This window comes from Macaca mulatta, chromosome 10 (genome assembly GCF_049350105.2).
Source record: "Macaca mulatta isolate MMU2019108-1 chromosome 10, T2T-MMU8v2.0, whole genome shotgun sequence".
NCBI lineage: Eukaryota > Metazoa > Chordata > Mammalia > Primates > Cercopithecidae > Macaca > Macaca mulatta.
In genome coordinates this window covers 83,862,989-83,934,080 of record NC_133415.1, presented here as the reverse complement: position 1 = coordinate 83,934,080, position 71,092 = coordinate 83,862,989, and the positions used below count along the sequence as shown (strand labels likewise).

The 71,092-nt window shown below is 45.0% G+C and overlaps 3 protein-coding genes and 1 pseudogene across 5 annotated transcripts; 3 read left to right on the top strand and 1 right to left on the bottom strand.

Moving 5' to 3' along the window:
* Window positions 1-13,252: 13,252 nt before the first annotated feature.
* On the top strand, window positions 13,253-16,617 carry DEFB132 (defensin beta 132). The gene is made up of 2 exons (XM_015149333.3): window positions 13,253-13,365; window positions 14,597-16,617. Exons 1-2 carry the CDS (start codon window positions 13,308-13,310, stop codon window positions 14,824-14,826), a joined length of 288 nt encoding a protein of 95 aa, XP_015004819.3. The 5' UTR covers window positions 13,253-13,307; the 3' UTR covers window positions 14,827-16,617.
* Window positions 16,618-29,174: 12,557 nt separating this feature from the next.
* Window positions 29,175-30,429, top strand: LOC716559 (nucleotide triphosphate diphosphatase NUDT15 pseudogene; annotated as a pseudogene). The gene has a single exon (XR_013398757.1). The product of XR_013398757.1 is annotated as a nucleotide triphosphate diphosphatase NUDT15 pseudogene (transcript).
* Window positions 30,430-34,695: 4,266 nt separating this feature from the next.
* Window positions 34,696-54,742, bottom strand: C10H20orf96 (chromosome 10 C20orf96 homolog). Of its 2 annotated transcripts, none has more exons than XM_001111583.5 (11): window positions 54,558-54,742; window positions 54,222-54,270; window positions 53,521-53,638; window positions 47,582-47,700; window positions 42,634-42,792; window positions 41,963-42,062; window positions 40,861-41,018; window positions 40,679-40,780; window positions 40,426-40,512; window positions 39,602-39,720; window positions 34,696-35,091 (listed from the first exon to the last, which is right to left on the bottom strand). In XM_001111583.5, the coding sequence occupies exons 1-11, from the start codon at window positions 54,575-54,577 to the stop codon at window positions 35,031-35,033; spliced, it is 1,092 nt and encodes a 363-aa protein (XP_001111583.3). In that variant the 5' UTR covers window positions 54,578-54,742; the 3' UTR covers window positions 34,696-35,030. The 2 variants fall into 2 exon arrangements, with proteins under 2 accessions (XP_001111583.3, XP_077807531.1); XM_077951405.1 differs by lacking the exon at window positions 34,696-35,091 and adding an exon at window positions 37,725-37,845.
* Window positions 54,743-66,917: 12,175 nt separating this feature from the next.
* Window positions 66,918-69,650, top strand: ZCCHC3 (zinc finger CCHC-type containing 3). Its single transcript, XM_001111701.5, has one exon. It carries the CDS (start codon window positions 66,935-66,937, stop codon window positions 68,141-68,143), a length of 1,209 nt encoding a protein of 402 aa, XP_001111701.2. The 5' UTR covers window positions 66,918-66,934; the 3' UTR covers window positions 68,144-69,650.
* Window positions 69,651-71,092: the final 1,442 nt, after the last annotated feature.

Here is a 71,092-nt window from a genome sequence, read left to right as displayed (position 1 = left end):
AAAAGTTCACACTTAGATTATTGCCTTTATTTTTGGCTCCCACACTGTAAAAGAAATTAGAATTAGAGCACAGATACAGAAGCTATGATAATGAAAGTCCTAAGAAAAATTCCATTAAGAAACACACACACGTAAGTCAGAAATTCAGTGGGAATACCTCTGGACCTTGCATTTTAAGAGATGGGAAGGAAAAAGTTAACTGTAGTCCTGAAATCAATTCTCTCCCTTTAACAGGGGATACTTCTGGAAGGAAAGAGAAAAAAAAAAAAAAAAACTTGACTCTGACTCTGTCAGATCTCCTTATAACATGCTAACAAGAGACCTCCTGGCAAACACACTAATGATATTCACTAGCAGAGGGGTCTTTATCTAGCAGAATGCATCTGCTCAGTCCTCAATTGCTTCTGATAGACAAACTTAGAGTCTATGAATTTACAGGACATGGCTCCTTGAAAAATGCCGTGGGTTTGTAATGCTAAGTAATTGCCAGAGAATAAAATGGAGATGTTTCTAACTAAAATAGCCCCTCTGGGTAGCTGATGGGCACCCATGCGTCACAGACATCACTGAGAGATCTTTCATGTTAAACCTATCCCGTGGCTTATTCTCATGAGGTAAGAAAGGACCTGGGACATCCCAGACTTTTGCATTTTTACCTGTGCTTCATAATTACCTGCATCCTTGAAATTATTACTAAAGCTTAATGCTGGGAAAGATCTCTGATTCCCCTGATTCTGATTTGGCAAGCCAATCAATCTTTTGTATTAATCAGGAAAGAAAGCAAATATTTCTATACAAATATACCCATCTGAAAACTTTTCAAAAAAGATGTTTTCCATACATGGAAATATCTTAACTTTTTCTGATTATGAGGTTACATATAGTCATTTTGTAACGCTCAGACAAAACAGAAAACTTCATGGAAGATAAAATAAGAATCACAAAATCTTTCCCAAAGAGAAAGACTGCTAAATTTTTGTATATATCCTTCCAGAGAATACACAACTTATATGTATATCTATTTTACAAGTATATGTATATAACAAAGACTAGCTTATACTACCCACACTTTCCTATCATTTTTCTTTTCTACCTAAGATATCACTGACCGTCTTTTATATAATAAGGATAGTTCTCAATTATCATCATTGTTTAAATGGAATTCTAATGTGTTAAGTGCCATAAATTAGCAGATTCTCTATTGATAGACATTTAGCTTTTCACATTCTCACTATGAATAATGCTAAGAAGGCAATATAGTTCTTGCACTTTCATGAACATATTCTTTTATGCTATGTACATTATTTCTGGGTCAAAGGGCAAGCAGAGTTTCATTTAATTTTGTTTTAGACATGGGCTATATATTGAGAAATTGCCCTCCCAGGAGCAGTACACAGTTGTTCTTATGCTGTGTCACCCATGCCAGTAGTAGCTAGAAAATGCATTTCCAAAGACTGGTGCTAGTTTTCTGTGCATTCTGTGAGTGCTCAATTTAAGCAATAGCCACTTAGTGTAACAAAATCTATTCACCTTAATAGCAGAGATTTCTACTTTATCCCTGGCTCACTGCCCGACTTTTGATCTCAGATATCTAAGTCCAATAAATGTTGTAGCTCCAGGCAAGTGACACAGGTAGCTTTATCCCCCTCCAATCTACCCAGTTACATTCTCTTAAGGCATGTTCTCATCCTTCAAGCATGAAGTTCTTGCCTCTGGCTTTTGTTTCTCTCTTGTTCCTGGCTTCAGTGACCTTGAGTACCCTGGAATCTTCCATATTGAGAAAGAAATGATAGAGGGGAGGGGAGATGGAAAAAAGAATTAAATATATCTATTTTTAAAAAGAAAGACAATTTTAGAATAGACATGTCTAGAAGGAGGAAGAAACAGAGGAGGGGGACAGGTATAAAAGCTGGACTTCTCTGAATATACTCTGCTTTGAAGGTCTGACTTTGGAACCATCTAAATATTTTATCCAACACAAAAATATCAAAACTTAAATGGCAATCCCAAAAATCTAAAAGGAATAGAAATCAAATTAGCCTGTTTAATAAATGGGTTGTATAACCACACAAAGGACTATTTGAAATGACTTTCAAAGAGTAATTTGAGAATACTTCCTTATTGGAATATAGCCTAAAAACAGAAGAATTGCAAAATGTTTTCAGTGTTTTCAGTAATTATATTGAGACTTTAATACATATATTGTGGGATAAAAGAAATGAATGTTGGTGTCACTGATAAGAGATAAGAAATAAAAGTTTAGGTAAAAATTCTGTAATCCTAAATTTGAATTGGAATCTTATATTTTATTTTCAAAATATCTTTTTCTACCCCTGTCCACTGAAAAGTCCTAGAAATATTGACCAACTTAGTAGAAATGATTCCCCTCTCACCCTGGATATTATCTATAAATATAATTTCCCAAAGTCTTATTGAAGAAATTGCTGTTTCTGAGCTTGAAGCAACTATACAAATGTACCTGGAAGATTTTACCATACTGGAAAAAAGCAACTTGCCAAAGACTGCTGAAGTCATATCAAAAAAACAAAGAAGTCAACTTGAAGAGGCTTTCTCTTGGCAAAGATGGGAAAATGTGAACCTTGATAAATAATTGCAAGCATTATTCATAGTAACCAAGACATGTAATCAACCTAGGTGTCTATGGATGGATAAATATATAAAGAAAATGTAATATACACAATGAAATATTATTCAGCCTTTAAAAAGAAGGAAATCCTGCCATTTGTGACAACACGGATGAACCTGGAGGACATTATGCTAAGTGAAATAAGCCAGACACAGGCAGGCAGATACTGCATGATCTCACCTATGTGTGGAATCTTAAAATGTCAAACTCATGGACACAGAGAGTAGGATGGTGGTTGCCAAGGGAGTTGAGGGAAATGAAGAAGTACTAGTCAAAGGGTACAAAGTTTCTGTTATGCAGGGTGAGTAAGTTCAGGAGTTTATTGCATAGCATGGGGACTACAGTTAATAATACTCTGTTGTATAGTTGAAATTTGCTAAGAGTAGATCTTAAATATTCCTACCATAAAAAAAAAAATGGTGACTACGAGAGGTGATGAATATGTTAATTAGCTTATAGTGGTAATCATGTCACAATGTATATGCCTATCAAAACATCACATTGTACATCTTAAATATGTACAATTATTATTTGTTAATTATACCTCAATAAAGCCAGAAACATAAAAATGAAATAACTACAATTAATTGAAAAATATCAAACATATCCAAAACTGATAAAGAAAGGTAAAGAATTTGGCCTGGCACAGTGGCTCACACCTGCAATCTCAGCACTTTGGGATGCCAAGGCGGGCACATCACCTGAGGTCAGGAGTTTGAGACCAGCCTGGTCAATATAGCAAAACCCCATCTCTACTAAAAATACAAAAATTAGCCAGGCATGGTAGCGAGCGTCTGTAGTCCCAGCTACTACTCAGGAGGCTGAGATAGAGAATCACTTGAACCCAGAGGTGGAGGTTGCAGTGAGCCGAGATCGTACCACTGTACTCCAGCCTGGGTGACAAAGTGAGACTCTGTCTCAAAAAAAAAAAAAAAAAAAAAAAAAACCGAGAGAAAGAAAAGTGAAGAATTTATCCTGGCTTTTCTGTAAAAACTGCACCTCAGAAGAACCAAATTATTGATAAGGAATTTTACTCTTTAGAAATATTTCCAGCTAATAAGTGAAGGAATAACAGCGTTGAAACAAATTGCCGTTTTGTAATCTCAGGTGAATTTATGGATCTAGGCAATGATCATTAATGGCTGAGAAAATCACAACAAAAGAACAATTAGACATTTGTGCCTCCTGATAGAAGTATACAATATCACCTTCAGAGCTGTTTTGCCAAAAAAGAAAAAAAAAAATCAAACCCAAATCTAATCAAGGCTCTCACTCTAACTCACATGCTCTAGGATATACCAAGGACAAAGGAAGATCATGAAATACCACCATGGGGATTCAATCAGCAAATTCTGAAATGCAACATTATCCTTCACCCTGCTTGGCCTAAAAGTACAAAATAACATGAGGAAAAATTAGTTTCCAGAGCCAGTTATATTTTGAAAAATCATCAGAAAAGTGAGAATCAAGGATAGAATTTCTAGAAAGTTCCTTCCCCTAAAGCCTTCACACTTGCCTCAGTGTATATATGTGGTTATACCTCTGCTTGTCCCACTGACGGGCTGCCAGTCATTAAATTCAAGCACCAAGAGACAAACTCTTGAAAAACAAGGCAGCCTAGGAGAAAGCAACATGATTTTTCATGTATTTTAACTTGGTTTTTCTCATAAAATGGTTTCTGAATGTTTCTTAGTTTTCAATGGGCAATAAATAACTTTTAGGGAAATAGATTTGAGCCAATCTGAAGAAGAGTTTGAGATGAAGAGAAAGTTTTGCTGTCTATAAGGAGTGCATTAGGATAGAATCTCTCCAGGAAAAGGTCACCTGTGTTGACTGCCTTTATGAGGTGACATTTAAATAAAAGTACTTGTTCAGTTTTCATTGAAAGACATTAAAAGACATCTTTAAAAAATTTTTTTGGGAATGTGAGAAACTTTACTGCACAAATGATCATGTTTTGTCAAATAAGATTTTAAAAAACTACACACACACACAAAAATGAAAAAACATGGCGAAACCCCATCTCTACTAAAAATGCAAAGCTTAGCTGGGCATGGTGGTGGACGCCTGTAATCCCAGCTACTTAGAAGGCTGAAGCAGGAGAATCGCTTGAACCTAGGAGGCAGAGGTTTCAGTGAGCCAAGATCGTGCCATTATACTCCAGCCTGGGTGACAGAGCAAGACGCTGTCTCAAAAAAAAAAAAAAGGAAAAATTGGAAAAATAAAGTACATGCAGTTTATTTGACAGAGGACTGTTTAACTGAACCATACTACATCCATATATGTGAAGTTATGCAGCAATAGAAAATAATAATGGACATTTATATTTTTAGATATAAAAAGAGCTGTTGAACCTATCACTGAAATTTTAAAAAGAAGCTGAAGAACAAGTACAGTGTAATAAATTATTTGTTTTTACAATTTAAGTATAGAGTAAATGTGATCTTTTTTTGGTAGAAGTTCTATAGATTTTAATAAATATTTAGATTCATGTAACCACCACCACAAATAGGACTCACAACAGTTTCATCACCCTAAGAAAAAGTTCCCTGATGCTAACTCCTCTGTAGTCAAACCTTCACCCCACCCATAATCCCTGGCAACCACTGATCTATTTTCCATCACTGTAATTTTTCCTTTTCCAAGAATGTGACATAAATGGAATCACCTAGTATTTAACGTTTTGAGACCAGCTTCTCTCAGCATGTGATATGGTATGTATCTGTGTCTCCACCTAAATCTCATGTTGAATTGTAATCCCCAGTGTTGGAGGTAGAGCCTAGTGAGAGGCCATTGGATCATGGGGACCGATTTCTCATGAATGGTTCAGTACCATCCCGTTGGTATTGTCCTAAGGATAGTGAGTGAGTTCTGCAGAGATCTGGTTTAAGCGTGGAGCACCTCCCCACTCTCTCTCTTGCTCCTGCTCTGGCTATGCCATGTGCCTGCTTAGCCTTCTGCCATGATTGTAAGTTTCCTGAAGCCTCCCCAGAAGCCGAGCAGATGCCAGCAGCATGCTTCCTACACAGCCTGCCAAACAGTGAGTCAATTAAACCTCTTTTTTTTTTTTTTTATAAATGACCCAGTCCCAGGTATATCTCTACAACAATGTGAGAACGACCTAGTAACAGCATGTCTTTGAGATTCATCCAAATTCCTACCAGTATCAGTAACTCATTCCTTTTTACTGCTGAGCATGATTGTATTCTATGGATGTGGTACCTTTGTTTACCCATTCACTCATTGAAGGGCATTTGGGTTGTTTCCAGCTTTTGGCTATCACAAATAAAGTTTCTTTGATGGCCAGGCATAGTGACTCACCCCTGTAATCCCAACACTTTGGGAGGCTGAGGTGGGAGTATTGCGCTTGAGGTCAAGAGTTCGGGACCAGCATGGCCAAAATAGTGAAACCCTATCTCTACTAAAAGCACAAAAATTAGCTGGGCGTGGTGGCACACACCTGTAGTTCCAGCTACTTGGGAGGCTGAGGCAGGAGAATCGCTTGAACCCGGGAGGTGGAGGTTACAGTGAGCCAAGATTGCACCACTGCACTCCAGCCTGGGCAATAGAAAGAGACTCTGTCTCAAAAACAAATAAATAAATAAAAATAAAGTTGATACGAGCAGTTTTTACAGATGTTTGTGTGACCATAAGTTTTTGTTTCACTAGGGTAAATACCAGGTTTAGGATTGCTAGGTCCTGAGGTACGTGTATGTTTACCTTTCAAATAAACTGACAAACCATTTTCTAGAGTGACTGCAATTTCCAGTTATCCTGCAGCCTCATCAGCAATTGGTGTTGTCAGAAACTTCTTATTTTCGTAATTTTTATCAATGTGCACAATTGTTTTTAAAATTCACAAAATTAAAAGAAAATATATTGTGCACTATTTGTGTAAATGAAGCAAAACACAAACACACAAAAGGAAGATAAAAATAAGAAACTAATTCAAGAAACTAAAGAAAGAAAAAATTAACTTTTTAAAATTATAATAAAGGCATATATATGTAATAGGGATAGTTTGAAACACTCCCAAACATCTGCTCTGAGCCAACAACAATCAGATAGTGTGAGGGCGATACAAATTAAATGTGAGACTTAACTCTCCCCGTTAAAAATAAGGAAACAGACTTACCCAACTGCCCCCCCCGCCACCCTTCTCTTTCTCTGTCTCTTTGAAAATGTATGTAAATCTTTTTAAAATGTAAATAGCCCTCTAGCCAGTTTTACAACCCAGGAATATCTTTCTCAAATGCCTAGGAGCCATCCCTTTGAAATGTAAGCATCCAGAAAGATAGTGCTCCTATCTCTGAATTTATATGAGTGGGTAGGACTCTAACTTTGGCAAGTTCCTTGCTCCAAGTTACAAAACCACCTCCTGTCACAAGGATATGAGAATTTTATTTTTCCTTTGGTTAAAGCCAACTAGCGAACACAGATGGCCACTCCAACTACCAGGTGAACCTAAACTATGTGTATGTCAAATGGTACTTCTAAGTTCTCCTATTTGAGAACCAGTTATTGTTTGTCTTGAGAGCATATCTGTAATGGGTTTTTATCTTCTTCGGGATATAAACAAGTAGGATTTCTTTCTGTCTTTGCAAACTCTTAGTGAATTGCCTGTGATGTGCATCACATTCTGGTTCAATGCTTATTCAATGGCAATTGTTTTCTTTCTCTTCTACCTTTGTGGAGAGGTTTTCTAGGTTAAGAGAAGATTTTGTTTTTAATTATATTTCCCCCACAATAGCAAACACATCCCCAACCACACACACACGCGTGCGCGCACACACACACACACACACACACACACTACAGGTAATTAGACAGGCCTGAGCAGGGCAGGAAAGGGCTCTTCCCCCACCCACTACGAATGTCAGTGATGTTTCTGAAATTATCACATTGACTCTCTAAAAGTGATAAATTGGGCAGCACAGTGGCTCATGTCTGTAATCCCAGCACTTTGGGAGGCCAAGGTGGACAGATCCCTTGAGGTCTGGAGTTCAAAACTAGCCTGGCCAACATGGTAAAAACCCCATCTCTACTAAAATACAAAAAGTAGCTGAGCACGGTAGTGGATACCTGTAATCCCAGCTACTCAGGAGGCTGAGGCAGGAGAATCGCTTGAACCCAGGAGGTGGAGGTTTCAGCGAGCCAAGATTGCCCCACTGCAGTCCAACCTGGGCAACAGAATAAGGCTCTGTCTCAAAATAAATACATAAGTAAAATAAGTGAGAACACATGATACTTATCTTTCTGTGTCTGACTTGCTTCACTTAAGATAATGGCCTCCAGTTCCTTCCATGTTGCTGCAAAAGACATGATTTCATTCTTTTTGTGGAGGACTCGTATTCCATTGTGTATATAGACCATAATTTCTTTATCCAATCGTCTGTTGATGGACACTCAGTTGATTCCATATCTTTGCCATCATGAATAATGCTGAAATAAACATACAAGTGCAGATATATTTTGATGTGATTATTTCTTTTCCATTGGGTAGATACCTAGTAGTAGGATTGCTGGATCAAAATGGCAGGTGCCTGTAATCCCAGCTACTCGAGAGGTTGAGGCAGGGGAATCACTTGAAACTGGGAGGTGGAGGTTTCAGTGAACGAATATCGTGCCACTGCACTCCAGCCTGGATGACAGAGCAAGACTCTGTCTCAAGAAAAAAAAAAAAAAGCAATGCTGGGTGATTACCCTTATATGCATTTCCTGGATGAGCCATTTTAAAAATTATTTTTTGTTGGAAATTTCCCTGCAGAGCTGTTGCACATTGTGGGGTGTTAACCCCCAGACACTCCCACGAGGCCCCAGTCACCCAGGGGTGCCTTTGGCTGGGAGGAGCTGAAAAACTCAGACTCTTATTTATCTATGAAAACAACAGTTCAGTTCCTCACACAAATGCACACAGATAAACCAAATTTAGACAGATTTTAGGAGAAAAAGCAATCGAGAATTCCTTGTAGAATGCATCTACCAACTAGAATTAGGATCCTTAAACAACAACTTCTTAGGAGAAAACCAGCTCAGAACAAATCAAGGACCGTTAACCAAAGGGAGGTCTGGGGCTCAGGAGGACTTACCAGTTCCACCAGAGGAGGAGCTCGAAGCTTCAATGCGCCCCCTGCTGGTGGTACCTTAGCTCTGGTTTTGGGCAACTCCTTTAGGATCCTGAGTCTTCTCTGAGGCCTCAGGTGTTTGGGCACCAAATTATTGTTGACGAAAAGAGCCGAACTCCGTAAAATATTTTAAGAGATTTATTCTGAGCCAAAGATGAGTGACCAGGGCCCGTGACACAGCACTCAGGAGGTCCTGAGAACATGTGCCCAAGGTGGTCAGGGTACAGCTTGGTTTTGTATATTTTAGGAAGGCGTGAGACATCAATCAAATACATTTAAGAAACACATTGGTTATTTGGAAGTCCCCACGGGGCAGGGGACGGGACTTAAAAGCTACAGGTAAATTTAAATATTTTCTGGTTGACAATTGGTTGAGTTTATCTGAAGACCTGGGATCAATGGAAAGGAATGTTCAGGTTAACATAAAGGATCGTGGAGTCCAAGTTTTATTGTGCAGAGAAATCTCTCAGATAGCAGACTTCAGAGAGATAGCAGATTGTAAAATGTTTCTTATCAGACCTAAAAGGGTGCCTGGCTCTTAGTTGATTATCTCCTGGATCTGGAAAGGAAGGGGGAAAAAAAGGGCGGGGGAGGGGCGAGGGATTCTCTATAGAATGTGGATTTTTTCCACAAAAGATTTTGTAGGGCAATTTCAAAGTATGGCAAGGCAACATATTTTGTGATAAAACATTGTAATTTTTATTTTTATTTTTAGTTTTAGTTTTATTTATTTTTTATTTTTATTTTTATTTTTTTGAGACAGAGTCTCGGTCTGTCGCCCAAGCTGGAGTGCAGTGGTGCTATCTCCACTCACTGCGAGCGCCGCCTCCCTGGTTCACGCCATTCTCCTGCCTCAGCCTCCCGAGTAGCTGGGACTACAGGTGCCCGCCACCACGTCCGGCTAATTTTTTATATTTTTGCTAGAGACAGGGTTTCACCGTGTTAGCCAGGATGGTCTCGGTCGCCTGACCTCGTGATCCGCCCACCTCGGCCTCCCAAAGTGTTGGGATTACAAGTGTGAGCCACTGCACCCGGCCAAGACATTGTGATTTTCTTCCTTGTTATGCCAGAGTCAGATTGAAAACTAAATCACAATATACAGGGTCAAATAAAACCCATCTGATAAGAATTTATGGTTTGTAGGGCATAACTCCCTAGATCCCTTAGGTAGGAATTTGGGCAAAATAAAAAATCAGAGTTTAGTCCTCAATTCCTTAAGATAAATCTCTTTCTATCTCTCTCTCTATCTCCTATCTCCATCCTATTTTCTGGAAAACTCTGACTAATGCAAGAAATTAAAGAGACAAAACACAGGATACAATATCTTAAACAACAAAATACTATTCAGCCATAAAAAAGAATGAAATCCTGTCATTCACGGCAACATGGATGAGCTAAAGCAGTCGTCCCCAGCCTTTTAGGCACCAGGCACTGGTATAGTGGAAGACAATTTTTCCATGGTTGGAAGGGGGTGGGAGGATGGTTTTGGGATGAAACTGTTCCATCTCAGACCATCAGGCAGTAGTTAGATTCTCATAAGGAGTGTGCAACCTAGATCCCTCGCATGTGCAGTTCACAATAGGGTTTGTGCTCCTGTGAGAATCTAATGCTTCTGCGCATCTGACAGGAGACAAAGCTCCAAGGTAATGCTCACCTGCCACTCACCTCCGGCTGTGCTCCCAGTTCCTAACAGGCCATGACCCCCTACCAATCCACGGCCCAGGGGTGGGGACCCCTGGCCTAGAGGACATTATGTTAAGTGAGATAAGTCAGGCACAGTAATATAAATGCTGCACATTCTTACTTATCTGTGGTAACTAAAAAAGTTGAGCTTACAGGCCGGGTGCTGTGGCTCACACCTGTAATCCCAGCACTTTGGGAGGCCAAGGCGGGCAGATCACCTGAGGCCAGGAGTTTGAGACAAGTGCCCTTTCTCCTAGGAACTGAAAAAAGACCTATCGCTACTAAAAATCTAAAAATTAGCCGGGTATGGTGGCAGGTGCCTATAATCCCAGCTGCTCAGAAGGCTGAGGCAGGAGAATCGCTTGAACCTGGGAGACAGAGATTGCAGTGAACCAAGATTGCACCACTGCACTCCAGCCTGGGAGACAGAGCGAGACTCCATCTCAAAAAAAAAAAAAAAAAAAAAAAGTCGAGCTTACAGAAGTAGAGAGTAAAATAATGTAGCGGGTAGAAGGGGATACAGAGAGGTTGGTTAACAAATACAAAATACAGCTAGATAGGAGGAATAAGTTCTAGGGTTCCGTAGCTCTGTAGGGTGACTGTAGCCAACAATCGTTTATTGCATATTTTCAAACAGCTAGAAGAGAGGATTTTGAATGTTCTCACACAAAGAAATGAGAAATGTTTGAGGTACCCTGATTTGATCATTACACATTGTGTACATGTATTGAAATATCACTCTGTATCCCATAAATATGTATAATTATTATGTCAATCAAAAATAAAAGTTTTAATTAAAAAATACATTTTAAAAATCAACACAATATCTGACCTGACACTGCAATCTCAACTGAAGGAGGAAACCAGTGCTATAAAAGGCATTATGAGGTCAACTGACAAATTGGAATACAGATAGCTAGCTAGCTAGATAGATAGATAGATGATAGACTAGATAAAAGTGGTGTCCATTTAAATTTATGGAGCTAATAACTGTACTGTCATATAGAAGAATATCCCTATTCTTAGGAATTACACACTGAACTATTTGGGAGTAAAAGGCCATGATAATATAAGGCAATGAACATATAAACTTATGCTTAATAGATTCAAAAAAGAAAATATACAAAGATATATAGAGAGACTAATATAGATATGTATATATCTATAGATACGGGGGGGGCAAATGCTAAAGCAAGAAAGACAAAATGTCAACAATAGACAAATCTCAGGGGAGCTGGGGAAAGGGTGTTGTACAGTTTGCAATTTGCAGCTGGTATGTTTTAAATTATTTTTAAATGAAAAGATTTTTTAATAGGTTGAGGACTTATATTTATGACATCCAATGGACTGTGCATGCTGTATGGAAACAAGGAGAAAATAAATGTCATCATTGCTTAACACGTGAAGGGTAAAAAGACAATTAACTCATTGAAGACTATGCGCAGAAACACAAAAGCCTTTGCTTGTGTGATTATAGGTTTACCAAAGGCACAAAGGGGGTTGTATATATTTTAGGATTATAATTTACATAACTTAATTGGAAAAATTACAGATTTTAAGATATTTTTACAAATCTGAGCGACTGTAAAGACTGCTAAAGTCTTGGGACATATTCTTACCAAGTCCCGGATATTTTGTTTTGTTTTGTTTTATTTTGTTTTGTGCCTGCAATCAAACCAGGTTTTTTAGACCAGGAAAACGTGAGAAGCTAGAGTTGCTCTACTCAGTTAACCCAAACCAGGACTCCTGAGATTATTCCCTTATACGACAGGCACCACATCCGAGAAAGGATTCTGGAAACGTGAGCTGGAACACAAAAGAACTGTCTTGATGGGAAACACACTCCAAAGGACGCCATTGTGGGGAGGAAAACACAAAATATTTCTTGAGAAGAATATGGAGATGGCAAAATCTCTAACCTCCAGAAACCTTAAACTCTAGGGGAAGAAAGCAAAAATTTAGGGGCAAGAGTATTCATATTAAAACTCAAACAATAAGTAGTTTTTCTATAAACTATCTTTTTTTTCTATTGGTGAAAGTACACACAATCATTCTCTCCAAACTCAGACATTTTAGACAAATAGATAATAGAGACACAGAGGGAGAGAGAGAGATGATAGATAGATATACATACATACATACTATGTACATATATACTTACATACATTGGTACATAGATGTTTCTTTATCAAAGATTAAGTTATTCTAGATGCATATCCTGTAGCCTACATTTTTATACTTTTTCATCATTTTTAATAACTGCATACTGCTCTATTATATGCTATATTTTCTGTATTAGATTAGATCCATGTTTTATCACCATTTAGGTGGCTTTTGGTTTTCTGTTACTGTAATGTTGAGATAAACCTCTTTATGTACTTGTTCAATTATTCCCATTAAACAAAAGCCCAAGGTGCAAAGTTTCTGAGTAAAAAAATAGGCACATTTTAAGGCTTCTGATGTATATTGCCAAATTGTGCTAAAAAGAAAAACTCTACCAATTAACACTCCCAGCAACAATGCCAAGAGAATGCTAGTTTCCCTACATCTCACCAACACTGGCTGGAATGCATCGTTTTAGAGATGAATGCTGGGAACCGATGCACTCTTTGCTCTACCTCTCCCCCTCTTAACAGCCTAGAACACAGGTGCTCAATAAATCAATCCAGGCTCCAGTCCAGTAGACATTCTGATCTAATCTGACTGCTCTGGGTAACAGAAAAGTCTCCCTTGGTTCACTGCCCAGTATCCTGGCGTCATGAGAATCCTATAAAGGCAGTAGCTCCAGGCACATTACAGAGGGACCCAACTCCACTAAACCACCACCAGCTCCCCAAGTCACCCCTTCAGCCATGAAGTTCCTGCTCCTGGTCTTGGCAGCCCTTGGATTCCTGACCCAAGTGATCCCAGGTAAACTGGATAAACAGGAGGAAGGGAGAACTGGGAACAAGGAACACTAGCAGATCTGGTTGCTCTGGTGCTAGATGAGCCAGGTTGGGTGGAGGCAGGGCTCACCCCACTAGTTCCAGTCTAAGATAGAGATCTCCTAACAACCACCACTAGCCTTGATATCCCACACCCAAACACCACCCTATATAACCTTTATAAAAATTTGTTTTCTATTCTAAAATGATAGTCACCCTCAACCTGAACCAAAATATCTTCTTTCAATTTATGTGAGCTCCTTTTATCTAACCTCCCAAGACACACTGAAGGCTTCTGTCATCACCATGTGCATCCACTGAAATCAGCCCTGGGTTGGAGCTCAAAGGAGGTATTGAGCCTAGAAGGAAAAGATTGAGGTTCCCAGCCCTATGCTCAACAGAAAGCTGGCAGGTGGGGGATGGAAGTAGACCTCTTACAGGGCTAGTTCCCACAGGATGGTAAGCAATGGGTTCAGCTCAAACCCTGGGGCTAGGAGATAATGCAGAGTCAGAAAGAGACAGAGAGACACACAGAGAGCAGGAAGAGAGAGAGATCAGAGGAGGGCCAGGCAATGGATGTGAAGAAAGCCAGAGAGGCCTGAGGGTGCTCGAAGAGGCCCCTGCTGTGAGCCAATGGCAGACACAGAGCACTGAGGTAAACAGATTTTACCAGAGGGTGAAATGGTGCCCAGCACTGTGTGAATGCAAAAATGCCCTGTCACTAGCAACCATTATTTTCTTTTTAATGGTTTTGGAGAATGATTTGACTCCTCCCACTTTGCCCCAGGTTGACTGATATTGACAGTTTTAGAGTCTATGAAAACAAGTATGGCAGAAACACCTTAAAAGGGAGCCTGTGGGGTGAGTGAGAATAGCCCCATTTCTCCCTTTTGAGTATCCAAATGAAGACCATGAAGACCTGGCTCCCCATCCCTGTTTTCACCCCTACATCCTATTCTGCAGTATCAAATTTAGCAAAAAGCTTCAAAGATGCAGATACTGGTAAAGAAGAAGAGCTCCTCAGACAGAGTTCCCCAAGGCCATCAATCCAGGAAAATTCTGTCTCCTCCTCACTGGGTTTCCCGAGTCTCATTTGCACAACATCCTAAGGATATATCTCAGAACAGAAAGCCAAACACTCCCATCTGGCGCTGACAGGTGAGCAGTCCTGTGCTGCTTCTAACCACAACCTCTCTGTCTTGTCCTCTCCCATACAGCCAGTGGGGGTGGGTCAAAATGTGTGAGTGACACCCCGGGATACTGCAGGACACATTGCCACCGGGGGGAGACAGCATTGTTCATGTGCAGCCCTTTCAGAAAATGCTGCATCAGCTACTCCTTCCTGCCTCAGCCTGACCTACCGCAGCTCATCGGGAACCACTGGCCATCAAGGAGCAGAAACACACAAAGGAAAAACAAGAAGCAACAAACGACCGTAACGCCATAATAACCCCTCCTATCACCCCCACCAACTCAAAGAAATATCATTTCCACAGTTCCGGTTCCTCTTACATTGTTGAGAACTAGCCAGGTCTCCTCCTTATGGGGCAGATATCTATAGCCAACCCCAGAACTTCTGTCTTCTACCATTCTGTCATTCATCTAATAACTAATTTGGAGTTTGTATCTATCTTATGAGAACAATCATCATGCAGACTCGTCCACAGGGGATCTGTCAGTTCGGGTCCTCCAAATGAAAAATGCCAAGACAGAATTGGACATGCAAAAGATTGACTGGGAGAACACACCTCTGACGGACAAAGGTGAGAGAGAACAACCACAGGCAGGGAGAACCTTCAGACTGCAGTGCTGACCTAATACGTATCAAAGGAGAGAGGGATAGAGGAGGACTGAATAGAAGGAGACTGAGACTGCAGCTCTAAGAAAGTCTCAGCCAAACAGATGGGGAGGCCCAAAGCAAGGCTTGCCCCTCAGAGGAGCTCACACAGGGCAGGAATAGCCAGGTTCTCATATCCCAGGGGTTCAGTCTTTGGCTAAGAGCAGCCCCTGGAGAACATGGGGTAACTGCTACCATTGGTCTGGAAGTATGACAGCTTGAGGCTGTCCACCAACTATCCCCCTGAAGCAAGTTCTCTTGAAAGGAAATCTGAACAGTGCTGCCATGGAGTATAAGGAGGAAGAGAAAGGAGCTAAAAGTCTAGGTTTGCCCAGCTAGGTAGACTGACTTGTGAAGTATTTATTTTTTCATTTGAGTAACAAAGCAGACAGAATACATAGCTGCCATTGGTAGTACGCCCCGAAAGCAAGGAAGGCATGATGCTGGTGACTCAAACGTACCTACCCATGGTGTAAAATTGGCATAATCCTCCTGGGAAGCTGTGCAGAAATAAGCACAGAGAAGCAGAACTCTACTTGTTTAATCCACTAAACATTACTTCTGGAAATTGGTTCATCATAAATTATCCAAGAGAAGTAAAAAGTTATGGGCACAAAGGTTTTTCCATATAATATTATTTAAAATGCTAAGAAAATGAAAAAATCTAAATGGTGAAATATTATATACTAATGCCATCTATAAATACAAACAAATAGAATGCTTATAGAATAATGGAACATAATAACATTATTCAAAATTGCATTTATGCTGTAGTTGTCAAAATTGTCTCCTTATATGACACAAAAATCATTAAAATTATGACTTTTTTGTTTGGTTGGAAAGCAGAATTATGCATAAATTTCCTCTTACAGTTTGATGCCCATTTGTTTTATATAATATTTATTTGACAGGTACTAACTTCTATTTGAGAAGAACAAACCAAAACACTCAGGCCTAAATAATTAAAAGCAGTCCTAAAAACTAGCAAACCAGGTAAGAAAAGATGTTAATGCCTATTCCCTAACTTATATCTTAGACCAAAATTAATTCTAGATAGTTTTAAAATGACAGTGTAAAAGCAAAGTATTAAAAGATTGTGTGGTCAAATATTCAATTTAAGAGCAAGGAAATTCTTATAAATATAACAATAGAGGCAAAACTCGTGTAAGATTAAATTGATTAGGTGGCATTAAATATTAAGTTCTTGTGTATGTCAAAAGGTATCATTTTGAAATTCATCCATCTTACTGGGTATTGCAGGAGTTCATTCCTTTTTGTTTATAAATACTCTTCTGTCATATGAATAGTATTTATTTATACACTGATTTGTTGATGGACATTTGGGTTGTTCCCAGTTTATGGCTATTACAAATAAAGCTTCTATGAACATTCATGTACAAATCTTTGTATGGATGTATGCTTTCATTTCCCTAAGGTACATATCTAGGATTGGAATGTCTGAATCATATGGTAGGAGAATGTTTAGCTTTTTTTTTTTTTTTTTTTTTTTTGAAATGGAGTTTCACTCTTGAGGCCCGGGCTGGAGTGCAATGGCACAATCTCAGCTCACTGCAACCCTCGCCTCCCGGGTTCAAGTGATTCTCCTGCCTCAGCCTCCGGAGTAGCTGGGATTACAGGCATGCACCACCACGCCTGGCTACTTTTTGTATTTTGGGTAGAGACAGGGTTTCTCCATGTTGGTCAGGCTGGTCTGGAACTCCCGACCTCAGATGATCCGCCCACCTTGGCCTCCCAAAGTGCTGAGATTACAGGCTTGAGAATGTTTAGCTTTTTAAGGAAATACAAAATTGTTTTCCAAAATGGTTGTGCCAGTGGATGTGCCCATCAGCAGTATGTGAAAGTTCCCGCTGTTCCTCATCCTCACCAGCATGTGATAGAGTCAGTCTTTTGCATTTTCATCATTCTAATAGATGTGTAGTGGTATTTTATTATGCTTTCAATTTGCATTTTTAATAACTAGTTACCAAAAAAGTATATTCTGTATGATTCTATTTACATAGTTCTTTAAATTCTTTTAAAATTACATAAAATGATTTAAAATAGAAAGTAAGAATCTAACGACAGAAAGCAAATCACTGATTGTCCGGGGATGTGAAAGGTGCATGGACAGGGCTGAAAGAATGTAAAGGGACCTGAGGACACTTTGAGGGGTGATCAGTCAGGATACATTCATAATCTTGATTGTGGTAATGGCTTAACGGGGATGTACGGAAGTCAAAAAATTACCAAATGGTAAACTTTAAATGTGTTCAGTTTATTGTATATCAATTTAAACTTCAAAAAAGCTATTATTTTAATAAAATAAATAAATCTCACAGTGAAACAGAAAAATTAAAGTATCATAAATAGTTTAAAGACATATGACAAACTGAGACGTGTGATGAAGTATTGATACCGATAAAATATAACAAGTTAGTATGAAGCAACAGGGAAAACATGAAACCCCTACTCAAAAATGAAAGTGACATGAACTAGCTTTTTAACTCCAAAAACGGCCCAAAAATGGGAAAAAATCTGTCTGACTTGTGATCAAATAAATGCAGATTAAAACTACAATGAGATCTTGTTTTTTACCTATCAGATTGTCAGAGAATTAACAAACCCAAGTTTGACAAGGCATAAATAGAAATAAGTCTTATCATCAGATGCTCCTGTTTGTAACAAAATATGTCAATTCTGGAAGACATTGATCTATACACCTTTCAAAACCCTTAAAAATGTTCATGTTCTCTGGCTCAGAGACTCTACTTTTACAGATATATTCTGGGGAAATAATTAGAGTTCATATCAAAAAGATAAATGTATACACAGCACACTCATAGCAGCATAGTTTAAAGTAGTGAAGAGGCGGTAGTGTAAGATGGCTGAATAGAAGCCTCCACTGGTCATGCTCTCATGCTCCCCATTAGAACACCAAGTTTGACAACTATCTACACAAAAAAGCGCCTTCATAAGAATAAAAACATGAGGTGAATGATTATAGTACCTAGTTTTAACTTCATATCACTAAAAGAGGCACTGAGAAGGTAGGAAAGACAGTCCTGAATTGCTGACACCACCTCTCCCCAATCCTCAGGCAACAGTTGTGTGGTGTGGAGGGAGAATATGTGTACTTGCAGGAGGAAGAGCACAGTGATTGTGGGATTTGACATTGGAACTCAGTGCTACTAACACCAGGCAGAACTCAGCAGGTGCCTAGAAAGGGATCATTTAGATCATCCCTAGCCAGACAGAAATCACCCATCCCAGAGGTTGGAACTTCAGTTTCAGCAAGCCTCACCACCATGAGCTAAAGAGCCCTGGGGTCCTAAATAAACTTGAAAGGCTGTATGGGCCACAAGAACCGCAATTCCTAGGCAACTCCTAGTGCTGTGCTGGGCTCAGAGGCAGTAGACTTAGGGAGCACTCAAACTAGTGAGACACCAGTTGGGGAGCTGGGGTGTGTGTGTGTGCGCGTGTGTGTGTGTGTGTGTGTGTGTGAGATTCTCATGCCTCAGCCTCCCAAGTAGCCAGTGATGGCAGTGGCGGCCCATCTGGAGTGGACACTGCCATCACGCCAGCTGTAGCAGGGAGGTGCAGCTGGGTCTGTACATTTCACAGAGGTACGGAGCTGGGGACAATGACAGCCCCACACCTTCCAAGTTGGTGGGGCAGGAGCTCGCCAGGTTCAAATGCAGACACCCAGGTCGCAGTTGTGAAGCCGAGCCTCCCTGTGCTCTTGAGGGTGCTGGGAGCAGGCAGGAGCCCCGCCCTTTTTGGTGTAGCTGCAGGTGCCCAAACCACTGATGCGGAACCAGGCATCTCTACACTCTTGAGGGTCAGGGAAGTCCCCATTGCCCTCACAGGCTTAGAAGTGCCTGCTCCCATAGCCTGGCATCTCCTTGCTGTCGGTGCCGGCTCTAATCTTGGAGCAAAGTCGAGGCCAAGCCCAGGTGCTGTCATAGCCTGCTGGGTGTGCACACACTTGGGGCAGTGCTGACATATCAGCCCCCTGCCACCTCGGACCCCTACAGACTTTGGGTGCTGATAAGCATAGAAGGGAAGCCGAAGTGGGGCTGAGGGCAACTTGGCATGGCCTGTAGGTGCCCCTTGGCACCTACAGCCTGGGTGCCATGAATGGCAGTAGGAGTCTTCTCAGTTCTGTCTCCCTCCCTTCAGTGTGGATGAAGGGGTAGAAACGACGTATAGCATCTCTCTTTCCCAGGGGTCGTGTTGCATCTTTTAATGGTTTACCACTGACAGTGCCACCAACGATTTGGGGATTGTGTCTCTAGGAAGCAATTTACCTAAATTTCATGTATCAATGAAACTGTTTCTCCTTATCGTTTTATTTATTTATTTATTGTGTAAAATAAATATGCTTTTAATATATAATGAAAGCCTGTTGATGTTAACATGCAAGGATTGAAAGAACACCCTGTTGGACTGCAAGATGGCTGCTCCCTCTACCCTCAGCTGCAGCTGCCTGTCAGCCAAGCTTTGATTTCCTAGGCAGAATATAAAAGAATTCCTCTCTGTGGTGGTCCAGGAGACCAAGGGAATTTGGGGAGGCGATAGAATTGCACTCTGATCATGCTGGTGATGAAAACTCGTGCAACCGTACACCCAAATGTTGTCGTTTTTACTGTATGTTAATTTTAGAAATCAAAGAGTAAAAGATACAATCACAAAAATATCATTTGGGGGGGCAAACTTATTCAGTATATGAAGATAATAGAGAACTTTTAATTTATACAAACATGGCTCTCATAAAATAAAATATTAATATAAAATATTAAAATATAAATTCTCAAGAGCTATAACTTAAACTTCTATGTTAATTTAGGTAAGCAATTCTCCTATGAAAAGACTTAAGGATTCTTTCCTTCTCTTTTCCTGTCTTTTCATTTTTCTACAAGGAACAGCATTAAAGCCGACTGAAACAGTTACTGTGACCAGCATGTAATGCTTGAAAAGATGAAAATCGAGCTTTAAGTATGCTCAATCTCAATAACTTTTTTTTTTTTTTTTGAGATGGAGTCTTGCCCTGTCGCCCAGGCTGGAGTGCAATGGCACAATCTCAGCTCACTGCAACTTCCAACTCCCAGATTCAGACGATTCTCCTGCCTCTCGAGTAGCTGGGATTACAGGCACTGGCCATCATGCCCAGCTATTTTTTGTATTTTTAGTAGAGATGGGGTTTCACCATGTTGGCCAGGCTGGTCTCGAACTCCTGGCCTCATTATCTGCCCGCCTCAGCCTCCCAAAGTGCTAGGATTACAGGCGTGAGCCACCACGCCCAGCCTCAATAACTTTTTAATATTTGTGTGCTTAGTTTATTCTTGTTTCTTTGCTAGTTTTTTTCCCTGCAAAAAAAAGAAGAAAAATAATTTTAAATCTTATTTGAAGGATGACTGTACACTGATTGTGTTCTTGGCCTTTGAAAGGAGAGAAGGAGGAAAAGGAGGAGGAAAAGGGAAAATATCTTAAGAGGTTGTACTGTTAATCTACTTCAAGGCAGATTTTAACCACTAATGCTAAAATGCTATTATGAAATTGAATATTTCAACTGAATATTGAAAATGGTCTACTGGTGCTGGGCGCAGTGGCTCACGCCTGTAATTCTAGCACTTTGAGAGGCCAAGGTGGTTGGATCACTTAAGGTCAGGACTTCGAGACTAGCTTGGCCAACATGGTGAAATTCCATCTCTACTAAAAATACCCAAAAATAGCCGGAAATTGCTTGAACCTGAGAGGCAGAGGTTGCAATGAGCTGAGATCATGCCACTGCACTCCAGCCTGGGCAACAGAGCAAGACTCCATCTCAATCAATCAATCAATCAATCAATAAAAATGGTATAGTGGCTTGAAGATGCAGGGGCCTGTAATGAAGAACGTGGATGGCCCCTAGAAACTGAAAGCAGCCCCCAGGTGGCAGCCAGCAAGGAAGTGAGGTCTTCAATTCTACACCTACAAGGAACTGAATTCTGTCAACAACCTGAATGAGCTTGGAAGCTGATTCTTATCCAGAGGCCTCAGATAAGAACTCAGCCTGCCGACACCTTGTTTTCAAATTCATGATACCCTGAGTATAGAACTCACCTGAGCTTGCCCAGACTTCTGCGTTAACAAATAGGTAATGTTTTAAGTTGCTAAATTTGTGGTAATTTGTTATGCAGCAATGGCAAACTAATACAGATTTCCAGCTAAAATATGTTTTGATTTCATGAACTGGCACCTTACAAATTTTGCTTCAAACAACAGAAGGAATGGAAGATGACAAAGAGGTTCTCATCACACTCCTTTTAAGAGACCTCCCCTAGTCCAGGCACAGTGGCTCATGTCTGTAATCCCAGCAGTTTTGGAGGCCAAGGCAGGAGGATCACTTGAGCTCAGGAGTTCAAGACCAGCCTGGGCAACATAATGAGACTTTGTCTCTACAAAAAATACAAAACTTAGCTGGGCATGGTAGCGTGCACCTGTAGTTCCAGCTATTCGGGGGGCTGATGTGGATCCTTTGAGTCCAGGAGGTCAAAGCTGCAGTGAGCCATGATCCCACTGCTGCACACCAGCCTGGTCAACAGAGGGAGACTCCATCTCAAAAATAAGTTAATTTTAAAAAGGGAAACCTTCCTAAAAATCGCATATGGCATCTTTGTGCATACCACTGGCCAGAACTTAGTCACACGGCCACACTAGATTTAAGGGAAGCTAGAAAATGTCTTTATTCCTAGAGGCAGTGTCCGGATAAAATTTTGAGGTCTGCCCTTTTCTCTAAGATCTAGAAAAAAACAAGGATGCCCACTCTCACTGCTTCTATTCAACATAGTATTGGAAGTCCTTGCCAGAGCAATAAAACAAGAAAAAGAAAAGACATCCAAATAGAAAATAAAGAATTGAAAATATCACTGCTGATGACACAATCTTTTATGTAGAAAACCCTAAAGATTCCACCAAAAAACTGTTAGAACTGATAAATTCAATAAAGTTTCAGGATACAAAATCAATATATGAAAGTCAGTAATGCTTAGCTACACTAATAATGAGCTTTCCAAAAATGGAATCAATAGAATAATTCCATTTATAATAGCTACCAGAATAATAAAATCCTTAGGAATAAATTTAACCAAGGAGGTAAAAGACCTGCACACTGAAAACTATAAAACATTAATAAAAAAAATTGAAGAAGACACAAGCAAATGGAAAGATACCCTGTGTTCTTGAATTAGAAGGCTTAATATTGTTAAAATGTTCATATTACCCAAAACAATACACAGATTCAATGCAACACCTGTCAAAATTCCAATGTTATTTTTCATAGATATAAAAAAAATCCTAAAATTCATATGGAGCCTCCAAAAAACCCAAATAGCCAAGATAAACATAAGCAAAAAGAACAAAGCTGGAGGCATCACACTACCTGATTTCAAATTATACTACAAAGCAACAGTATTTAAAACAGCATAGTACTGGCATAAAAAGAGACACATCGAGCAATGGAACAGAATAGAAAGCCCGGAAATGAACCCACACATCTACAGCCAATTGGTTTTAAACAAAGGTGTCAAGTATATGCAAAGGAGAAAGGACAATCTCTTCAATAAATTGTGTTGGGAAAACTGTATATCCATATGGAAAAGAATGAAACAGATCAACGGTTGTCAGGGGCTTAAGAAAGGGGAAAGTGACTTTAAAAGTGTAACTCAAGGGAGTTCCAAAAGGCTAAGTGATTCCGTGAATCTAATAAACATGTTAAAATGCATAAAGTTCGGGTGTGGGGGCAAGGGGAGGGAGAGCATTAGGACAAATACGTTCTTTTCTCGCTTCTGGCCAGGAGGCTTCTTGATCAGTTCAAATTGTTACAAAGTTCAGCTGGAGGTTTCCTTCTCCCTGTGGCCTCTCTGGGCCTCTGGCAGCCCTCCTCAAGGAGCAATCCGTTTCCTTCAGAGGGCCTGTGGGTTCTCTTGGCTTTCCTAATGCGTTCCTGCAGTCCTTCCGAAGCAAAACTTCATGATGCGAGCCTCCACACGCTGCTCTGTCCATCTGAGTGGGAACTGCACTCTAGTACTGCCTCCCATCTGCCATGATCCCTGGTGGTTTCTGACCACAGTTCAATTATTTTAGATTCCATATATAAGTGAGAACATGAAGTATTTGTCTTTCTGTGTTTGACTTATTTCACCTAGCAGAATGTGTAATAAACATTAAAAAAATGAATGTGTAAAATCAGGTAGTGATCATAGCTACAAAGAAAATAAAACAGTGATAGATGGAAAGTGATAGGGAGGAAGAACCTTGTTAGAAATGGTGGTCAGGCAAGACCTCTTTAAGAAAGGAAAAGAGCTGATTGCATGATGAGCCAGCCACGTGAAGACCTTGAGGATAACATGCAAAGCCGGTGACCCACCGGCCCTGCAAAGGCTGAGCAGGAAATAAGCTTGGTTGGCGCGAAGAAGGAAGGCTGGAGGGAATAGAAATGGGGACAGAAGATGAACGCCGGGAGAGGGGGCTCAAAGCCAGCTCGTGTAGGCAGGGACCGGGCACCAGCAAGGCTCGCAGAACAAAGGCCTCTCTCTCTTTCGCCACACTAAGGGCCAAAATGGTCTTCTCCAATTGCAAATTCTGCAATAAAATGCGCCCTTGGCGACTTACAACCAGGATGCATTCCACACCGCTCCCCCACGCCCTACAGCCCGCCCTTGAAGCCGTTAGCTGATTGATTTGCGTCAGTCTTTACCGCCATCTGCCGGCAGTACTCGGTATACCCGCGCCTTGGCGGTCGCACACGTAGGCTAAACGCAGGTACCCCAGACTGGAGGGGTCGGACCCCACTGTTCAGGGCCTTGCCAAAGCCTTCCCAATGTCTACTGGTGTCCCAGACACAAGAGATCCAGGTCAAGACTCACACTTCACAAGACACACAGACGTGGGCCTTAGGGAACAGGAAATTCCATGGAACGTCCATTTACCCAATTAGTCAGACTCACTGAGCCCCAGAATAGGGTTTTGGGTTTTCAATCAACTCCTGCTAAAATTAAAAAATAATGTGTGGTGGCCGGGCGCGGTGGCTCATGCCTGTAATGCCAGCACTTTGGGAGGCCGAGGAGGGCCGATCACGAGGTCAGGAGATCGAGACCATCCTGGCTAACACGGTGAAACCCCGTCTGTACTAAAAATACAAAAACAAAAAATTAGCCGGGCGTGGTGGCGGGCGCCTATAGTCCCAGCTACTCGGGAGGCTAAGGCAGGAGAATGGCGTGAACCCGGGAGGCGCAGCTCGCAGTGAGCGGAGATCGCACCACTGCACTCCAGCCTGGGCAGCAGAGTGAGACTCCATCTCACCAAAAAATAATAGTAATAGTAATAACAATAATGTGTGGTATCGATTGGAATAATAGACATTGGAGGCCACAAACGATGGGAGGGTAAGGGGGGGCGGGGGTTCAAAAATTACCTATTGGATGCAACATTCACTATTCGGGTAATGGGGCACTAGAAGCCCGCTCCACCACTGTGCAATATATGCACTTGTACCCCGTAAATCTATAAAAATAAAAAATAGATTAAAAATAATAATAATGTCTGGTCATCTAAATAGTACCCCTACAGCTTATTAAGTCCTCTGCAGATGCCCCAGTTGCCTGTCCTTCCCATTAAAGGTGATACCCAGTGCTGATTTCTCCCTCAACCTCCGGGTTCCCATAAACCTCTTCTTTCTCACTCCTGCTGCCCTCGGTACTCCAATAAAGAATGATAGACCGGCGGCGCGGTGGCTCATGCCTGTAATCTCAGCACTTTGGGAGGCTGAGGGGGGTGGATCACCTGAGGTCAGGAGTTCAAGACCAGCCTGGCCAACATGGTGAAACCCCATCTCTACTAAAATGCAAAAATTAGCGGGACATTATGGCGGGCGCCTGTAATCCCAGCTACTCGGGAGACTGAGGCAGGAGAATTACTTGAACCCGGGAGGCGTAGGTTGCAGTAAACCGAGGTCGTGCCATTGCACTCCAGCTTGGGCAACAAGAGTGAAACTCCATCTCAAAAAAAAAAAAAAAATGGTAGATGAATTAAAGACAGACATTAGAGCACCCCTGACCCTGGCCCCTCAACACATACACACTCCTATGGCCCCAGGCATGCTGATTTAGAATCCCAGTGATCCTAATTTGCCTAGCCAGAATCTTTGCCTGAATTTCATTAGTACACGGGGCAACACAGAGCTGATAATAATGATGAGCTTTTGCTTGTTTGTTTGCTTTTTTGAGACAGAGTCTTGCTCTGTCACCCAGGCTGGAGTGCAGTGGCACGATCTGGGCTCACTGCAACCTCCACCTCCTGGGTTCAAGCAATTCTCCTGCTTCAGCCTCCCAAATAGCTGAGATTACAGGCGGATGCCACCATGCCCAGCTAATTTTTGTACTTTTAGTAGAGACGAGGTTTCACCATGTTGGCCAGGCTGGTCTTGATCTCCTGACCTTGTGATCCACCCGCCTCGGCCTCCCAAAGTGCTGGGATTACAGGCGTGAGCCACCGCGCCCGGTCCATGATGCGCTTTTACAAGAGATAGAGGTAATTGTACCCCTGCCTAACAAACAATAGGGTGTAGATAGTGACCGTGATTAAGGGGCAGAGTAACTTAAAACTGACACACATGAGAAACATCCTTAAATAATATGACGTTGGACCCTCTCCACAAAGTGGTGTCACCCTGGTCTACACTCCTGTTAACCCATGGGCAACTCCTTGTGCCCTTTGCCCCCTTCCTCTGAACCTGACAATGGTGGGGAAACGGGGGATTCTGCCATAATGGCCAAGATTGTGAAATGTCATTGCATGGCCTTTTCTTGTTGTCATTGTTGTTGAGACAGAGTTTCTCTCTTGTCTCCCAGGTTGGAGTGCAATGGTGCAATCTCAGCTCACTGCAACCTCTGCCTCCCAGGTTCAAGTGATTCTCCTGCCTCAGCCTCCTGAGTGTCTGGGATTACTGGCGCATGCCACCATGCCCAGCTAATTTTTGTATTTGTAGTAGAGACAGAGTTTCACCATGTTGGCGAGGCTGGTCTCAAACTCCTGACCTCAGGTGATCCACCCACCTTGGCCTCCCAAAGTGCTGGGATCACAGGCGTGAACCACTGCGCCCGGCCGCATGGCCTTTTCGCCATGCTTGCCTTTGTTGATGCTCATTTGGTTCCTGAACTGGGTACTCACAGAGAGCTCTTAGGGGGAAATTAAGACACTCCCATCCAAACCCCAAGTCCACTGGTTCATCTTTTGCCCTCACTGACATCAGGTCTTGGCCAGGCACAGTGGCTCCCACCTATAATCCCAGCACTTTGGGAGGCCGAGGCAGGAGGATCACTTGAACCCAGGAGTTTCAGACCAGCCTGGGTAACATAGTGGGAACCTGTCTCTACAAAAAAAAATTTTTAAATTTGTTTTAAAATTATTTTAAAAAGTTAGCTGGGTATGGTGGCACATGCCTGTAGTCCCAGCTACTTTGGATGCTGAGGTGGGAGGATCACTTGAGCCCAGGAAGTCAAGGCTGCAGTAAGCTATTATTGCACCACCACACTTCAGCCTGGGCAAAAGAGCAAGACTCTGTCACAAAGAAAAGACAGACAGAGACATCAGGACTGGCCCCTTCCAGAACCAATTCTACCAGATAGATGAGCTCCTCTCACACACACTAGATCACCTGACAAGCTTGAGTGCAATGCCTGAGATTCCCCATACAAGAGCTCCTTAGGGCGAGGCACAGTGGCTCATGCCTGTAATCCCAGTACTCTGGGAGGCCAAGGCAGGAGGATCACTTGAGCCCAGGAGTTCAAAACCAGCTTGGGCAACATGGTGAAACCCTGTCTCTACAAAAAATACAAAAATTAGGTAGGCGTGGTGGCATGTGCCTGTAGCTCCAGCTACTCCAGCTGAGGTGGGAGGATCACTTGAGCCTGGGAGTTCAATGCTACACTGAGCCGTGATCACACCACTGCATTCCAGCCTGGGTGACAGAGTGAGACCCTGTCTAAAAAATAGAGCTCCTTAAAACAGTAACCTCACGGACTAATGAGAAAGCCATTAATGCACTGCATTGTGCCCGGGTCTGTGACTCTCTATCTAACAAGGTTCTGTGCCTCAATGTCCTTAAAAAGACTGATTCCCGCCGGGCGCGGTGGCTCAAGCCTGTAATCCCAGCACTTTGGGAGGCCGAGACGGGCGGATCACGAGGTCAGGAGATCGAGACCATCCTGGCTAACATGGTGAAACCCCGTCTCTACTAAAAAATACAAAAAAACTAGCCGGGCGAGGTGGCGGGCGTCTATAGTCTCAGCTACTCGGGAGGCTGAGGCAGGAGAATGGCGTGAACCCGGGAGGCGGAGCTTGCAGTGAGCTGAGATCTGGCCACTGCACTCCAGCCTGGGTGACAGAGCGAGACTCCGTCTCCCAAAAAAAAAAAAAAAAAAAAAAGACTGATTCCCATTATTTTCTCTGCCCCTGGGTCCAATCAGATCCAAATAACTGGGATTTGGGATGTGTCCACCTTCACACCTAAGATGGTGTCGCCTCTGCATAGGATTTCACCTGAGATGACACAACCCCTCCAGAAGAGTCCACATGAGACGGCATTGCCTGGAACCCTCACCATTATCTGGAATCCTAACTTGGACTTTAGCTCAAAGAGACCCTGCCTCACAAGCTCCCTGTGCACGCCCCCTTCCCTCACAGGATCTTCTGCCTGTTGGACTTGCCCTCCCGATGACCCTCAGGGACAACTGCAGCCATTAGAGCATACAGGGGCTTTCCCCAACCAATCTAGGTTTGTCCGACATTGCTTGCAATGGAGAATGGCACTCACCACATGCCAGCACAAAGACATTCAATTAAAACAAGTAGTGTCCAGGCACAACTGTCTTACAACCCTGCTGCCTAATATAGTGACACAGGTGGGTTGGATCATTATAAATTTAAGCTTTAGTTTCTGCACTTAGCTTTTGACTGTCTGCTTGCCTGCCCACCCAAGGTGCCTCCTTTCTTTTTAGCACCTGTTCTGTGCAGCAGAAAAGCAGAATTCCAACAGGATGCAGCACCACCCAGGCAAAGACAGTAAGAGAAAACAAGCAGACCAATCTGGGATAATGACTCCCTGCTAAAGAGCTTTACACAAACCCACAAGACCAGAGGGCTTTTAAATGTTTGGGGGCAGGCTGGGCGCGGTGGCTCACGCCTGTAATCCCTGCACTTTGGGAGGCCAAGGTGGGCGGATTACTTGAGGTCAGGAGTTCAAGACCAGCCTGGCCAACATGGTGAAACCCTGTCTCTACCAAAAATACATTTAAAAAAACAAAAATTCAGCCAGGTGTAGTGGCGAGCACCTGTAGTCTCAGCTACTCGGGAGGCTGAGCCACGAGAATCGCTTGAACCCAAGAGGCGAAGGTTGAAGTCAGTCAAGATCGCGCCACTGCACTCCAGCCTGGGCAACAGAGCAAGACTCCACCAAAAAAAAAAAAAAAAAAAAACAGAAAAAAGAGAAAAGATGTGTTGATGAGGATATGGGGGAGGATATGGAGAAACTGGAACCCTCATGCATTGCTTGTGGGAATGTAAAACAGTGTAACCACTGTGGAAAACGGCTTGTTGGTTCCTCAAAGATTTAAACAGAATTATATGATCCAGCAGTTTTGCTCCTAGATATATGTCCAAAAGAATTGAAAGCAGGGACTCAAACAGATATTGTACACCAGTGTTCATAGCAGCATTATTCACAGTAGCCAAAAGGTGGAAATAACCCAAATGTACATCAACAGATAAATGGGTAAACAGAATGTGGTATATTTATGCAATGGAATATTATTCAGCCATAAAAAAGAATGAAATTCTGATAACATGCTACAACATAGATGAGCCTTTAAAACATCATTTCAAGTGAAATAAGCCACACACAAAAAGGGAAATTTGTATAATTTTACTTATATGAGGTACTTAGTATTGGCAAATTCACAGAGACAGAAAGCAGAATAGAAATTACTGGCCGGGCTTCCACGCACTATGACGGCCAGCACAGAGCTGCGGGAGCCGTGCCCGGAGTCAGAGTCATGGTGACCAGCTGCAAGCATCCGTGTTGCGTCCTCCTCGGGAAGAGGAAAGGCTCGGTTGGAGTCGGCAGTTTCCAACTCCCTGGAGGTCATCTGGAATTCTGTGAGACCTGAGAAGAATGTGCTCAAAGGGAAACCTGGGAAAAAGCAGCTCTTCACCTGAAAAATGTTCGCTTTGCCTCAGTTGTGAATTCTTTCATTGAGAAGGAGAATTACCATTCTGTTACTATATTAATGAAAGGAGAAGTGGATGTGACTCATGATTCAGAACGAAAGAATATAGACTCTGAAAAAAATGAAAGTTGGGAGTGGGTTCCTTGGGAAGAATTTCCTCCTCTGGACCAGTTTTTCTGGGGACTATGTTGTTTAAAAGAACAAGGCTTTGATCCATTTGTAGAAGAGTTGAACCATCTGGTGGGATACAAAGGAAATCATCTCTAGGTGGCTGAGAAGATTTCTCGATTTTCTTTAAAAAGACAAAAATAAGGTCTGGTTAAGGAATGAAAAATATCTACATTTCAGAACAACTCCATTTTATCTTAAAAAAGTTCCTGTGATTGCCAATTTATTTGCAGTCTCTTAATGTACCCACCACCCTTTCAGCTAGTACTTGAGAAAATTTTTCTGAAATATGTTATTGAATTGTATTCCAGACACAGAATATATGATAAATACTGATATTATGGGTAATTTGCTTTCCATATTTACCTATGATATGTACTGTACAGTTTGTCATTACTAGCTTGCATGGAGTAGGATGCAGTCGAATTTGCCTTAGTATTTCTGTTCAAATACAGACCCAAATTCAAATATTGTAGTTTAGATTCAAACACAGTATGCCTGTTGCAAAATTTACCAAGTTTGTTGATTACCTCTTTTATTAAACAAATGGTGGGGAGGGTAATATATTGTGACAATCTTTGCAACTTACAGGGAATAGGACAGGTCATTAGGGTATATTTCCCAGGTTTTCAATTGAGAACCTAAACCAAGAGAAGTGAGACAAACCATCTAATGTCTGTATCCTACTATTAACAGGCTGTGTGATGTTGAATTTCTCACTTACTCTCTCTGAGGTCCATAGTCCTTATATGTAAAATGAAGAGATTCGTCTAGAGCAGTTCTCAAAGTGTGGTCTGGGGCCCTCAAGAGCTTTTCAAGGGTATTCTAGGTCAAAGCTATTTTTATAACACTAAGACATCATTTCATCTTTTATTGTTTTTCTTTTTTTTTTATTTGAGAAGGAGTCTTGCTCTGTTGCCCAGACTAGAGTGCAGTGGCACGATCTCAGCTCACTGCAGCCTCCGCCTCACAGGTTCAAGCAATTCTCCTACCTCAGCTTCCTGAGTAGCTGGGATTACAGGCACCCGCCACCACACCTGGCTAATTTTTGTATTTTTAGTGGAGACGGGGTTTCACCATGTTGGCCAGGCTGGTCTGAAACTCCTGAGCTCAAGTGATCTGCCCACCTCAGCCTCAAAAAGTACTGGGATTACAGGTGTGAGCCACCATGCCCGACCATCGTTTATCTTTTTCACTCTCATTTTTTCATGAGTGTGCAGAGGAGTTTTCAAGAGGCTATCTGGTGTGATATTGTAATAGGCTGAATGCAAAAGCAGATGAGAATCCAGCTTTCGTCTGTTGTCTGACATTGAAGAGATTTGGAGAAATGTAAAGCAGCAGTACTCTTCTCACTGATGATTTTTGTTGTTGTTGGTTAGAAAAATGGTTATTTTTAGTGGGTTTTAATATGTGAAAAAAATTAAAATAGCTATTTGTCAAAAATGTTATTTATGTGTTAATACATATTGGGTTTTTATTACTTGTAAATGATTAATAAAAATTTTAAGAAATTTAAAAAAAGAAGAAGAAAGTACTGGCCAGGCATGATAGCTCACACCTGTATTCCCAGCATTTTGGGAGGCCAAGACAGGTGGGTCGCTTGAGTCCTGGAGTTCGAGACCAGCCTGGGGAACATGGCGAAATGCCATCTCTACTAAAACTACAAAAAAAATAGCAGGGCATGACGGCACCTGCCTGTAGTCCCAGCTACTCATGAGACTGAGGTGGGAGGATCACCTGAGCCTGGGAAGTTGAGGCTGCAGTGAGCTGTGATGATGACACCGCACTCTAGCCTGGATGACCGGAATGAGGCCCTGTCTCAAAATAAACGAAAAAATAAGTTACCAAGGGGCTGGGAGCAGGAGGAAATGGGAAGTTATTATTTAATGAGTGCAAAATCTCTGTTTAGGATGATGAAAACTTTCTGGAAATAGATAGTGGTAGTGGTTACGCTACACTGTGTATGTACTTAACGTGACTGAATTGTACACTTATCATGGTTAAAATGATAAATTTTGGGCCGGGCGCGGTGGCTAACACCTGTAATCCCAGCACTTTGGGAGGCCAAGACAGGTGGATCACCTGAGATCAGGAGTTGGAGACCAACCTAGCCAACATGGTGAAACCCCGTCTCTACTAAAATACAAAAATTAGCTGGGAGTGGTGATAGGCGCCTGTAATCCCAGCTAATAGGGGGGCTGAGGCAGGAGAATCACTTGAACCCAGGGAGTGGAAGTTGCAGTGAGCAGAGATTATGCCACTGCACTCCAACCTGGGCGACAGAGCAAGACTTCATCTCAAAAAAGAAAAAAAGAAACAGTCCCAGGATGCATCCATGTGCATGTGCATGCAGGTGTATCTGCTTGTGAGAGCTGCACACACGGCTCTGAGTACCTGGGAAGATACCCATGTGCAGTTGCTGTACATGTGTGGGGTCACTCTCTGGCGCATTTGGAGGCATGAGGGCTACATGCAATGTGAGGGAATCTATGTCCAGGCGTCCTTTCTTGTTTTTCCTCCTCTGAACTTATGCATCCCTCCACAAAAAGTCCAGCTCCTGGCTAAAAACCTATGTGTGATTTTTCAGCTCAACCACAGGCAATGACAGGTTTTACCTGGCAGGCCTCACAGCTGGGTTGTGCACAGCGGATGCATTGCAGTCTTTAAAGACAGTTGCAGGCACAGACTCAAGCCTCCTGGACAGTCGACCTCTCACACACATCTCCGCTCCTACCCCAGGTCTTCATTCAGACACGTCTTCATTGCAGTGGGGTAGGCCTTTGGCCACGACCTCCTTATCATGGGGAGTGGGGAATCCTTGAAGACACTTTCCTCCATGCTGACTCAGAACTTTTCCCACTCTCCCTTCCCCACCCCATCCCTGGCCCCCAGGTCTGTACAACTGCAGGAGCCTTTTGTTGGAAGCTCTTCTGCAGTGAGACCAACCCCACACCTGTGCTCATCCACCTGACCCCAGATGGCATCATTCTATGAGGAAATGAGAACAGGGTGGATCTGTGTTCTACAAAATAAAACCAACCAGGTTCTCTGGTTTAGCCTCTTCCTTGTAGTGTAATAATAAGAGATTTGGGGCTTGGCTATTGCTTTCATTTTGACTTTTTTTGTTGTGAGACAGGGTTTCACTCTGTCACCCAGGCTGGAGTGCAGTGGTGTGATCTCGGCTCACTGCAACCTCTGCCTCCTGGGCTCAAGCAATCCTCCTACCTCAGTCTCCCTAGCAGCTAGGACTACAGGCGCATGCCATCATACCCAGCGAATTTTTATATTTTTTATAGAGACAGTGTTTCACCATGTTGCCCAGGCTGGTCTCAAATTCCTGAGATCAAGCAATCCACTGGCCTCAGCCTCCCAAAGTGCAAGGATTACAGGCATGAGCCACCATGCCAGGCCATCATTAATCAGCTGCTCCAGCACTTGGCAGTTCAGCTCTCTCCTGCTCAGCTGAGCTCCTGATTATACAGAGGTTAAGAGCAAACTGCCTCTGCCACTTAGTAACCTGGTGACTTTGGAAAAATCACTTTGCCTTTTCATCCTTTGGTTTCTTCATCTGTAAAATGAAAATAACAATACCTATTTCATAGGGTTGTTGCTGTGAGGATGTAGTGAGTCGATACATGTAAAGCATAAAGTAGGTTCTATTGAAGTGTTTGCTATTGTATTCAACATGGTCCATTTCTGCTTGGAGATCCATATGACTCTGGGGAGTATCTGTTGGCTCAGCCTAGGTCATGTGTTCCACCTTAACCATCCCTTCCCTGCTCCAAGGTAGAGCCGGTGACCTGAACTAAACCAGCAGACATGCTCCACCTCCAAGACCGGCTCAAGATGGGCATGTAATATAAGCTGGTTCAATTAGAGTGAATCTTTTTTTCTTTTTTTTTTGAGATGGAGTCTCATCCCGTCACCCAGACTAGAGTGCAGTGGCACAATCTCAGCTCACTGCAACCTCTGCCTCCCAGGTACAAGCGCCTCCTGAGTAGCTGGGATTACAGGTGCCTGCTGCCATGCTCAGCTAATTTTTGTATTTTTAGTAGAGACAGGGTGTTGCCATGTTGGCCAGGATGGTCTCAAACTCCTGACCTCAAGTGATCCACCTGCCTTGGCCTCCCAAAGTGCTAGGATTACAGGCGTGAGCCACTGTGCCCAGCCCAATTATAGTGAATCTTAATACACTGGCTAAAAATTCTGGGACACATTCAGTCTCTCTCTTTCCAACAGGACATGTACAAGGACCTGCACAACCCTGGGAGATGCTGGCATATTGGGGCCACAAGCGGTGCTGACCTTAAGGAAAGGGCAACACCTCAGAAAACAAAGTAGATAAATAGAAACCAAGTCCTTAGTGCCATCACTTGATTTCTGGATAAAGCCTCATCTAAGCTATTTATTGATCTGAGCCCTTCATAGTTTAGGCCAATGTGATTTGGTTGTTTTGTTACCTGTAACCAAAAGTCTCTTAACACAAAGTGGATCTGTGAGTGACCAGAGTCTCTTGGGGGTTGTAGCAATCTAGATCCCCAGAGAGGCCAACTCTGAGATGGAGTGTAGGGTGTACAACGTTGATCAATGAGTGCTCTTGGAACCAACAACTGAGGAAGACAGAAGTATGCAGGATTGGGCACAGGGAGAAGTCCAGCTGCAATGCAGGCCCAAGGGTAATTGCAGCTGAGCCTTCAGGAAGTTCTGGAGCCAGAGTAGCCCTTCTGAGTTGTTCTAAGCACTGAAGGCCTAGCAAGTTCCCAGGGGTATTAAACTCAATAAGCCTGTCAGCCTCCACAATGCCCGCAACAGGTCTGGGCACAGATTGGAGAGAAGCTGGGCTCCCAACTGCACCAGGAGGGAGTGGCCCAGAGCCACAGAGCCACGGAGACTCAGGCAGGGGGTTGCTCCAGCACTTCTTCTTGAGAAGTTTTGAGCCCCAGATGCAGTTAGCACATCTGCCCGCCCCTTATCTTAAGACGAAGTTCGTTGCCACCATATCTTCTGCAAGGCCCAGCTGGGGACCCCAAGATACTGGCAAAAAAGCAAATGTAAATCCAGCTTTATCGGTAAAAAAGGAACAGCAGATTTAACTGGAAATTCCCACCTGGCCCAACAGCACCAACCAGAAAGAAGGGAAGAAGAGAGGAAAAAACTGCAGGAAGGAGAGAAAGGAGGGAGGGAGGGAGGGAGAGGAGGAAGGAAGGAGGGAGGGAGGGAGAAAGGGAGGGAGGGAGGGAAAGAAAGAGGGAGGAAGGGCACAGGGAGCAGGGAGACTGTAGATCAGGGTCTGAATGGAGACTCGGTCTTGGAAGTAAATGATCCAAGGCTCCAGGTGCTGGGGAGAGAGCAGGAGGGGAGGGCAGCCCATGGCACTGCCATCTAGAAGGGTAGCGGCTCTTCCACAGGAATGTTGAGGACGACATCCATGTCTGGGGTGCACCTGGTGGGAGGCAGCACAGAGGGCCATGAGAGACCAGAGGTGGGGGTATGGGAGTACCCGCTCAGGGGAGCCCTGCTCTTTAGAACTCTGGTACTTACTTGGGTTGGGGGGCAATCCCAAAATATAATCTGTGACCTATCTGTGACCTCAAAGCCCAAATGTGCATACACAAGCATGAACACACACACACATCAAAAATGGAAAATAAATGAGTTTGGCAGGACGAATGTTCCCCTGACAAGTCTGAGGTCAAGAGGCAGCAGGAACTCAGCTCTGAAATGCTGGGGGCCCTCAAGATAATCACTGGCTTTGGAGTGAGGATGACAGGTTTGATAATTTGACTCCGTGTCACCTTGAGCAAGCTATTTCTACTCTCCCAGCCTCACTCCTTCAGTTGGTACTTAAGTGAAAAGCACTCTTGAAGTGCCAGACCCCAGGTGAGCCTCAGTTTCGTCATCCGTCAAATGGGTTTAATATCCTAACCTCAGTTGGCCGAGCACAGTGGCTCACACCTGTAATCTCAGCACTTTGGGAGGCCGAGGTGGGCGGATCACAAGGTCAGGAGATCGAGACCATCCTGGCTAACACAGTGAAACTCCGTCTCTACTAAAAATACAAAAAAATTAGCTGGGCGTGGTAGCAGGCGCCTGTAGTCCCAGCTACTCGGGAGGCTGAGGTAGGAGAATGGCATGAACCCAGGAGGTGGATGGAGCTTGCAGTGAGCCGAGATCACGCCACTGCACTCCAGCCTGGGTGACAAAGCAAGACTCCATCTCAAAAAAAAAAAAAAAATCCTAACCTTCGTGGAAAGGTTATTCCACCTTCCACCAAGTTATTGGTGGAAAGATTAAATGAGACCATGCCAGCATATAATAAGTGTTCAGTGAATGACAGGCATTATTATTTCCATGAAAGTAGCAAGAGAGATGGATTCCCATCAGCAATATATTCCCCATCGCAGGGACCAGCACAAATATTTAAGAGGTTGAAGGATTACACTCTCTTTTATTCTTTCTCTCTTCCAAGGAGACCATCCTGTCTCATAGCTTCAATAATCTACTGGTACACATGAAGTATTTAGGCAGGAAATGTCAGGATACTTGCAATTTACAATACCATTCACCAAAAAAAAAAAAAAAAAAAAAAAAAAAAAAAAGAATGAACATGAAACCAATATGGGAAAAAAAAAACAATTTTTAAATCTAGATGGGCAAAACTGGCTATTCATTATATCATTCTCTCTACTTTTCTTTATATTTGAAATTTTTCATAATAATAGTTTTATAAAAAAGTGCATCTCTATGCTGGCAACACCTAAATTTCTACTTCCAGCCAATATCTGTCCTCTGAGGTCTACACTTACCTTGTCAATTGCCCACCCAAGGACTCCACCTTGATACCTCATGTAAACCAAACTTACTGTCCAAGTCAACTGTATGGTTTTTTGTTTTGTTTTGAGACATGGTCTCACTCAGTCACCGAAGCTGGAATGCAGTAGTGCGATCACAGCTCACTGTAGCCTGGAACTCCTCAATCAATCCTCCTGCCTCCCAAATAGCTGGGACCACAGGCATGTGCCACCACATCTGGCTAATTTATTTTTTGTAGAGGTAGAGGTCTCACTATGTTGTCCCCTGGTCTCGAACTCCCAGCCTCAAGCGATCCTTCTTCCTCAGCCTCCTAAAGCACTGGGACTACAGGTGTGAGCCACCATGCCTGCCTCCAAGTAAACTTTTGACTGTGCCTACATACACATCCCTCACCCCATCCCAGCCTTCCCAATCTCTGCATTTGACACCACTACCACTCCATTACAAAAGTCAGGAGCCCAGGGATTATTCTTGTTATCTCCCTTTCCTGTACGTCCCAAGTCATACAAGTCCTTCTTACCTTCCTAAATATTTCTCCAATCCATCTATTTCTCCCACCTCTTCTGCCACACACTTGGCCAGGCCACTCCCCATGTTCCCCTGGACAACTGCCCTCACACCCAGTAGAATTCCAGCTGCCACTCTGGCTCCTTGCCAATCTCATCCCCATGCTCTTTTATTTTCTTTTAAGAAAGAGTCTTGCTCTATTACGCAGGCCGGAGTGCAGTAGCACCATCTTGGCTCACTGCAACCTCTGCCTCTAGGACTCAAGCAATCCTCCTGCCTCAGCCTTCCGTGTAGCTGGGATTACAGGCACACACCACCATGCCTGGCTAATTTTTGTATTTTTTGTAGAGATGGGGTTTCACCATGTTGCCCAAGCTGGTCTCGAACTCCTGGACTTAAGCAATCCTCCCACCTTGGCCTCCCAAAATGCTGAGATTACAGGCATGAGCCACCACACCTAGCCCACCATGCTCTTTTCAAACTGACTTTTTCGGAATACAAATCTGATCATGTCACCACGTGGCTTAAGATCCTTTGCTTCTGGGATCAGGCAGAAAATCTGGCCCTACAGGGCACTGCACAGAGGTCCCTGGGGCTGAGTTGCCCTGCTCCCTTCCCGCCACTCTCCCTGTCACTCTTCGTTCCAACCACACTGGCCTCACCAGCTCCGTGTCAATGCCAAGTTCCTTCCAACCACAGCTCCTTCACAGCTCAAGGCTCAACATGTAGTTGGTTCATAGAGCAGTAGCATAAACATCACCCGGGAGCTTCTTAGAAATGCAGAATCAGGCTGGGCATGGTGGCTCACACCTGTAATCCCAGCACTTTGGGAGGCCAAGGCAGGTGGATCATTTGAGGTCAGGAGTTCGAGACCAGCCTGGCAAACATGGTAAAACCCCATCTCTACTAAAGATAAAAAAATTAACCAGGCATGGTGGTGCACACCTGTAATCCCAGCTACTCAGGAGGCTGAGACAAGAGAATCAGTTGAACCCAGGAGGTGGAGGTTGCAGTGAGCTGAGATGGCGCCACTGCACTTCAGCCTGGGAGACAGAGTGAGACTCTGTCTCAAAAAAAAAAAAAAAGAAAGAAAGAAAGAAAGAAATGCAGAATCGTGAGCCCAACTGAGACCTACTGACTTGGAATCTGCTTTTTAACATGATCTCCAGGTGTTTCCTGGGCATGTTCCAGTTAGAGACGCTCTGGTTAACAGCGTGCCATTTCCACTTTTTAGGAGTGAAAATCTGCTTCTTTACTCCTAGTGTTCCCTTCCGTGTGGAAGGGCATCCATGAGTGTATTGCTCCTGGCCTCTCTCTGCCCCTTCATATTCTGCTTTTGGAAAGGGGGTATGACCACCAGAATGGTGAGTGTGAGGAGAGGAAGGGGACACAGGGAGCCCAGTCCCTTCCTCTCTCAGCAGCGAGCAACCCAAAAGGACTCCACTCTTCTCTGCCCCAAGGCCTGGCTCCACGTGGGTCCGGCTCCACCACGACTGGGTGGTTCAATTTGCCTAATTCTGGGTTCACTATTCAGAGACCAACATGCCTAGAAATATAAGCCACAGTCTCTAAAATCAGCTTCACCCGAACAAAGGTGATAACCTGGCCTGCATGCACCTTACCTCTTTCAATCTCATTCACTGTGTTAATTTTTGTATTTTTAGTAGAGACGGTGTTTCACCAACTTGGCCAGGCTGGTCTTGAACTCCTGACCTCATGATCCACCCACCTCGGCCTCCCAAAGTGCTGAGATTACAGGCGTGAGCCACCGCACCCGGCCCCTAAGAGTCACTTTCACAGTGGCATGTACTCTACTCTGCAGCTCCAGGCTCTGCTGCAACTCCACAGTTACTTGTGGCTCATTATCGACTCACGTCCAGTTCCCTCTTTGGCTCCATGAGGGCAGGGCCGAGAACTGTTTTCATTCACACAGTGCCTGGCACTCAGAGGCACTTCATAAATCCAATAGCATTTTGTTTTGGGTTTTTTTTTTTTTTTTAGAAAAAGAAGAAAAGGAAGAGATGGCAATAGGAGAGTAGAAGGAAGGAAAAGGATAGGAGGGAGAGACAGATACAGATGAAGAAGAAAAATTAAAGAATTTGCAAACGCTAGGCTCTGCCATACATGGTCCTGTGGTGTCATCATGGAGAGGTAAGCCTGGGGGACTCCCAACCCAATCGCAGAGGGCTTGCCCCAAGGGAGGGTAGGCAAAGAATTGGTTTCTAGGGCCCAAAAACCTGCCAAGTGAAGAGGACATCCTTCTCTCCTTGTGGAGTGTCTTCCAGGCTATTCTTCCCTGAAGCCAACCACCCCACTCAACTCTGCCTTCCTCAAGAACCCAGAAGTGAAGGGCTGCACCCACTTGGTTGATACATGGAATCTGGGAACTAGAAGAGCCCTTAGAGATTACACAACCCAGCCTGCTGTGTACAGATGGGAATCGGAGGCCTCTGCAGAGATGGGAAAGGTCACATCTGCCCCGGTCAGTGGCAGGTCCAAGGCGGAAACCTAGGCCCCTCCCTCCCTGTACAGGGTTCTGCCATCCACACCAGACTGCCTTCCCCAAGAACAGAGAGCCTCTGTGAGCTCAGAGTGTGGCTGGTTTAAGAGGCAGCGGCAAAAACATCACATACTTGGGTTTCCGAAGCAGAACATCCTCAAACACGACCTCTCGGGGTTCCCGGGTCTGGGCTTGGAGCTCTTCCACCTCGGCCCTTAATACGGGCATGTTCTCCTCAAACTGGTCAATAAACTGAGAGGAAAGGCATAGCGGGGGAGAAGGGAGAAGCCAAACGCCCTCCAACCAAAGGGAGAAAGGTCAAAATGAACAAGGAGCAAAGCTATCTGGGGAAATGGTATGGGCTCTGTTACTGGGACTTGCTGAACTCCAGAGAGGGGACCTCCCCATGCAGGGTGGGGCTGGCTTCCAAGTGAGTGACAATATTCAGTGGTGCTGAAACAGGTGAGGGATCATGGAGAATGGAGACAGGTTACAAACTGGTGGAGAATGCTCAATCATGGGAATAAATGGAGGCTGGCAGAGATAGCGAAGGGCATGCACATTAAAAACCGATGAAGAGGCAAGATAATGAAAATTAATTCAAGAAGGCAGTGATGGTGAAGTTCATTAACACCGATAATGGGTGGTGGGCAGTGACAAGAAGCAAGGGGTAAAGATGCAAGGTGGCTAATGGCTGAATAGGTGATGCTTGATGATGTTGCAAATGGTTCATAGCCAGCGATGCAGGCTAACAAGGCAAGGCCTAGGTCGGTGCCAATCACCTTCCCAGATGAAAGACAAGTGACAGTAATGGCACCGGCAAGGAGGCAGGCCAACACCAAAGTTAGAGACCTCCTGAGTGCCAGATCAGGAGAAGCCTGACCCATTCCCACAGGCTGTGGGGACTGCCCACCCACTGCTCCCCTACAGGGACCACCACCTTCCTCGCCCACGCACTTCTCTGAACCTTTGCATGCATTTCAGGAAGTCTTGGCTTTCCCATATCTTCTGTAGGAGAGCCTTCTCATAGGGACGCTGGGTTTTCTGTGGAGGAAGAAGAGGTCTGGCCCCCAGGTGCCTCTTCCTGGGCAGCAAAACATGGTAGAGACCAATAAGGCTGCAGTGGGCCTGGAGGCAGAGGATGGGGAAGAAGGGGGGGTGGGAGTGGGACCTGGATTCCCCGCCTCCCACACAGCAACTGGCTACTCACTGCCACCACAGAACTCAGAATTTTTTTCTTCTTCTTCTGAATCTTGTCAGACAAGGATTCCAGGACCTTTCTGCGCATCTCACTGAGGTCATCCAGCTCATCCTGGGATCCAGCAGAAGGGTGTTGGCCACCAGCCCGGACTCCCACACAGTCTGGTGGGGGAGGGGCAGGGGGTCCCCTACCTGCTGACTGTCCTTATCCTGCTGCAGCTGGCGCACAAGGGTGGAGATCTGGACAGACTTGATGGAATACTCATGGTCCATGTAAGTGCTCAGGAAGTTCACTTCCTCCTGGGTCTTCTCAATCTTGGCATTCAGCTGCTCCGCCTGCTGCTCTAGAGCTGGGGAGGGGTTAGGGAGGTCGGCAGGGAGAGGAGGCAAGACCTTCCCTCAAGCACCTGGGCCCCAGGAGGCCCAGGTGGCAAGGTCTCCTTGGCCAATAACTGGGGTCTGGGCTGAGGCGAGCTCACACAGGGCAGGGAGGTGGTTAAAAGATAAGGCTCTAGAGGGTTTTCCACCCCTGCAGGAGAAGAGGCAATGCTGGGTAGGCAAAAGGAAGGGAATTGGTGCACGATCCCTAGACTAGTCCCCACTCTGCCACTGACTTGCAGTGTGGCCCTCGCCAAGACTGTCCCTCTCCAGACTTCAGTCTCCTCAGAGACACACTCAAGGAAGTGAGACCAGGCAGATGGGGTGACAGTGGCTCCCAAGACACAACCCATGGCAGGATTAAGACAAAGTCTATCCTGGCTTCCTCCAGAGAGAGATCCCCAATGTCTGGGGTTGCCTGATCCACTGCCCCTCTGCTCAGCAGCTGTGTAGTCTGCTCAGGAAAAAGGAACCACAGGCCAGGCAGGATGGAAGCCAGGAGACCTAGGTTCTAGCCCAGCCACTGACTCCCAGAAGGACCTTGGCAGGAAACGGAGCCAGGCTAGAGTTGGATTCTGGCTCCTAGCTATAAAACCTTCCACAAGCTACTTCACCTCTCTTAGTCTCAGTTTCCTCCCCTGTAAAAAGGACAGCTTCCCTGCCTCCAGGTAGTTGCAATGACTGGGTGTGTGCCTGTAACAATGCAGACATTGGTAGAGACCCAGACATGGGGCCTGGAAAGACCTAAGTGCTGGGTAAGTAGGCTATTCGCTCTGTATCTTAGCCTTCCCATCTGCCTAGAAGAGAGACGATGGGGCTGAGGGTTTCTGAATGGCAAGTACAAGATGAATGCTGTGCTGCTAACTTCCCCAAGGTGCCACGGGGAGGGTCACGGAATTCGCCCAGGGATTCTTACAGCTCATCTTGCATTTCTTCTTTTCTTCCCACTCCTGAAGCTCAGACTTCAATTGCTGCAGCCTCTTCTTGTTTGAATACTCCAAGATGTCGATGATGGTCTGTGGGAGGGGTGGGGTCAACTCACCCACAGGCTCTGCTGGCTCTCAGAAGCGGCCACCCAGCACTTCCTCAGAGGAGTCCCGAATCCCAACCTCACTCCCAGAAACCTGACCAGAGGCTAATCGGGACAGTAACAGAGTCCACCCTTAGGATTGTTGTAAGGACTATATAAATGCATACAGATCGCTTGCTATTACACGTAGAGGTGTTTGCAAATGCTGGTGGTGGTAGCAGCTACCTCTTGCACGGGTACAATATGCGCCAGGTAAACCCCCTCTGGGACGGGTGCTATTGTGCCGCATTTCACAGAGCTCAGGGAGGCAAAGTTAACTCAAAGTCTCCTGGCCAGTGAGTGCTGGCGCGTTGGGATGAAACTCCCATCTCGGTCCTCTTGCAAAGCCCAGGTGAGGGGAGTGAAGTTGAAGAAATGCGTCTTCCAGTTGGAGGAAGCAGCATGTGCAATGGGCAGGGAAGGGCAGGAGAGGGCGCACGAGCACGTGGAGGGAGGGAAGGAGGGCGGGCGGATGCCGAGGGCACTGCCGGCACCGAGGGCAGAGGCGCGGGTCTCACCGCTAGGATGTCCTGCTGCTGCAGCAGGGCCCGCACGTTCAGGGTCGTGCTGTTCTCCATGTCCTGGATGGTCTCGATCAGCTCCTCGTTGAGCTTGGTGAGGAAGTTCTCATGGCTTTGGAGCTCTCGCAGAGCGGTCCTCCCGTTCCTGAGCATCATCTGCGGGCGGAGGGAAGAGTAGAGAGGCGGCGCTGCGCCCTGCCCGGCCGGAGTCCCCAAAAGCCCGTGGACCGCCGCCCCAACCCCGCCAGACTCCCGCCCCCTTGCGGCCTTCTGCTGGTAAATGCGGCCCAAGCTGGGCGGCGGTTCCCCATTGTCTGCGCCGCCCGGGAGCTCCGGGACTCTCCTCCCTTCGGAAACGCACGTGTACCCATCATTTCACATCCCTGAGGTGCGGGTGCATCTTACAGTTGGTGGCGTGTCACCATATAATCAACAAATACATTATTAGTGGGTAAATAAAGATGTGCCTTAATATCAATGGCTTCTCAGAATCAATGAAATATATAAATAATAATAAGGGCCGGGCAGGGTGGCTCACATCTGTAATTCCAGCACTTTGGGAGGCCAAGGTGGGCCGATCACGAGGTCAGGAGTTCGAGACCAGCCTGACCAACATGGTGAAACTCCGTCTCTACTAACAATACAAAACTTAGCGGAGCGTGGAGGCGCATGCCTGTAATCCCAGCTACTGGGGGTGCTGAGGCAGGAGAATCGCTTGAACCTGGAAGGCGGGGGTTGCAGTGAGCCGAGATCGTGCCACTGCACTCCAGCCTGGGTGACAGAGGAAGATTCCATCCCAACAATAGTAACAAACGCCCCAGGTAGGTAAGAAGGTGGCAGAGGCCGGGCGCGGTGGCTCAAGCCTGTAATCCCAGCACTTTGGGAGGCCGAGGCGGGTGGATCACGAGGTCAGGAGATCGAGACCATCCTGGCTAACATGGTGAAACCCCGTCTCTACTAAAAATACAAAAAACTAGCCGGGCGTGGTGGCGGGCGCCTGTAGTCCCAGCTACTCGGAGGCTGAGGCAGGAGAATGGCGTGAACCTGGGAGGCGGAGCTTGCAGTGAGCCGAGATCGCGCCACTGCACTCCAGCCTGGGTGACACAGTGCGAGACTCCGTCTCAAAAAAAAAAAAAAAAAAAAAAGAAGGTGGCAGAGCGACCACCATGTCTGGAGGAGAAGCAGGGGAGGCAAAGTGGATGATAAACGTCAGCATTTCCTGGCAGGCCGTGGAGCTAATGAGTACTCTCATTTCACATAACAGCCCCCTATGGAACAAGGAGGGTCTGAGAGTTAAGTGACTCCCCTAAGATTACACCCAGCAGGTGCATAAAATCTACAGTAACAATAACAATTGTTGAGGGCCCTCTACATGCCAGGCCAGTTGCCATGCCTTGCTCCGCATGTGGCACATGGTATCGGTTCACCTGCCAACAGCTCTACGTTTACTAACTCTGTGTTGCTGATTAAGTGGAGGCTCAGAGAGTTTAATGACTTGCCCAGTGTCACACAGTCAAGAAGTGGCAGGGTTGGAACTGGAAAGCCAGACTTCTGAGTCCCAATGTCTGTCTTTCCACTATGCTAAAACAAGAATTGGGTAGCCTTAAAACTGCAAGGCATGGCTGAACCACGTAGTGACTAAGACTTGGATGTTGAACCTAGACACACCTTGGTTCACATCCCAGCTCAGCCACTTACCATCTAAAAGAATCTGGGCAAGTTAGTTAATGTTTCAGAGCCTCCTTATATTCATTCTAAAGGTAAGGAAACTAATACCTGTTTTAGAGAACTGCCATAAAATATAAATGAGATTGGACAGCTGTGGTGGCTCACGCCTGTAATCCCAACAATTTGGGAGGCCCAGGTGGGAGGATCACTCAAGGCCAGGAGTTCAAGACCAGCCTGGGCAACATAGTGAGACCTCATGTCTACAAAAAATAAACAAAATTAGCTGGGCGTGGTGGTGTACGCCCACAGTCCTAGCTACTCAGGAGGCTGAGGTGGGAGGAATGTTTGAGCCCAGAAGATCGAGGCTGCAGTGTTGGGATTGTGCCACCACACTCCAGCCCGGGTAACAGAGCAAGAACTTGTCTCAAAAAGTAAGTAAATAAATAAATAAAATTTTTTAAAAAATTAAAATGTTAGCTGGGCATGGTGGTGGGCACCTATAGTCCTAGCTACTTGGGAGGCTGAGGCAGGAGGATCTCTTGAGCCCAGGAGTTTACTGCTGCAGTGAGCTATGATTGTGCCATTGCACTTCAGCCTAGGTGACAGAGCAAGACCCTGTCTTTAAAAAAAACAAAGAATAAATAAATAAATGAGATGAAATTTACAATCAAGCCGCTTAGTGAGAGTGCACTTATATGCACTCAGTGAACAACAGGTGATACTTCTGGCTCTAACCCTCTACCCCTGCCATAAATATTTGCTCTTTTATTTTTTCCTGTTCTTCCTCATTTCTCTATCCTTTACTAAAAACTACCCCTTCCTACTCCTCAGCTCCTTTATTTCTCATATAACAGTAATCATGCCGATGTATTGAGTGCTTACTATGCGGCTGATACTGTGCTAAGCACTTCATATGCACTGCAGCACATCAGCACATCACCCTCACGGCAACCCTAAGAGATGGGCACTATTATTAGGCCAACTTTATAAAAGCGGACAGCACTCAGACACAGTGGTTCACACCTGTAATCCCAGCACTTTGGAAGAGGAAGGTGGAAGGACTACTTGAGCCCAGGAGTTAGAGCCTGGGCAACAAAGGGAGATCCCATCTCTACAAAAATTAGCTGGGCATGGTAGTGCATGCCTATAGTCCCAGCTACTCTGAGAGGCTGAGGTGGGAGGATCACTTGGGCTTGGAAAGTCCAGGCTGCAGGGAGCCATGATCATGCCACTGCACTCTAGCCTGGATGACACAGCGAGACCCTGTCTCAATCAATCAATGTGGATACTAAGGATTAAATTCAGTGACTTATCCAAGGTCACACATAGCAGAGCTGTCATCCTTGAAGTCCAGGCTCCTAGCCACTCCACTATCTTGTCTCCACATCACCAGACCAAAATACCCAGAAGTATCTTGTGAAAAACATTATTCTCCAAGTCCTGGGCCCACTGAAACAGCAGCACTAGGGTTTCAGTTCAAATGTCACCCACCTTAGCAGCCTCTCATTAGCACCCTACCTAAAACAATTACTGCCACACTCTCCTCCGTGCCTCTAGCCCCCAACCTTATTCTTAGGCTTCTCTTTGGCTCTTATCATCACTTCAAATATCTTTCTCTTGTTGATTGTCAGTCTGCCCCATCCAATACAATGTAAGTTCCCTAAGATCAGAGGCCACATCACTGGTGAATCCTCCCACTCAGAACAGAACCTGGCACATGGTAGGTGCTCAATCAATATTTGTTGATTCACTAAATGAATGAAAGATGGTAAGAGACAGTATTAAGAACTGGACTGGTTAGGAGCACAAGTTTTAGAGCCAAATTGTCCAGGTTCAGCTTTTATATCAATCAAAAACACATAAACCCCTCTAAAGTTAGGATAAAAATAACAGAAATGGCCGGGCACAGTGGCTCACACCTGTAATCCCAGCACTTTGGGAGGCCAAGGCGGGCAGATCACTTGAGGTCAGGAGTTGGAGACCAGCCTGGCCAACATGGTGAAACCCCGTCTCTACTAACAATACAAAAAAATAGCTGGGTGTGGTGGTGGGCACCTGTAATCCCAGCAACTCAGGCGGCTGAGGCAGGAGACTTGCTCAAACCTGGGAGGTGGAGGTTGCAGTGACCTGAGATCTTGCCACTGTACTCCAGCCTGGGCAACAGAGTGAAACTCTGTCTCAAAAAAAATAAAAATAACAGAAATATGAGTTCCTCCTTTAAGAATACTGGGCCACCTCTAAACCATTTTGCAAGATAAAAGGTTAAAGGGGAAAAAAAACATTTCAAAGCAAATTATATTTTCCCTTGTTCTTTATATAGTAGTCATTGTTCATTGAGCTATTAAAAACTTTCTTGAAGAATTATTCTATAGTATTTTGTAGTCTTTATAATACTTAGTATTTTACTTTCTGCTATGTATGCTAAGGACTTGTCTTCCTTTAGGCATTTCAAATACTTTGAAACATTGTTCAGATAATTCCAGAAGCCATAAAACAATGTATAGCAAGGAAATTAATTACCTACAATTGTATCGATTGATGTGAAAATTTTAATTGTCAGTTTCTAAGGCTTGCTTCAAAGTACACTGTATGAAAGTTTAATTTACTGGAATTTTTGTTTTATTTTGTTTTGTTTTTTTGAGATGGAGTCTCACTCTGTCCTCCAGGTTGGAGTGCAGTGGCACCATCTCAGCTCATTGCAACCTCTGCCTCCCAGGTTCAAGCGAGTCCTGCCTCAGCCTCCTGAGTAGCTGGAACTACAGGTGTGTGCCACCACACTCAGCTAATTTTTGTAGTTTGAGTAGAAATGGGCTTTCACCATGTTGGCCAGGCTGGTCTCGAACTCTGACCTCAAATGATCCACCCACCTAGACCTCCCAAAGTGCTGGGATTACAGGCATGAGCCACCACACCCAGCCAAGTTACTGGAAATTTTAAGATAAAGAAGCCACTAGATCCTGTTCCTAATGCAACAAAATAACAAGCAATTCTGATAATTTCTTGAGTCTTAAACAGAACAGCAAATGCTTTGTATAACTGGCTTTGACCCCTGATCCGGCCATTTCCTGACTGTGTGACCTGGTGCATGTCATTTATCTCCCTGCACCTCAGTTTCCCGGTTTGTAAAATGGGAACGAGGATAAGTGTGCTCGCATGGTTCCTGTGAGGAAGAAATGAGTCAAGTCTGGCACCCACAAAGTTCTCAGCACATGTTTGCTAGAGCCATCATCCCCATCCCCGCCCTGGGCCCAGTGTCCAGGGAAGATGTGCCTCATACCTTCATTAACCGGATTTTGGCCTGCATCTTCCCAGGGTCCAACTTCCGCCTTCTATGTAGTTCTCGTGGATTCTTCGGCTGGTGGCTTGTCACCACTCCAGTGGGCTTGGAGTGGAACACTAGGGGTAGACAGGAAAGGACAGGGAGAGAGTGAGGGTACAGGCAGGCCTGAGGCCAGGTTCCTGGGAGCACACCTTTAATGAGAGGCGGGCCAGGCCCCAGCTCCACCCTCTGGCTGCCTTATAGTGTGACACTAGACTAACAGTGAAATTCACACCCTTCATTAAGCTCCCAGGACCTAATCTGGGCCTCGATATAAGGGAGCGACAAGCCCATGTGAAAGAAGTAACTATGAGCATGGGCAGAGGGGAGGGCAGGGCAGCCAGGAACCCCGCTCCCAACTGTCCAGTCAGAGAGTCGGGAACTCCCACTCCTTGTGTCTTTCCAGTAGCTGCGGCAGCACAGGACAGCAGAAAGACCAGAGTCTAGCAGCCCTGAATCCAAATCTCTGCTGTCCCACCAACCTGGCTGACAGAAGGCCTGATGGGGTAGGGGTTAAGAACAAGAACTAATGAGCCAGACAGTCTAAGTTTAAATCCAGGCTCTTGGCCAGGCACGGTGGCTCATGCCTGTAATCTCAACACTTTGAGAGGCCAAGGCGGGAGGATCACCTGTGGTCAAGAGTTCAAGACGAGCCCCGCCAACATGGTGAAACCCTGTCTCTACTAAAAATACAACAAATTAGATGGACATAATGGTGGGCGCCTGTAATCGCAGCTACTCGGGAAGCTGAGGCAAGAGAATCGTTTGAACTCAGGAGGTGGAGGTTGCAGTGGTGCGAGATCGCACTCCAGCCTGGGCAACAGACAGAGACTCCATCTTAAAAATATATATACATATAATCATAAAAATAAAATTTTAAAAAATCCAGGCTCTGCCTTCTATTAGCTGTGTGACCTTGAGCAAGTCAAATGACCTCTGTGTCCCTCCATTCGTCCACCTATAAAATGGGAATAATCATCACGCCTACCTCGTAGGGTCTTCGTGAAGATGAAAGAAGAAGTTACTATACCTTAAAGGTATTTGGAATAGTGCCTGATGCATATTCAGTGCTGGATACACATTACCAGTTGTTACTCTTACTTCTGCTGACCTGAGAAGTGGGACCTCAACACCAGACAAAGGCACTGCGGCTATGCAAAACTCCAACTGGCTGTCTCTGAAACACTCTAAGAGCTGTGGTTCTGCCAGACAGGGAGTATAGGCATCTGGGGGGCATATTCAGAGGAATCCCTGTTTCCTCTCCGCCTGTCATGCAATGACATGAGACAAATCACCCAGGTGGATCCAGCTCTACTCTCAGTCGCCACCAAAATCCCTGCTTCAGGTACAACCCAGCTCATCTGGGAAAGATATTAATCTCTTTAATAGATCAATGTCCTTCATCTTGAGAAATGGTGGCATTAACTATGGAGACGATTAAGTAAATTAATTTTGTGTTTAATTTATAAATTACCTGTACATATCCAGTTTTTAGTTGTAAAGAGATAGAATGATTAATAGGTTAATCTTGTGATTCTAATTTTAAAAGTGTAAGTGGGATTTTGATTTAGATTCAAGTTGAAAGGTTTAAGACACTCTTATTAAATATGTATAAATTACTTTTATTATTTAAGAGAACATAAGATTACCTATATTAATTTTCTTTTTTTTTGAGAAGGAGTCTGGCTCTGTTGTCCAGGCTGGAGTTCAATGGCGAGATCTTAGCTCACTGCAACTTCTGCCTCCCAGGTTCAAGCAATTCTCCTGCTTCAGTCTCCCAAATAGCTGGGATAACAGGCGCCCACCACCACACCCGGCTAATTTTTTTATTTTCAGTAGAGACAGGGTTTCACCATGTTGGCCAGGCTGGTCTTGAACTCCTGACCTCAGGTGATTCAGCTGCCTCAGACTCCCAAAGTGCTGGGATTACAGGTGTGAGCCACCTCGACTGGTCAGATTACCCAAATTTAGAAGTTTAAGTATTAGATATACAAGAATTACGTAAATACCCAATGGGTTTTTGTTAATCAGACAAGTGAACTATTTGAAAATGAAAATGAATACGTTAAATTTTAAGATGTGGCTTAAAAGGTTTAGGAGAATTTAATTAACCAAGTTCCAAAATCCCCTTACAAGTATTTATAAAAATTGTAAGATTCTTAAGTGGAATTTAAACACTTAAGGAAGATTTGCAGTTTTAATAATATTTATTTTCATTATTGGTAGTAGCCCTGATTTATCTTTTTTTAAAATTCAACCTTTTATTTCAAGATAGCTCAGATTCACAAGCAGTTTTAAGAAATAATACAGAGGGGGCCGGGCGCAGTGGCTCACGCCTGTAATCCCAACACTTTGGGAGGCCGAGGCGGGCGGATCACAAGGTCAGGAGATCGAGACCAGCCTGGCAAATAAGGTGAAACCCTGTCTCTACTAAAAATACAAAACAATTAGCTGGGCATGGTGGGGGGGGTGCCTGTAGTCCCAACTACTCAGGAGGCTGAGGCAGGAGAATGGCGTGAACCCAGGAGGTGGAGCTTGCAGTGAGCCAAGATCATGCCACTGCACTCCAGCCTGGGGGACAGAGCGAGACTCCACCTCCAAAAAAAAAAAAAAGAAAGAAAGAAAGAATACAGAGGGGCTGGCTGTGTGGCTCACATCTGTAATCCCAGCACTTCGGGAGGCTGAGACAGGTGGATCACCTCAGGTTACGAGTTCAAGACCAGCCTGACCAACATGGGGAAACCCCATCTCTACTAAAAATACAAAAAATAGCCAGGTGTGGCTGTGCACGCCTGTAATCCCAGCTACTTGGGAGGCTGAGGCAGGGGAATCGCTTGAACCTGGGAGTTGGAGGTTGCAGTGAGCTGAGATCACACCACTGCACTCCAGGCTGGGTGTGAGAGAGAGAGAGACTCTGTCTGAAAAAAAGGAAAGGGGAGGGGAGGGGAGGGGAAGAAAAAGGAAAAGGAAAAGGAAAGGAAAAAGGAAAGGAAAGGAAACAGAGGGAGTCTATGTACCCTTTACCCAGTTTTTCCCAATGTCAACATCCTGCAAAAGTACAGTACAATATCACAACCAGGATATTGACATTAAGATGGGCAAGATATAGAACTTTTCCATAACCACAAGGATCCTGCCTGTTGCCTTTTACAACCACACCTACTTCCCTCCCCTTACCACCCTCCTCACAACTCTGCCCTAACCCCTGCAATCACTAATCTGTTCTCCATTTCTATAATTTTGTGATTCCCAGAAGGTTATATAAATGGAATCATCCAGTATGTAACTGTTGGGATTGACTTTTTTTTTTACTTGGCATAATTCTCTGGAGATTCATCCAAGTTGCTGAATATATCAGTAGTTCTTTCCTGTTTATTGCTATATAGTTTTCCATGGTATGGATGCACCATAGCTTGTTTAAACATTCACCCATTGAGGGACTTCAAGGTTGTTTCCAGTTTTGAGGTATTATGAACAGGGCTGCTATGAACATTCACATACTGGCTTTTGTGTGAATGTAAGTTTTCATTTCTCTGGAATAAATGCCCAAGAGTAAAACTGCTGGGTCGGATTACTAGGAAGTGCATGTTTAATGTTGTTAGAGACTGCCACACTCGTTTCCAGAGAGGCTGCATCATTTTACCTTCCCACCAGCAATTGCACACAATCTGATTTCTCCTCTTTGCGAGCATTTGGTGCTATCACTATTTTTTCATTTTAGCCATTTCGACAGGTATGCAGTGATATCTCACTGTGGCTTCATCTGCATTACCCCAATGGCTAACGACGTTGAACATCTTTTTAATGTGCTTATTTGACATCTGTGTATCTGCTTTGGTGAAATGTCTCTTCATGTCTTTTTCCCATTGCCTAACTGAATTGTCTGTTTCATTGTTGGGTTTTTAGTTACTGAGATATTCTACATAGTAGTCCTTTGTCAGATACATGGTTTGCAAATATTTTCTCCAAATCTACAGCTTGTCTTTTCATCCTCTTAAAAAGGTCTTTCATAAGCCAGGTGCGGTGGCTCTCGCCTATAATCTCAGCACTTTGGGAGGCTGAGGCAGGCAGATTACTTGAGGTCATGAGTTTGAGACCAGCCTGTCTCTACTAAAAATACAAAAATTAGCCGGGCATGGTGGAACACGCCTGCAGTCCAGCTACTCGGGAGGCTGAGGCAGAAGAATCACTTGAACCCGGGAGGCAGAGTTTGCAGTGAGCTGCACTCCAGCCTGGGCAACAAAGCGAGACTCTTTCTCAAAAAAAAAAAAAAAAAAAGTTCTTTCACAGAACGAAATTTTTAATTTTGATGCAGTCCAATTCATCTATTTTTCTTTTATGGGTCAAGCTTTTGGTGTGATATCTAAGAACTCCACTTGACCCTAGGCCCCAAAGATTTTTCTCTCCTGTTTTCTTCTAAAAGTTTTTCAGTTTCACATTTTACATTTAATTTCTATTTTATTTTATCTTTGAGCTAATTTTTATATTTGTTGTTAAACTTAAATTTTTTGTTTTTGTTTTTGTTTTTTTGCCTATGGATGTCCGATTGCTCCAGCGCCACCCGTAGAAAAGGCTTTCTTCCTCCACTGAATTGTTTTTCCACTTTCTGAAAAACCCATTGGGAATATTTGTACGGATTTATTCCCGTTTTCTCACTGGGAAGTGCTGGCAGTGTCCAGCAGGGAGCTGATCCTTCATTCCCTGCTTGGTGGTGCTGATTCCACAACTGGGATAGTGCCGGCAGGAATGAGTGGAGAGGTCATCTTCTAATCCCTACCTGGCAGAAGAAGGTAGTGCTCTGACTCTCTCTCTAGGGTAGTGTCAACAGAGTCCGACAGTGACAAGATTTCATGAAGTGTCATGAGGTGGGACTGGTCACCTCTGGACTTCACTCCACTCCCCCAGCCTACCTATGTCAGTAGAGCCTGGTGGGAGCCTGAGCCTATATCCCTATCCAGCATCAGTGAGGTAAAATAAGGTGGTGAGATGCAGGGCAACTTGGCATTCTACTGTCCCATCTCCTTTTTGTGTTTCAGTGTTGCCCACAGGGGAGCTGATCTAACATTACTTACTCGGAGGCAATGAGGTGGTATGAGTGATTTTATACATAGGTGTATACATAAGTATGCTATATTGTCTATGAAGTTCATTTCAGGATACCAAAGAAATATTACAAAATATTTGCTATTAATTCTTACAACAATCCTATGTGGTATTAGCGTCCCCATTTCACAAATGAGAAAACCAAGGCTCAGAGAGATGAATGATTTTTCCAAGTGAGTAAATGGCAGAGCCAAAATCTGACCCCATGTCTGCCTGAGCCTGACCCAAGGCCTCAGAATTCCCCTGTAAAGCATGATAATGATGTGGCAGAGATTATTCTATGAGTTCACCAAACCTTGTTTTCTTTTCTTCCTGGAAAAACAGAAGGACTACATTTCCCACCTTCCCTTGTGGTTAGCAGAGGTCATGTGGCTAAATTATGGCCCCTGAAACATGAGTAGGAGTAACATTTGTCACTTCAAATCCGGACCCCCCCGCCAAAAAAAAATGCCCACATAATTGTCCATGTTCTTGTTCTCTCTCTTCCCTCTATGCCAGCTGAATGCAAAAGTATCCAGCACAAGACTTCGAGACCTTACAAAATATCAGACCCACAAGGTCAAAGGAACCTGGATCCCTGAATGACCATGTGGAACAGAATCCCTCCTTCCTCAGATCCACAAATGTACTGTGACATAAATGAGACATAAACTTCTATATCAATACTTGCAATTTGGGCATTGTTTATTATATCAGTTAGCCTACCCTAATATAAGTGGTGTCACCAAGAGCCAAGAGCAGCCACTCTATCCTGTCTCCAACCTCCACACCAGCTCCCAGCTGCCTCCACCTACCTGGTTGGACCCTAGTCAAAGTCTTCATTTTGCTTATATGAAGGCTGTTGGCTTGTTGGACTGGAGGCAGAGTAGATGGCTTGGTTTCCTGCTTGGACTGCTGCCATGGAACATAATCCTACAAAATATACAATCAGTCACATAGCACCATGAGTTCATATCCCAGCTCCACTCTTTTCAGATATCTGTAACCTCAAGCAAGTGACTTGACCTCCCTGAGCCTCGATTTTCTCATCTGTAAAGTGGATCTAATAATAAAACCTACTTCTGCCTGTTGGCACAAGAATTCCGAGAGATATTTATGAAGCATGTGGTAAGTGCTCCATAAATGTTAGCTATCACTTTTTTTTTATCAGCCAGCCAGAATTTACTAAGCACATCCAGGCTGTGAGGTGCTAAGAACTGTGAGAAACAGAAGGCATGGAAAAGACGCAACATCCACCCTCAGGAAACCAGAGTAGCAATCAGATGAATAAGAGAGCAGCATAATACACCCTTACATTCTGATAAGACAGTGAGAGGAGAAAAATGAGGTTCTGAGGCTTGCTCTGGCTCCCACAGCAAAGTGTGTGACCCGGCTGGGACTGGAATTCGGGTCTCCAGTCTATATCCGTGGAGCAGTCACAACCGTGAGAGTGGAGGGCAGGTGGACTGCAGGGCCAGCGAGCCTCCCACCCCAGCCCTAGTCCCCCAAGACTCACCGAAACCTGGAACTCGTAGACTGTGGAGTGAGTCCCAGAGTGGTTGGGTCTGGAAAGAGTTGGGAAGGGAAAGAACTTCCATTATCCCCAGCCCAAGGGGGCAGCAAGCAGCAACTCAAAACAGGATTGGAGTCTTGAACCAGAAACTGCAGTTCACCGGGTACAATAGCGCCGCGGGAGTGGGGTGGGGCCAAGGAGATGTGGGCGGGGAGAGGGCGGGGTCAGAAGACTGAGGGCCGACCTCTAGGCGAGGGCGGCACAGCGGCGGGGTGTGAAGTACTCATGCGCATTCCGCCTTTCTTCCAATTTTTTTTTTTTTTTTTTTTTTTTACCTACTTTTGTAAGACATGCGCCATTGGGGAAAATGGAAGAGAAGCTGCGAGTCTGTGAGACACTGATCTTCTAGAATAACTACTCGGCTTTTCCAACTTCCTTGTCTCAGTGTAGATCGCGCAGTAACCCAGGCCACTCAAAGGTCCGGAGACCTGATGCTTTCGCCAGCGTCTCGGTCTCCAAGGAAACGCGACGCCGGCTACCGAGCGCCTAGAGGGACTAACCTCTCAAGGCAAAATCTAGTTCGGCCCTCTTTTCAATTTTCAAATTCCCTTCAGTTTGCTCTGCCCATAATCCTAAAATATTATATCATATTTCTCCACTCTCATCAAACTTCCACCACTTCCCTCGCTATCTTCACTTTTGACTAATGAGTTTGCTTCCAATTTTACTAAGGAAATTTTGGGAATCAGTAAACCCACTAGTTCACAGCACCATTTACTCGCCTACTTGCCTCCTTCCTGTAACTACGTATAAACTGCCTACTAAGACCAATTCCTACATTTGTGCACCGAATCCTATCCTCTCACATTTTCTCAAAGATATTGGCCGAGCAGTTCTCCTCGTTTTTTCCTCCTCTTTTCCCTCTCCTTTGTATCATCAGTATACCAACGTATTTTTAAATTTCTTCTATTTAAAAAGCTTCACCACAGCGGGACACGGTGGGTCACGCATATAAGCATGAGAGCACTTTGGGAGGCCAGAGGTGGGAAGATCGCTTGAGCCAGAAAGGTCCAGGCTGCCTTGCCGTGAGCCATGATCCAGCCACTGCATTCCAGCCTGGTTGACAGAGCAAGACCCTGTCTCTAAATAAACAAACAAACCACTTCCCCTCCAGCCAGCTCCCATGTCTGCTTCATTTTAAAGCAAAACTCCTAGGTTTGCCTATTCTGTTTCCCATTGTTTTCCCTCCACTCAATCAGGCTTTCACTCTCCACTGAAACTGCCCTCATCAACATCATTGGTGACCTCCACTTTGCTAAACCCTATGGTCACTTCTAGGTCCTCCCCTTATTTGGCCTGTCTGCAGCATTTGACACAACAGATCACTCCCTCCCCTGAAACACTTTCTTAGTATCCAGGAAACCACTCTTCAGTTGCTTCCTGCCTCCTTTTCAGTCTCCTTTGCTGATTCCTCCTCTTCTCCCTTTATTATTATAGTATCCCAGGACTCAGTCCCAGGCCTCTCTCTTCCAGTCTCATGGTTTTGAATAATATCTGTACCCAGATGCCTCTCAGACTCGTCTCCAGCCTCCCCCTGAATTCCAGTCATATAATAATGTGCAGTATTTTTCCAGAAACATTTTTCCCAAACTCAAAATAGGGCAACTCTCTTCTTGGAATCATCCTTAACTCATCTCTCATCCCACATCCATCAGCAGATCCTGTTGCAATAACTTCAACATATATCTGGAATAGGACCACACACACACATAACACACACACACACACACACACACACACACACACACTCCTCTTTCCTTTTGTACCCCAACTAAAGTACTAGCTGCCACCCTTGCCCTACACACCAGATTTGCTAGATAGAGCAGGGATTTAAAAGTGAATTCCAGTTTAAAAGATAATTGGGAGGGAGCAATAATTTTAAATCACTTAAACTTCAATAGGGGAACATTACTATAGAATACCATGTCAGAGCTCCCAACCTTTTCTGCCTCTTAAAAATCACAGGAGAATGTGTTTAAGTGCACTGTGGTAAATAGAAGCAGCTTCTAGGATAAAAAGCAATTAACCCGGGTACTCTGGCTATTCAGGCCCCTCCTGGCTGACCCTGGAGCTGAGGGAATCACTATATTGGGTACCCTCATTTGCAGAGCACACCATATGAGAGCATTCTTGCTGGGAAACTCTGTACCAGGAAACCATTAAAAAGTAAAAGATAAAGGCTGGGCGCGGTGGCTCACACCCGTAATCCCAGCACTTTGGGAGGCCGAGACGGATGGATCACCTGAGGTCAGAAGTTCGAGACCAGCCTGGCCAACATGATGAAACCCCATCTCTACTAAAAATACAAAATAGGATTAGCCAGGAGTGGTGGCGGGCGCCTATAATCCCAGCTACTTGGGAGGCCGAGGCAGGAGAATCACTTGAAGCAGGGAGGCTGATGTTGCAGTGAGCCAAGATCGTGCCACGGCACTCCAGCCTGGGCAACAATAACGAAACTCCATCTCAAAAAAAAAAAAAAAAAAAGTAAAAGATAGGAATACATGACAGATCCAGGTAGTGACTTACTCAACAGCCATTCCTCCCTGTCATCACAGCTATTGGATCCTGATCTTGTCCATGTATGCACTTGCCTTAAGGGAGGCAGGCACCAGGCCCAACCCTAGTCCTAGTCCCAGCTTCCATAGTCATGACTGTTGAGGCTGGGCTTGGTGGACCAATTTCCCTTTCCAGTTAGAGACCGAGTCATAGACACATGATGAAAGTCTGGCCAAGGAGACAGAATGAGAAATCTACTCAGAGGCTTTTGGGAAAGGTTTTCATCACACTTTTAAAAAAAGGCATTGCAGAAAAACATTCCTTCGTCTGCTGGTAGACATTGTCATATCTGTGTGGGATTCCTGGAATTGTGGAACTGTGAGGGGACTTGGCCAGAGAGGATACACTGTGAATGGTAGAGAGGAAAATGTAAAAACCTTCTGCCTTGATAGCACTGTCGAGCCATTAAATTAACCAACCCTAGCTTGGCACAATAGTATCTGCCTATAATCCCAGCTACTTGGGAAGCTGAAGCAGGAGGATCGCTTGAGGCCAGGCGTTTGAGATCAGTCTGGACAACATAATGAGACCACATCTCAGAAAAAAAAAAAAAAAAAAAAATTTTTTTTTGTTTTAATTAGCCAGATGTGATGATGTGCACCTGTAGTCTCAGCTACTTGGGAGGCTGTGGTGGGAGGATTGCTTGAGCCCATGAATTTGAGACTGCAGTGACCCATGATTGTGCCACTGCATGCCAGTCTGGGCAACAGAGTAAGATTCTGTCTCTATAAAAAATTAATTAATTAAATTAACCTGTCACCTATCTAGAAATTACTTGAGATTAAATAAGAAATCACATTACTGGGTGAGCAAATTTGAGTTGAGTTTTCTGGTACTTGCAGACCAAAAGCATTTTACTGAAATCTGCATCTAGAGGAACAACAAGATAGAAGGAACCTGGGTCCCTGACAACCTTGCAGGAGACAGTCACCTACCTGTCCTTACTGCCTGCCAAATTCCGAGCTGCTTCATCAAAGAGAAATAAACCTCCACCTTGTCTGAGACCCTGTATTTGAGAGTCCCTTTGTCACAGTATCTTAACCTGTACCTTGATTAATACAAATAAGAGCTTGTCCACTGTCACACAGCCTTCCTCATCAGACGTGCTGACCCCAGCATGGACACCCACTGAGAGCTGCCTTTGCCCCACATCTCAGGTGCTTAACCAGTAATATTACTGCCTCCCACTTCAATTTTTTTTTTTTTTTTCTTTTTTTGAGACAGAGTTTTGCTCTTGTTGCCCAGACTGGAGTGCAATGGCGTGATCTTGGCTCATCACAATCTCTGCCTCCCAGGCTCAAGCAATTCTCCTGTCTCAGCCTCCCGAGTAGCTGGGACTACAGGCATGCGCCACCACGCCTGGCTAATTTTGTATTTTTAGTTGAGACAGGGTTTCTCTATGTTGGTCAGGCTGGTCTCGAACTCCCGACTTCAGGTGACCCGCCTGCCTCGGCCTCCCAAAGTGCTAGGATTACAGGCGTGAGCCACCGCGCCTGGCCCCACTTCAAATTTTAAAATAAATACTCAAAGACATTTGCAAAAATGCTGCCACTTTAATCAAAGCCAAAACACACTTGAGGGGCCACCGACAATCACTTGTAACAAAACTGTTGGAACTGGGACTGAATAAGATGGGGTCCATTTGCACTTACACCTGTTCAGGTGGCATTTCTGTGTTCATGAACACCTGATGGAACTTCCTGCCCTCAGGATAGGTGGGCAAGACAAACCGGCCTTTCCTTCCTGCACGTGTGAGGTGATAAATGTGATAGAGGGCCTCTCAGGCCTGCTTGGCTCCAGGCTCAGCAACAGCAACCTGGGCTCTCATTCCATCAGCATCTTGCTGAGAGGTGGACTGGGCTGAGCAGGCAATCTCAGGTTTCCATCCATGTCATTCGATGTGCTGACTTTGTGGCAAATGTGCACACCATCCTAAACCCACAATCCCTACTGTCGTCACTGGGTAAGATGTCATGGTTCTTGTGGAGACACCTGCTACACTCGACATAACAAGATCCTAGACATTCCTTCTTACCATCTGCGCAGCACTCCAGAGCTACCTGCTCTTCCATCCTAAGACCCCCCCAACTGAATTCACTGCTAGGCCCCAGCACACTGTTGTCTTCCCGCTGTGCATGGATGCTGCTCTTCAGTTGTCCTTGTGCCCTCTTGCAATCCTATTCAGTCCTGATTGTGAGCACAATTTCATCCCGTAACTTGGAGGTGGCCAGGCCAACCTTGACTTTGCTGTTAAACATGGCTTCGTGGGGGCTGTGGCAGATAACCTTGTGGTAAGTCGAGTTTTTCATCATCTGAATGAACTACAGATCCTGAAGCCAATGATGTGTGTCATTGGTCTGTATCCAGGTAGTCAGCATGTAGTGTGTGTACTGGGTTGAATAGTATTTCCAAAAAATGCATGCCATTCCCAGAACCTTATTTGGAAATAGGTTGTTGTTGCAGATGTAATTAGTTAAAATGAGGTCGTACTGGAGTGGGCCCTTAAAAGACTGGTGCCATTATGAGAAGAAGAGAAGACACACAGAGGCAGACACAGTGAGAATGCCTTGTGACGACACGGGCAGAGATTAGAGTGATGCATCTATAAGTCAAAGAATGCTGGCAACACCAGAAGCTAAGGGAAAGGCATGGAACAGATTTTCCCCTAGGGCCTTCAGAGAGAACATGGCCCTGCTGACACCTAGATTTCAGACTTTCAGCCTCTAGAACTGTGAGATAATAAATTCCTGTTGCTTTAAACCACTCAGTTTATAGCAGGGGTCCCCAACCTTTTTGGCACCAGGGACTGGTTTCACAGAAGATGATTTTTCCACAGACGGGGCTCGGGGGTGGTTTCGGGATGAAACTGTTCCACCTCAGATCATCAAGTATTAAATTCTCATTAGGAGCATGCAACCTAGATCCCTCGCACGTGCAGTTCACAATGGGGCTTCCACTCCTATGAGAACCTAATGCCACTGCTGATCTGACAGGAGGAAGAGCTCAGGTGGTAATGCTCGCTTGCCTGCCACTCACCTCCTGCTGTGTGGCCTGGTTCCTAATGGGTAGACCCAGGGGTTGGGGACCCCTGGCTTATAGTTTGTTGTTATAGCAGCCCTAGGAAACTAACACAGTCTGCATGATTCCATTGACTCCCACCACAGAGCTCTGTCCGTGTTCATGAACCATCTTCAGCTGAGTTAGCTCCCCGACAATCTGGATGAAGAAATACCCTCAACGGTGTCTGCAAGACACTGGGGGCCCTGAACAGTGAAGATGTCCTACAGGATGTCCTCCTGGAGGCACCTAGAGGTCAGAGGATATAAGACAAACTTGGTCGGCCAGGCGTGGTGGTTCACGCCTGTAATCCCAGCACTTTGGGATGCCGAGGTGGGTGGATCACGAGGTCAGGAGATCGAGACCATCCTGGCTAACATGGTGAAAACCCGTCTCTACTAAAATTACAAAAAATTAGCCGGGCGTGGTGGTGGGCACCTATAGTCCCAGTGACTCAGGAGGCTGAGGCAGGAGAATGGCGTGAACCCAGAAGGTGGAGCTTGCAGTGAGCCGAGATCACGCCACTGCACTCCAGCCTGGGCGACAGAGCTAGACTCCGTCTCAAAAAAAAAAAAAAAAAAAAAACTTGGTCAAGTGGTCCTGAAGAGCCAGAATAAATGTGCACAGCCTGGCAGGATTTGCTTGCATGCTGATGAACTAGACTTGGTATCTGCTGCTGAGCACCTTGGAAACCAATCAGCTTGGACATCAAGCCACAGTTAACAAGGTGTTCCTTTGCTGGCAGAGTCTGCAGAGTCAGGTAGAAGCCGCTACTATCACAGGAGATGTCCTTGCAACTGTGCTCCAGCTCCTTCCCCATGCACATGCACCTGCCGTGTCCAGTGCAAAGAAGGGTCTCAGAAAAAATGTCAAGGAGTTTATCCACATGGATGTAATACTGGACTTATGATGATATCTCCTTCATGGACTCCACCAGCTTCTCATTCCCAGGGGTTTGGGATGATGTTGATCCAGGCCAGACACTGACAGTCAAGTGCCTCTTTCTTCCCTTGGCCTCAGCCTCCTTCTGTCTCCGGGGTCAGCTGGCTTTACTTCCCTTTGGTGAAGAGATTGCAGTTTGTGGACTTGCTTTCTAACAGCTACTGCAAGTAGCCAAGAAGCAACACACACATGTGGCCCCACTGCATCCTGGCCTTGGAAAGGCCAGTATCTCCTCCCTCTGACATGATCACAATGCCAGACAGTAGGCGTCCAGAGGCAGATTCCAGTCCAGGGAGTGGAGACACTTGCTAATGGCATACTACTGAGTGAGAAGGAAATCAATGAGAAGCAGCAACACTCACAAAAGACAATTCCAATGAAAAGGAATAGAATACTGTGGGTCAAACATGAGTCAAGATTCTAATCTTAGCTTACCCTTAAATTGCTCCACCTCTCCGAACCTCAATTTACTCATCAGTAAAATAGGAACAATAATGCTTACTTTACTGGTTTGTTTTAAAGATTAACTAGGCCGGTTATGGTGGCTCATACCTGTAATCTGAGAACTTTGGGAGGCCAAGGCAGGAGGATTTGCTTGAGGCCAGGAGTTTAAGACCAGCCTGGGCAACATAAAAAGACCCTTTCTCTATAAAAAATTTAAAAATGAGCTGGCCATTGTGGCACAAGCCTATAGTCCAAGCTACTCAGGAGACTGAGGCAGGAGGATCACTTGAGCCCAGGAGGTTGAGGCTTCAGTGAGCCATGATCACACCACTGCACTCCAGCCTGGGTGACAGAGTGAGACCCTGAAATAAATAAATAAATAAATAAATAAATAAATAAATAAATAAATAAATCTTAACTAACACTATCGTAGCAGAGATTGCTAATACCCTCCCACATCCACTCTGCACTTCTGTAGTATTAGAATTTTTATTGGGCACATGGGCTGCCCATCTAAAGACCTCATTTCTTGGTCAGGCACGGTGGTTCATGCCTGTAATCCCAGCACTTTGGGAGGTCGAGGCAGGCAGATCATCTGAGGTCAGGAGTTTGAGACCAGCCTGGCCAACATGACAAAAGCCCGTCTCTACTAAAAACACAAACATTAGCCGGGGGCAGTGGGCATCTGTAATCCCAGCTACTCGGGAGACTAAGGTAGGAGAATCACTTGAACTCGGGAGGTGGAGGTTGCAGTGAGCCGAGATCATGCCACTGCATTACAACCTGGGTGACAGAGAGAGACTCCTTCTCAAAAAATAAAATAAGATAAAATAAAATAAAATAAAAACCTAATTTTCCGGCCTCCCTTGCAACTAAGGTGGCTGCATGATTAGGTTTTAGCAAATGTGATGTGAGTAGAAGCGTGTGCAAGTTCTTGGTCATGCCCTTAAAAGCAAAGGAGCCTAGCTTCTGTGCTAATACAACTACAAATGCAAGTTATCAATAAATAGTAACCTTAATGTAGGCATTATCTCCATTTTATAGACACAAGGCAGAACTGTGTAAGTGGCTAAGCATATAAGCCTTGGAATCCTCTTGACGTGGCTCACTAAGCCACTACTAGCTTTGTGACATTGTGAAATTGGGCAACTCACTCTACCTCTCTCAGCATAGTTCCGTCATTTGTGAATAGAAGCAATAATTCTAACCTCATAGGTTTGTTTCTGTATTGCTTTCCAAAACCTACTTCTTCTTTCAAGGTCCATCTCAAACCATGCCTCCATCTCCTGACTCTCTAAAGGTCACTTCAAAAATAATGCAAATCCAAAAATTCATCATTAAGAACTTGGACTGAGATGCAGATAGGCTTGATCAAGTTCTAGTCAATGGAATATAGGCAGAAGTGCAACATCCGCAAATGGCCTTATACAGGAAGTGGAGGAGACATGCCATTCTCTTCCACTTGTTCCTTTCTGCTGCTGGAATGGAACCTCATAGTTGGAACTCAGCAGCCATTTGGGCCATTAAATATTGTCAGAAATGTAGGTCATATATGGCAGAACATAAAGACAGAAGGAGCCTGGATCCCTGACACTATGCAGCCACGATACCAGCTCTGAGCTGCCTACCTCCAGACTTATTCTATGAGAGAAAAAATAAACTTCATTTGCATATGTTACCATTATTCTAGAATTTTCTGTTATTTAGCTATTCCCAACTAGCATTAGCGAGTTTCTTTTCATTTTTAAGACAGAGTTTCTCTCAATCTGTTGCCCAGGGTAGCATGGAGTGATCACAGTTCACTGCACTCACTGCAGCCTCAACCTCCTGGGCTCAAGCAATCCTCCCACCTCAGCCTCCCTAGTAGTTGGGACTAGAGGTGGTGCCCCATCACAACTGGCTAATGTTTTTCATTATTTTTGGTACAGATGGGGTTTCGCCATGTTGCCCAGGCTGGTCTACAAACTCCTGGACTCAACTGATCTGCCCGCCTCAGCCTCCCAAAATGCTAAGATAATGGGTGTGAGCCACCATGCTGAGCCCAGTTGCTTAACAATTCAAAAATCAAAAATCAGCTGCCATTTACTAAGTGCTTACAGAGCACTGGGCAATTGTGTTGTCTTTTCTTTTTTCTTTTCTTTCTTTTTTTTTTTTTTTTTTACAGGGTCCACTTTGTTACCCACAGCTCACTGCAGCCTCAACCTCCTAGGCTTAAGTGATCCTCCCATCTCAGCCTCCAGAGTAGCAGGGACTATAGGTGCATGCCACCATACCTGGCTAATTTTAAAAATTTTTTGTAGAGATGAGGTCTATGTTGCCCAGGGTGGTCAAGAACTCCTGGGTTTAAGCAATCCTCCAGTCTTGGCATCCCAAAGTGCTGGGCTTACAGGCATGAGCCACCTCACCAGGTCAGTTGTGTTGTCTTCACAGCAATTGTCTGTGAAGACAGACAGCAAGACATGCCCCAGTTATCAAAGACCTCACAGATGCTCCTAAGACAAATCCCTTCACCTCTCTGAGCCTCAGTTACCTCCTTTGTAAAGTGAGGATAATTGTGCTTAAGCCAAAGATGGCAAACTAGTTGGTCAGGTCTATTCTGAACACATTTGTCTGTCATGTTTTTTTTTTTTTTTTGAGACGGAGTCTCGCTCTGTCGCCCAGGCTGGAGTGCAGTGGCGCGATCTCGGCTCACTGCAAGCTCCGCCTCCCGGGTTCACGCCATTCTCCTGCCTCAGCCTCCCGAGTAGCTGGGACTACAGGCGCCCACAACCGCACCCGGCTAATTTTTTGTATTTTTAGTAGAGACGGGGTTTCACCGTGGTCTCGATCTCCTGACCTTGTGATCCGCCCGCCTCGGCCTCCCAAAGTGCTGGGATTACAGGCGTGAGCCACCGCGCCCTGCCTATTTTTTTAAGTAGAATGACTGAGTCAGGCATATTCTAAGCAGTTTACATGATAGTGACTTGGAGAACAGGTGAGAGTGGTCAGATTGGGGATATATTTTGGAAGAATTGCCATCAGGATTTGCCAAAAGAATGGATGTCAGGTTTGAGGGAAGAAAAGGAGATAGAAATACTAAAAAGGAACACAGGTGGAAGCCAGCGCACTAAAGACGTAAGAACATAAAGAGGCCTCACAAGACAGACTCTAGACCCTCACGTGTTCAAGCTGCTGAGCTCAGGCCTTGTTCCAGGCAGCCAAACACTGGATTTCCGATCTCTCTTAGAAAAGCAGACATCTGGCAACACTGGGCCTATGTCCCTCTGTGACAATAATCTGCCAGAAATGAATAAAGGCTGCTCTCTTCATATGGCCTCAGTGCCCATCTGGACTGCTTTCCTTGCAGGGTACCTGCCTGGCCCCTGTAGCTCCTGATTTAATAATCTCTGCAAAATTTGACCTGGAAAAAATGAAACTGACCAAAAGGATGGCCCTACACATACCAATGAAATCTTACAATAGAAGAAGATATGGTTAGTAAAATTGGACATGGAGCCAGAACATAATCCACAAGTCAAATATTTTCAAAATACAAACAGATGCCTTTAAAGTCTGATACAAAACAAAAATGCTCAAAATACATTGATTATATGAAAGTTCCTGACTAGCGCAGCAAGACAAGAAAAAGTGTAAGATCTGAAAACAGAGACAAAACCTTCATTATTCACAGACAATACGATTGGCAATACACAAAAGTAAAGAGATTCCAAAAACCACTGGAATGTTTTAAGGTTTCAACTTTGGTGCCAAATATGGGGTCAGTACACAAAATTCAATCGTGTTCCCTCTAAAGGACACCAAGAAACAATATATAACTTCTGATTTACAATAATCTCATTTACAATAGCAGTCAAACCATGTGGTACCTTGGAATAAATCCCCCAAAGTATGTAAGACCTTTATGAAGAAAACTATATTTTATTTAAATGCATAAAATAAGACGTAAATAAGTGAGAAATCAAGTGGGGTCATTCACGGAAAGATGCAGTGTTATGAAGTGACAATTCTGTACAAACGCAATGCAGCTCCAATTAAGATCTCATAGTTTTCTGGAACTTAGTAGGCAGGTTGTAAAATTTATATGGAGGTTCCAAATATAGCTGAGACCATCTTAAAGAAGACAAGATAGAAGAATGTTTCCCATAAAAGAACAAACTGGAGTTCAGATTTCTCTTTGGAAACTGAAAGATCTGCCCACAGTGGACCCTCACTTCTGGAGAGGAATAATCAGCTAGAGTTGACCAGCAGTTGCCCCTTCAGATAGAATCTTCGATCTCCAGTTCACCCAGTATATCTTCTACTTAAGATACCTGCCTGACCCTTGCAGATATTTGATTATGTGATGGTTACCTGGAATGAGGGCTTAAGGTAAGAGGAATGGAAGAGATTGTTTAAAATACATATATTGTTTGGTTGTGTAAGTATTCTCCTCATGGTGAAACTTGACCAGGCAAATTGAAAGAGTAACAGAGAAATATGTGAATCTCTAAGACTTGGATGTTTCTGGTAATAGTGAAGTTCCGAGTATGATCATGGGAATGCGTAGCTGAGAAGGGATGAAGGAAAGGGTGTCTGAGGATATAAAGTGAAAGGACTGGAAAGTGCAAACAGCACAAGAGTCAGGGATGGTGGCTCCCCTGAGACCAATACCAGGAGTTGGGGTGAAGGGAATCTGCCTGTTGACAAGGTTTCCTAGAGTCTGATGCACAGTCCTTGATCCACAGCGTCAGAAATAGTGGTTAAAGAAATATAAGCTACCTATACGTGGGGCTGCCTATTAACTCCGCCAAGTGACTTAATTCCTGCCTCCTTATCTGTAAAATGGGCATAATTACGGCATCGTTTTTGGAAGATTCCATGTAATAAAGTCTGAAGTGTGCTTAACACAGTACCGGGAACGTAAGAAGCACTCATACTTCATCCTAAGTACGACGGAGGTCTTTTCAAAAAAGTAAAAATAATGCATTATGACTTACTTGGAAATGTATCAAAAAATAAAGACCGATGAATGGATCGAGGTGTAGTGTGATAAAACAGAGTAAAATTTTAATCATAAAAAGTTAATGGTAAAATGTTCACTGTAAAACTTTCAACTTTTCTGCTTGAAAATGTGCATAATCCGACGTGGGAAAAAAATAATGCATTGCAGTTAGTTCTGGGGAAAAGGAAAGCTAAGTTTTAATTTTGCTATTGTTTTTGCTTTTTTAACAGAAAAAGTACAAAGAAAACAACAAAATGGGGGAGATGTTTCTGAATTCGTCCCGCCTGTGGGCTGTGGGCCGTTAGCAAAGCTGCTTGCATGAAATCATCGAGCACCGCTTGCGAAATGCCAAATCCTCGAGAGCGAGGCCGGAGGCTGCCAAACCCGCGCTGGGGAAAGGGACGCCTCCGGGCGCCCCATCCCTCTGCGGACGGAGGTGAGGTTGGAGCGAGCGCTGGCGGAAGAGAGGCTCAGCAGTTACCAGGGGGTGCAGAGCCGACGCTGGCCAATATGCGCCGCATGTGAATACCTTTGAGGGAGCGGCGGGGGAGGGTAGCGTCAAATTTCAAAAAAAAAAAAAAAAAAACCCAAACCCCCACAGCCCCGGCGGGCGGGCGCGCGCGATGGGCGCCCTTTGGCTGCGGGAGCGAGTGGAGGATGCTGGGAAGGAGGTAAAATGGCCACCGGCGGCGGCGCGGAGGAAGAGAGGAAACGGGGGCGGCCGCAGCTTCTGCCCCCCGCGCGGCCCGCGGCCCGGGGCGAGGAGGCCGACGGCGGCCGCGAGAAGATGGGCTGGGCCCAGGTGGTAAAGAATCTAGCCGAGAAGAAGGGCGAATTCCGCGAGCCGCGGCTACCGCGGCGGGAGGAGGAAAGCGGCGGCGGTGGCGGGAACGCCGGGGTCGGCGGCCCCGCGGGCCTAGCGGCGCCAGACCTCGGCGACTTCCCACCTGCTGGCCGCGGGGACCCGAAGGGCCGCCGGAGAGATCCTGCCGGCGAGGCGGCGGACCCCCGCAAGAAGAAGGGCGCTGCCGAGGCGGGCAGGAGAAAGAAGGCCGAGGTGGCAGCGGCAGCCATGGCGACCCCGGCCAGGCCCGGCGAGGCCGAGGACGCGGCCGAAAGGCCCCTCCAGGACGAGCCGGCGGGGGCGGGCCCGGGCAAGGGTCGCTTCCTTGTCCGCATCTGTTTCCAGGGAGACGAGGGCTCCTGCCCCACCCGGGACTTCGTGGTAGGAGCGCTTATCCTGCGCTCCATCGGCATGGACCCGAGCGACATCTACGCGGTCATCCAGATCCCCGGCAGCCGCGAATTCGACGTGAGCTTCCGCTCGGCGGAGAAGCTGGCCCTGTTCCTGCGCGTCTACGAGGAGAAGCGGGAGCAGGAGGACTGCTGGGAGAACTTTGTGGTGCTGGGGCGGAGCAAGTCCAGCTTGAAGACGCTCTTCATCCTCTTCCGGAATGAGACGGTGGACGTGGAGGACATTGTGACCTGGCTCAAGCGCCACTGCGACGTGCTGGCCGTGCCGGTGAAAGTGACCGACAGGTTTGGGATCTGGACCGGGGAGTACAAGTGCGAGATCGAGCTGCGCCAGGGGGAGGGCGGGGTCAGGCACTTGCCAGGGGCCTTCTTCCTGGGGGCCGAGAGGGGCTACAGCTGGTACAAGGGGCAGCCCAAGACATGCTTTAAATGTGGTTCCCGGACCCACATGAGCGGCAGCTGCACGCAGGACAGGTGCTTCAGGTGCGGGGAGGAGGGGCACCTGAGCCCTTACTGCCGGAAGGGCATCGTGTGCAACCTCTGTGGCAAGCGAGGACACGCCTTTGCCCAGTGTCCCAAAGCAGTTCACAATTCCGTGGCAGCTCAGCTAACCGGCGTGGCCGGGCACTAAACACCCGCCTGCCTGCCAGGGTGAACACACAGCCAGCTTACCCCTCTTAAGTGCCAAAACTTTTTTTTAAACCATTTTTTATCGTTTTTGAAGGAGATCTTTTTAAAACCTACAAGAGACATCTCTCTATGCCTTCTTAAACCGAGTTTACTCCATTTCAGCCTGTTCTGAATTGGTGACTCTGTCACCAATAACGACTGCGGAGAACTGTAGCGTGCAGATGTGTTGCCCCTCCCTTTTTTAAATTTTATTTTCGTTTTTCTATTGGGTTTTTGTTTTGTTTCTTGTACTTTTTCTCTCTCTCCCTGCCCTCCCCGCCCCATACCTTGTCTTCCCCTGGATTTTCACCCTTTGGGCTGCCTTGCTCATCTTTATGCCCCAGCACTAGGTACGGGGCCCAACACGTGGTAGGCACTCCATCAGTGTTTGCTTAATTGAAAACATTGTTGACTGTGGCTTCTATCAGAGTGTCTACCTTTTGCAGCTCTTCCCCTCCCTCATTTAATTTGCTGCTTTTAATCTACGTGGTCAGAATTTGTGAAACCAGTGTTGTTAGAAGTGTATATAATCTGAATCAATAAGCTCTGAATGGTGGCCAAGGGCCTCTCTTTATGGCACAAAAATGCATGGACTTCATGACAGCTCTTTTGGTGGCTCAGAAGCCATTTTTCATAGAATCATGGAATCTAGAATATTCCTGCCGGAAAGAACCTGAGAGTTGCTTTAGACCAATTCCCTGGTTTTCCAGCAGATGAAACAGGCCCAAAGAGGTTAAATGACTGGGTGAAAATCACATAGCTGTCTGGTGCCAGAGCCAGCCTATAGTAGAGTCCCCTGACCCCAAGCCCGGTGCTCATTCCACTACCTCTCACACTTCACAACAATTTCCTCAACACTTGAGGGCCCAGAAAGTCTGATCTCTCCAGAATGTTGAGCCCAGAGGAATGCTGAGAAATCATCTGGAGGAGGGAGCAGAAAGAGAAGGTTTTAAGGAGGGGTTTTCTGAATACTTGGGAGATACGGAAAGGACCAAGGAACACACTCCAGGGTGCATGCGTTGCTCCCTGGGGCACCACTTCTAGATTAAAGTGTGCCAGGTCCTTTGGAGGCCCTACCCCTTCCCCATTCATTGTCACCAGTGAGAAATGGGGGTGACCCTGTGTAAAGAAACCTACCAAAGGTTTACATTTGCACCTTAGCCTCAATAAGTAGGAACCCTAGAGAAGCAGCTAGCTGGAGCTCATCTGCAACTCCTGACTCAGGAGAAAGATGGATTTTAACCCAAAATTATGAGTGAGCTGTTAACTCTAAAATGTACTTGGGAGATAGGCCAAGCGAGAGGTCATGGGCCAACTAAGTGTTATCAAGTAGAAAAGACAGTACACTGCTTTTCTTTTAGTGTTTGCTTTTCCTTTGCTATATGTTTTGCTATTTCCTTGTGGCTTAGAATGTAAAATTGATTGTTAAAAATTTGTTCTGAATAAATATTTATCTTTTGTATTGCTAACACTGGTGCACTATTTCCTTTCCAAGTGTTAGATGCACAGTTACCCAGATCCAGACCATATTTCAATCCCAGTTCCCCTACACTCCATTTGTTTACCCTGCTAAATTCATTTCCCACCCCTGGAGGCAACACTTAGCACCTACTACGTTGTGCCGGTCCCTTTGCATCACAATCAGTTAGCACACTGTTAAAACAGGTTTTAAGTCCTAACACAGCTCCAAGAAATCAGAATCACTGTTAGAGGAAGTGAAACATTTTAGTTAATCATCAAGCAATTCTGATGGGCAGCCAGGTTTGAGACCAGAGTGTAAGATATGTGAGCTGAACCCGCCCTCAGGGAGATTACAGACCTGTGGGAAAGAGGGAAGTGGTTTGCCAGCTTCCTGGTCTTTCTGTTATTGTAAGCGTCGTGGATGGGATGCAAAATATTCTTGGGTTCTGGGAAAATGCCATTTCTTCCAGCTGTTGAAAAAGAGAAAGGGGGGGTCCAGGGAGCTGACTTATCCAAGTTAGCCCCCCCGGAGACTGGGTCTGCAGGCAGAATAGGGTCAAGCTCTCTGGACTTTGGGTCCAGTACCCTGCAGACCCCAGGTACAATCCTCTGACGGATTTTCCAGCTGGTGATGTTAGGATGATCTGATCCTAAGAGTTAAACATTCCCAGTATATTGACTCTCAGACTCAGTGATTTGAGGATATTTCCAGAGCTGATCTGGAGTTGGGACCTGGTAGGCTCTTGGGAATCCTGTCTTTCAGAGCCAGTTCAGCCCCTCTCCTTGTCTCCCAAAGCAAGCAGACTCTCCTCTTTCCCTCCCTTCCATCCCTCTTTCCCGTCTTTGCCAGCAGTTTCCCTCCGTCTCACAGAGCTGGAGGCCAGGGGCCAGGAGAAAGCCTGCATTCACCATGCTCTCCACCCCGTTCCTCAAAGCAGGCACTGTGCCAGGGAGCCTCCTAGAAGGAACCTTCCCTCTCCTGGCCCCATCCCCCCACTCTCCAGGAGGGAGCAGAGGAAGAAACTGTTTCCCTGCCCATCCCCCACAGGATCTGCTTCAAGGCCTCCTGCCTGGTGGCCCAGGGACAGCCAGGGACTGGAGCTGAACAAACTTCCCCCAGCTTCCTTTCCTGATCAAGCAGCCCTCAAATTACAATTCTTCACTGTGTTTGGGCTTCTGGAAGGTGTGCAGAGATGCCCGGACTGAGGCTGATTGAGTAGAGGACACTGAATCATTCAACTTCAACAAATACTGAGGGCATTAGAGCTGGGCCCCATGCAAGGCCCTCTCCATAGGCTGCCTTGAGCAAGACAGTGCACTTGCAATGGAAGGTACAGATAAGTAACAGCAGGCAATGTTTACAATCATATATTTAACAATTTTTTTTTTTTTTTTGAGACAGAGTCTCACTCTGTTGCCCAGGCTGGAATGCAGTGGCATGATCTTGGCT

Coding starts and splice junctions, on each gene's coding strand:
- DEFB132 (XM_015149333.3), top strand. CDS start 13,308: ATGAAGTTCCTGCTCCTGGTCTTGGCAGCCCTTGGATTCCTGACCCAA. Junction 13,366..14,596: donor CCTGACCCAAGTGATCCCAG/GTAAACTGGATA, acceptor TCTCCCATACAG/CCAGTGGGGGTGGGTCAAAA.
- C10H20orf96 (XM_001111583.5), bottom strand. CDS start 54,577: ATGGCGCATGTCTTACAAAA. Junction 39,721..40,425: donor GCATGCAAAGGTTCAGAGAA/GTGCGTGGGCGA, acceptor CTTTCCTCTCAG/TTTATTGACCAGTTTGAGGA. Junction 35,092..39,601: donor GTTCTGCTTCGGAAACCCAA/GTATGTGATGTT, acceptor GCCTCCCACCAG/GTGCACCCCAGACATGGATG.
- ZCCHC3 (XM_001111701.5), top strand. CDS start 66,935: ATGGCCACCGGCGGCGGCGCGGAGGAAGAGAGGAAACGGGGGCGGCCG.